This window comes from Ostrinia furnacalis, unplaced genomic scaffold, assembly GCF_004193835.3.
Source record: "Ostrinia furnacalis isolate ACB-3 unplaced genomic scaffold, ASM419383v2 OfSCF2163, whole genome shotgun sequence".
NCBI lineage: Eukaryota > Metazoa > Arthropoda > Insecta > Lepidoptera > Crambidae > Ostrinia > Ostrinia furnacalis.
The window spans coordinates 123,647-185,221 of record NW_021132402.1 but is presented as its reverse complement, the minus strand read 5'-3'; the positions used below and the strand labels follow the sequence as shown (position 1 = coordinate 185,221).

Genomic DNA, 61,575 nt, shown 5'->3' with positions numbered 1-61,575 from the left:
CACCAAAATTGGTAAATGTATGTACCTAAATGTCTATTACAGCTGCTATGGAATGTATCTAGGTGACCTGGAGATACAACCGGATTATACAGGGTGGAAAAAATAATAAGTTACAAAATCCAAAAATTCAATGTTACCAGCTTCCATAATCTGTACCCTATTATTGGTACCATTTGAAAGAGCTCGTGAAGCACTTTCAGAATCAGTAACTAGTTTTTCGATATCTTGTATAGTTTAGAAATAATCGAGTGAGATCACTTATCGTTCCATATGTATAACCACCCTGTATAATCCGGCTGTATCTCCAGGTCACCTAGATACATTCCATAGCAGCTGTAATAGACATTTAGGTACATACATTTACCAATTTTGGTGATAAATAGGCATTTTGTATTAGTTTTTGTATAACGCCTAAACAAAAACAAAGGGTAATATTTTGGTGTTATACATAGATTTCGAATATAAAAAATATATAATTTAACTAATTAAGACATGACAAAAAAACTGAGGTATGTCTCGTTTCTGTCGGGCCTGGGTCACAGATGACCGTTCTTCTTTAGGACTAAGTGCTTTGGGTAAACATGCGACGTAATCGTTTATGCGCGTCTTTTCGTTATTATCACATATCCGCAGATGTGCATCGTAGTCACTTAAAGAAATCACAGGCTTTAAAATCAACAAAATAGTACACAAAAAGCTCAATTTTAGAGTGCGACTATTCATAGTTAGTTTTCTAAAGTAGGTAGACAGTTCCAATAAAGGATTTAGATGGACTTACTTATTTTTGCCTCTAATCCTCAACAAAATTTTATATTTATAGCATGCGTAATCCATTGAATGTGATTTTCATTATTTTTTTGTGGTACAAATTGTAAATAATAAGTTACGTGTTTTATTTTAATTCGGATTTCTTCAAGTATGAAGAATGTATTGAAAATATTTCACGCCATATACTTACCTACTACCGAAACTCATTCCAGATACAGATATCTTACTGTAAAAACTAACTTTAATTTGTTAAAAAAAATCAAAAATAATATATTAATATTTTTTCTGTTAAAGTATTGTTGCATTACTTATAATGCTCCGGTTTAATATCTACATAATTAGTGTAGGTGCTTGTAATTTCCACGACGCATTCCTATACTTATTACATATTAGTTAATACAGATTTATTATTTATAAATACTGTGTTTACCTATATGGCGCGTCGGATAGGAACGATTTCGTTCCAGTGTCGGAACTAAGTATGTGATTGGAACTGACCAACGATATTTGTTCGTGCTCGGGGTACTCAACTGTTATTCCGCTGCCTGTGACATACCTACCTAAATAGGTTACATTATTGAGTTTCTCGGGAAGGTTTTACTTTCCAATGATGACAGCCAGCTATCGAATCCAATATTTGTAAGATATTTAGGTATTAGACCTATTCTCTAAGATCAGGCAAATAGAGCATCCAGCATCGCTTCACTGCCGCAGGAACCTACTTACTTAGTTAAGAGCTGTGCCCGTGCGATATTCTTAACTGGGCTCTTTTTCCTTGTAGTGATAAGAATAACAGTCCTAATTTATTTATAATTTTACATTTTATATTAAACCTAAGCTGACAAAAATTTTAGCTTAAGTTCTAACGCATTGCCTTGGTGTTACACAGTATCCTTTCCTGTTAGAAAAACGGTGTTGGTAAATCTTTCTAGACTACTTGTCATATTAATTGAAGGATTTGGATTGAGATTTGGATTAACTTTCTTAAAAGGAAGGGTGAAATAAAAATTACATAATTGCAGAACAAACTTTATTTCGCGCTTCTTCTAGTAGCTTTCAATCCACGTCTTCAGTGGAATCTGGTGAAACGGGTGGGACGGGAACACCGAAATTCTTAATAATGCTATTGAAATATTCATGTTCATCAAAATCATCGTCACAATAAGCTAGACCCAAAATCAAAAGTATGCACAAACATTTTACAACAATAATTTTTAGACTGTTCATGTCTTGAAATGTCGAGGCAGTTGTATTTTCCAATTATTCAGGTGTGATCGCTTTTGTTTAACGAACAATACTCAAGTGGTATATGTTGTATTTTTAAACATTTATAACACAATATTGGGTCACTAACCTACATTTGTTCCGTTTCGAGGTTCATAAACTAAACATAATCAATTTAAAATTGTGAATACCTATAGCTGAAATACGAAAATAATTAACCAAAAGGTTAAGTGACAATTTTTTACAATTTCGCACATGAAATTTTTAATCAAAACAAAAGGATGTATCAACAGTAAAGTATTTAAGGAAAACGTAAAGAGCGTCTACTCCTTATTCCCCTACTTGGATTGGAGGTAATAAAATATTATACGCTATTATTGAGAGAATTAATTATGTCCAGCTTCAAAGTAACATTGTTGTGTATCTTCTTGATTGCGGGGCCCGTTATTGGCGAAGAATCCGAAAAGTATCCGAGTAGAGAAAATTACAGAAGACTAACTGACAACTTTAATGGGAACAAATGTCCCACTGGTTTGGTCAAAATTGCTGGGAAATGTGTTCACCGAGATAAAAAATTTGTCTAATTAATATAGTGTCGTAGCAGCGACAATAATTATTGAAGTGTACTACAATTATTTAATTTTACAAGGTAGGTATAACAAGATGCAGTCGCAGTTTTGTTATGTCCAAGATTCTCATAACAAACTTTTTTTATTAGCTGATTAGGTATGTTAACAGCTAGACACCAAACCAAAATATACTTTTTTCTTTGTTCTTTTAGAACTTTTTTCTGAAGTAAGTCTGTATATTTCCCTACAAACCGAATAAGTACTTGATCCAAACTAGCTTCCATATTAACTAACCCCATGATCAATAATGAGATATTAGGTGGATAATATTCAAATTTGACATTGTGAGGGTAGTTAAAACAAATCATCGCGATGTGATTGGGGGTCCTTACCTCATATTCTTGTTGAATATGAACGTTTAAAGGTAAGTCATTACTGAGATACCAGCTTGTAAATGCAGTGCTCTCGCTAATTTGTACTGATTTGTTCTATTTACTTCCTGTTTTCGCGCACAGTTATCTGTTTGGTTTGACTTATACAGTGCATTATTGCGTATTATGAAATATGGTGCACATTAATGAAGGTATATACTTCATTTTCTATAACACTTAGTAACTGTTAATTGTTATAGTAATTTGGAAAAAATATTCAAAACTTAGCTTAAAATTTTAGGTATTTTATTTTATTTTAAAGCCTGTATCTTACAAGGAACATATTAGAACATGGAAATTTTGGTACTGGTAGATAGCTGGAAGTCTGTATTATGGTATTCAATAAAAAATTTTACCCCAAACTACCCCTGCCTGAACAAACTTTTCATTTTTGCAGGAAACGAAAGTACAGTTAGAAATTCAGATTTATTTAAAAACCTCAAAAAACTTCCTCCAATTAAACCTGCAACTAAGCAATCTAAAGATATATTATTAAACTATGTCTATGAGGTCGTTAGAGTATCAGATTTGATAACACAAGAGCGAAATGAGTTACGAAATTCAAAAAATAGCTTTTGTTTGTCAGCTTCCATACGTGTGGGGTATCTCTGGATAGGTCTTTAAAAATGATATTGAGGTTTCTAATATCATTTTTTTCTAAACTGAATAGTTTGCGCGAGAGATTCTTCCAAAGTGATAAAATGAGAATTTTAATGTCTACTACTTTCCTCATGAACGCGTAGAGGTATTAAATTGAAATTCATATTAAATAATCAGGTCCATAGTACCTTTAAGCTGTAACAAAATCAAAGTTATATACCTACAGGTTTGTACGGAACCCTCGGTGCGCGAGTCCGACTCGCACTTGGCCGGTTTTTTAAGATTGTAGTCTCAAATACATTATTTTAATAAAGAAATATTTATTTACTTAATGATATTTTCAATAACATTATTAGATAATTGTAATTTCAGATTAAAATATTTTTGTCATCCTAAATTCTGATTATTGATCACTGTGCCACGCTTGAATCTCTTCTTGCCTGTTGGTTGATTTGTTATATTTCAAAATACTTAAGTCTCAAACAGTTTCTCCTCTTAACATTCCAATAACATTTAAACTTAAATAAAATCAAAGTTAATGATAAAACACGTTTAATCTTTTTCCACACATTTTCCGTTCACTCTAACATATCCTGTGGGGCACTGATCACCGTCGAACGATGAGCGCTCATCCAGCTCCACTTGAGTGGTGTTGAGCGATGCTGTTGCAGCTGGAATAATGGGTCCATCGGTGGTATGTCTTGGTGGAGGACTGGTGAACTTCACCTGGTTTTCTTCATCATCTTCCTTGAAAACCATTTTATCCGCGTCATTCGTGACATTCTGACTATTGTTGCAAGGCTGTGCTGCCATTCTATCCGGTGTTGCGTGCGATACAAAAAGTGGCGGTCGCTCTGTTGTAGACAGCGATGGACGGTTTAACTTGCCTTCACGATCGTGACTGGTCATGTGGATGTTAGTTGAAAGTTTCGGCGGCAACTCAGGAGTTTTGAATGTAGTGCATTCAGGGGCGGCCTCTAGCTGTTGTGAAGGTACCGCTTTCGAGCTTAGAATGGACACGACTGTGCTCTGCCCCACTATCCTCCTCACTGGCAGCAAACACAACGCGATGATTAATCCCACCATGATAATTATTTCCTTAATTCACACACACTAATAGGCGGACAGTAGGTAAACAAAATTTGTTTATATAGCTATGATTGAATGATAAAAATGTGCTTGTTAAGATACAGCTGGACGGGTTATAAGGAATTAGCGGTCAGTTGACTTAACTTCACGGTTTTTGCACTTAAGTAAGGCCAAGCTGTGGGACGATTACGGTGGTAATGATAGTTTCGTGTAAAGATCTCGTAAAGACGCACCTAATCGAGGTAATATTCCCACGGTAAATAAGATACAATTGCAGGCTTCAGTATTCTTGATATTACGCGTGACACAGTGTGTATCATCTACTTACATCACTTAAAACAAGCACCCGGTTGTTAATCTAAGTATAGGTACGTTAGAAGCTTATGGGTTTGTTTTTTAAACAAAGTTAGTACCATGGTAATTAATTGAATAGCAGCTTAGGAAAAACTCCTGAAAATGTACGTATGTTTTCTTGTAATAGATATTCTTTCAAAACCTTCATAGTATTTGTATTTCCAAGTAAGTAAAGTGGTTGTTGTTATTTTGTTTATTCCATTGACTAAAAAATTTCACCTACCAAAGGCTGATACGATACCTACCTTGATACTTAACTATAATGACGTAAGTAGATACTGTAAGACTTGAATGTGAGTCATGCAATTCCGACCGTCTTCTTAGGCTATATTTATTTCACCATTACCCATTCTCGTCACAACTTTGGATATTCCAAAAACGTAGGCACTAGTTACGCGATTCACCTTGTGTGTATGTAGTTGGTGGAAATGGCACTGAGGTAATAGGTCTTACTTACTTTAATTTGAAGAACGCATGTCTAGGTAGCTGTCATGCCAAAGCGTTTAACCACAGGTTTAACGTAAAAATCTCCTCCAAAATGTAGACGCGTAGACGCGTGCGCCTGAAAATTGCAAAATGTCCGTCCACCTTATATTTTCCCGAACTTTGAGAACCTTAGAGAAATTCCAAAATATTCCATAGTTGTGATGGTCACGAATTTACATAAATATTCAAACATAACAAGATTTCAAGATATTTATCATCATAAAAGAAAGGAATTCAACCAGCGAATTAAGAGCGGGGATTTTTATTTCATTACCGTAGCTACGTCATCATCTTAGCCTTTATAATTTTGGTTTTGACCTTAAACGCGAAACGGCAAAGTAACATACTTACCTACCTACCTCTACGTCTCTACGAGACCTACTACGTATGCTCTTAAGTTTATACATATAAAGTCTACGAATAGAGGCGTACCTACTAACAACAAATGAGCTAAAAGCTTTATTTAAAGTTGTAAAAATCCTTAATATTGAACGGAACAGGAAGTACTTCAAGTAGGTACTTGACAGGTTTGTAATATCTAATTAAGTAGAAGACATGAGATTCGCTAGGGTCAAATTATGGAAAAGGGGTGTTGAAAGTTAAGGTCTAAATGTCGCGGAATCTTCCCTAGAAGGGAAGTTTTGTTACGCATACCTAAGTAGTTGCAGGCGTTCGCTAGCCATTTATTAAGATGAATGACTTCATTCCATGGCGGAAAGTTTCAATAGGAAGTACACTACCATGTGTTTTCGTGGAAATAACCTTATCCCGTGAAACATATTGAATAATGGAAGGTTTCTCGGACGGAACCAGCGCGAGTGCGTCAACCATTAATTAAAGAATCGCAATTAAATTACTGTCATTAAACATTAAATACATAATGTTACTTACCGGTGCAGTGGTGCGGCGATTCAACGTGTGTGCGGTTGGCGCCCTTGGTTCGATTCCAGTCGGGTAAAATCACGCTGGTAAAGTAACCTAGTAGACACAGTAACGCACGTACTCACAAACAATGAACGCACAGCGTTGAATAGAGCTCTGTGATTGGTTTGTGTGACACCCTGTGTGACGGGCGTTAGTTATGAAGTGTTACTTACTTTGATATAATTTTATTACAATGAATAGTAGAACAGACAAGATGAAAAAATTAAAAAAAACAAAGGATTTATTTGTTTAGTCGACCGGTTATCGAACCCCGGACCCTCAGGTTTGGCGTGATCGCGCTAAGTAATCGTATAACCTACCGAATGGAGCAGTTTTGGTGTGTGATTTTGTGCAAAAATCTTGTAAAAAAAAACCTGGATTTCTTTGTGATTGTAACTTTAAGTTTACTTTGTAGCGGAATCCTAAGAACTGATAAATTAACATATTGATTAAGTATGTTCTTAAGAATCTTAATAATGTTTAATAGACTCATGATGTGGGTAATGCACATCCGCTGCTATTTGTTCGTATTTTCCTGCATTTAAATTATTAATACGATCATAGAAAACTATCTGACACGACATGATTGATTTTAAATTAGTAAAGTACAGTCAGCGCCATGTAAGAGCAACATCAGATGATCCTATTATCTACACTTCTTCATTAATACTTTAAAGAGGAAATATTTCATTGTGTATTAAGGGCCCTGAAAGTCAGAAACTACTGGACCGAATTGAAAAATCATTTTACCATGATTGAAAAACCATTACAATACTACATTATTTCTGATAAACATAGGCGGTACGAACTTCGCCGGGTCAGCTAGTATGAGAATAAAACTAGCTTTGTTTTATTAAAATAACACACCCATATTTCTACTCGTAGTGAGTCGATATACTTAACGGCCATTCTCAGATGAGCTAGTTTTTGCGTGTCCGGGCTGTTAAATCGTTAAAAATGACAAATTAGAGACATACAAGTATTTTTATATGTTACTTATCAACTCCATCCAGTTGTGCATTAAATCATAGGCCTCTATTTTAAGTATTTGTGACTTAATTAATTTCATGAACCTCTGTTCTCTAATTACCGTTACGCGTCCGCACACCGACTTAATGTTAAAACTTGGCTGTAATTTTTATGTCGTATAGATTTGGTTTACTCTATTCAACATTTTAAAGAGTACAAAAGATTGTCTTACGCATAGCAAAATATCTATTTAATAGAACCATTCTGTAAATAATTAGAATTAAAAAACTGCTTGTCCGGGAATTAGGACTGCGAAAGTCCTAATTCCCGTGACGTTTTCTGTTTTTGGGCACACAAGCCTAAATAATAATATTTGACACATCATTTACGCGCGCGGCGCGAGCCCTTAGTTAGTTCTAAGACCTGTTAGCAAGTAGACGTCTATTGCGTTGGCGTACCGTCGATGAATTTTCGTAAGAGTATAATTACCATATCTTTGGTTTTCAATTTTTCTATTTACCATGTCCTTATTTTTATACTTGATTTTTGAAGGTAGATCCACGTTGTTAATTTAAATAGATTCAGTTCTTTGGCCTTCATACGTTGTAGTAAGACAGTATTTGCATACGCTGAAGATTTTGGAGATTTTGAAGAAAAACTGTCGTTTTATAATTTCCATACACTAATTACCGTATATTTATAATCACCGTTGTATGAAATTATTACCTACAAATTGCACTCACGATTGAATAAGTATGATGATAAAATATAAAATATACCTAGACCTTCGCATAACAACTGTACGAACTTTTCTTCCAATCTGACAATCAAAATTTTAAAAAACTTTCAATAGAGTAACCTCGAAATAGATTCGATTTCATGACAAATGTTCAGCTTCAGTTGCTGCATGGTTGTTGGATTTAAGAGTACATCTTAACCCCTAAGGTGACCCCACAAAATGAAGTTACCTGGAGTGAAATCGGGGCTTTCTGATGGCCAGGAGATGTCACCCCTGCATGAAACATGTCTCGTACCAGATATTTATTTTTACTATTAGTATAATTAATATTAACATCTTAACTCATTAATTAATTGTAATATAATACCATTAAAATCTATCCATAATACCTTTGCCCTAAGAAAATGAGATTTTCCTACAGTAACACTTACCTGGCGTGATCACATTAAGAACAAAAGAGAACAAATCAACAGACAATGGGACTTTTCAAGGCAATAGTGCATAGGCACTTTGTACCATCCTAAACTGCATCCTACCTGCTTTGTTATGCATAGAAAAAACTTCGTGATATGCAATGGGTACTGGACAGAAGAAGCTTGGAGAACAAACTATATACAAATGGATCCTAAAACCCATGTAGACATGGCATCGACTTAGCCTACTCGCAAATGTAGAAATCCTTAAACGTTTTCAAAATAAAGTTTTAAAAATCTTGAGCTGTGCACCTTGGTTTACAAAGTCCATTGAAGTGATACCAAACGTCAAAGAGGGTGTGGAAAATCCTGTAAAGCTTACAACCAAAGACTAGACCTTCATGCAATCTATTTGCTGCATCCCTTCTAAATTCTAAGAATTCTGCATTTAGGCTCGGGAGAAAGCGAATAGCATCAATCTGAAAACTTATTGTAAAAGAATCGAGGTGACAAATCATAGGATATGCTGAGCTGGAACTGTCATTATTACAAATTCAATTTAATCTGATAATGGGTGATGGCTGATCGCAGATAGATTAAAAAGAAAAATGAAATTTGTGAGATCTCCTGATCCGTTATCTGTACGTTTAATCGTTTGTACCACATTAAAATCAAATAAATGATGATTAAGATTCTGATGAAAAAATGTGCCACGTAGCCCCTTCTGGCCGAAACTAAATGTTCCTGTTATAGCCTCGATTATTGCAGTATACTAAAAATATCTTGATACAATAAATAATAGAAACAAGTGTTTTCCTTTTTCAAAGGGTTATTAAGTGTACCTACAGCGTTTTTATGACGCTTTATATTTGTATACATATTTATCAATGCAAGATGTTGTTTTCTTGCGTTTTTACTATCTTTTTTCTAATTACCGTTAGATTAAGTATTAGCCTTATCTAATTACCGTGACTATAAAATTTTTGGGTCTCATTTGCGCGAAAACCGCTTGGAATAATTTGACGCCTTAACGATTGTTAAATTCGTACTTTTCATGTGTTTCATATTTAAATGCGTTTAAGTCAATTAAGCCAAATTTCAAAAATGATATGGTAATTAGGCTGAGAACGCCTAATCGTGAGAATGGCCGTTAAATGGTGATTGGTGATATTATTTGTTTTAGTCAATTAATCTTTAAAATTATAAATAACTTGAAAAAATCGAATTGCCTAAGGCGGGAATTGAACCCACGACCTTCCGCTTGCCGGGCGACTGCTCTTCCAACTGAGCTACTTAGACACTGGATGAACCCGTCGAAATTTTCAAGTTTAATACGCTGTTACAGCCAGCGTTTGTTCATCCAGTGTCTAAGTAGCTCAGTTGGAAGAGCAGTCGCCCGGCAAGCGGAAGGTCGTGGGTTCAATTCCCGCCTTAGGCAGTTCGATTTTTTCAAGTTATTTATAATTTTCAAATTAGTTTGAGATGCGACTCATAGTTATTAAATTTTTAGCGTTTGGAGTCGCATCTCAAACTAATTTGAAAATTATAAATAACTTGAAAAAATCGAACTGCCTAAGGCGGGAATTGAACCCACGACCTTCCGCTTGCCGGGCGACTGCTCTTCCAACTGAGCTACTTAGACACTGGATGAACCCGTCGAAATTTTCAAGTTTAATACGCTGTTACAGCCAGCGTTTGTTCATCCAGTGTCTAAGTAGCTCAGTTGGAAGAGCAGTCGCCCGGCAAGCGGAAGGTCGTGGGTTCAATTCCCGCCTTAGGCAGTTCGATTTTTTCAAGTTATTTATAATTTTCAAATTAGTTTGAGATGCGACTCCAAACGCTAAAAATTTAATAACTAATTAATCTTTATGCAGCTAAAACATGATAAGTTTGGTTTCCAGTTTTCGTAAATTATCAAAATTGTGGTTAATTAAGTATTAACTCGTTTTATAAACTGGTTTTGGCTTGTTCAAACTTAAAAAACATTTATTTAAGTAACATAATGTCTGTTCACCATTTGATAGATTAGTGTAACGAATGGTTAATCATTTTAATAAGTATCACACAAATTTTATTTTATTATTAATACAATTTGAAAAGTTTAAATTATTAATGATGCAAGGTAAGTAATTTACTAAAGTGATAATGATAAAATAAATACTCGTAAGTACTTTATATTTAAATTTTATTATCCACCATAAAACTCTTCATTTATTAAGATTTGCATTACATGAGTCGTAGTTTATTACTTTATATTTAACTTATTAAAATTAGTTTCACACAACATTTATGTTTCAGTTAAAAATACTGATAAGTCAAATATTTTTGGGTCATTAAAAAAACTTAATTTACACCCTTTCAAAAAGTTGTTACTCAGTCATTCATTTTAGTTTAAATAACTTAAAACTAAATTATTTATCATCGCCAAATCTTATGTCTATGGGATAACTTTCGTTGTCCTCCGTTTCAGGTTTTGTCTCACGTTTTGGTTCTTTGACTTCAATTTTATCGCCGTTGTAGTGGTACTGGTTCGGATTGAGCGGCACGAATAGAGGAACGTCATCATCTTTTTTAGTCGTATGCTCATTGTTTACAACCTCCGGCTTAGTAGTAGGAATATTATTTGTGTTTTCCTTGTTTACATCATAAACGCAGCCATACGGATTCTTTTTAGGCGGTTCGGTCGTGAAAACATTGGCAATATTTTGGTCCAGCGACCCATCTTGAGTGGGTTTCTCAAACGGTGGTGGAGGGTTATTAGGTATTCCTTGATTTTGATTGTTGTTTTGGTTGTAGTTGCCACCGTTACCGTATGACGGTTTCGTTCCATAATTTTGATTGTAATTTTCATTATTAGTAGGAGGCGAACCGTAGTTGTTTTGGTTGTAGTTGCCACCGTTACCGTAAGACGGTTTGGTACCATAATTTTGATTGAAGTTTTCATTATTCTGAGGTCTGGCACCGTAATTATTCTGATTATTGTTGTTGTAGGGATTTCCATTGGGATTTCCTTGTCCTTGGTTGTAGCCGTATCCGGGTCTAGGATTTTGCTGGTTGTAATTATTGCCGTTCGACTGTCCATTGTTGGGAGGTCCATAGTTATATCCCGGCCGGTTTTGGTTATTATAATTATTTTGTTGTCCGTTCCCGTATGATGGTCTCTGTCCATGATGGTTATGGTTATGATGCGAGTTTCCGTCACTTTCTACGACTACGATGATAGTTTCAGTGGGGTTTCCAGAACCAGGCGGCGGTGGAGGCGGTGGGGGTGGTCGGTGGCCTGACTGCCCATGCCCATGGTTGATTTGTAGATGCCCCCCAAAATTCAGGGCGCCCTGAGCCAGGCCCCCTAAAGTATTGTGCACTTTCGTACCGATTTCATGTGCTCCAGATAGTATTCCACCGAGTATTGAATGTCCGGAACTGTTACATATCAACGACACCAGTAAAACACAAAATAACATTGTTTTCCTCATAGTGCACTATTCTGCTGGCCACTGTAAGTCAGACTGAGGTAGTTGGGATGAGTTGCGGTCGACTGACAACGTCGTGTCTAAGACCCAGTAGTAACAACACTTAAAAAACCAGTTTTGCCGCGGTATTTCACCTGTTTGCGTTTAGGTAAAAAAATCTGCGTTATTTTATTTATATGATAATAACTTATTCGGAATACAAAAAACGGCAGACTGTTTTCGTTATCAACGTTGTGAATTGTGATAGATTAATAAAACTGACACATTATATATTTACTAGTGGTAATACGAAGGTAGTTTGGTTATTTTACTGGACAATTAATGTTGTAAGTTAATAAACCATAATTATAAATAAAGATACAAATGTAGGCATCATTACCCACTTACATTGTGAGATGTAAGTATCATGTCCAAAAATACCTAACGTCATAGTTAATTAACGTACCTACTCGTGTGGATATTTGTGTACCTATGTGAGCTAGGTAGTACTTACTCGTATAAAATGCTTTAATATTTATTATTATTTATTACGATTCAATCATCATATTTTAAACGCGTCGTTTACGTCGTGTCTTTACGGACATCGATATCGTATTGCACATCTCCATAGTCCTCGTTTTCCTGTTGATGTGCAGGCGGGGTTACGGTGGTGATCTGAGCATTCGTTATCAGAGGAGTAGTCACGGTTGGCACGTTGAAGCCTGGCTTGTTTGTGATGGGCGGCGCAAAATCCGATTTCCCAGGTCCTGTGGTGCTATGGACCTGCGATTCACCTTGGTTATGGCCCTGATGAGGTCGGACGTGCGGTCCATACGTGTTTTGCCCCGGCTCATTCGAACCTGGCCGTATGAAGTCCTCGAACTTTCCATGCAGCGCGAACGGATCCGATTTCCCAGATCCCGTGGTACTGTGGAACTGCGCACCACCTTGGTTATAACCCTGATGAGGTCGAACGTGCGGTCCATACGTGTTTTGCCCCGGCTCATTCGAGCCTGGTCGTATGAAGTCCTCGAACTTTCCATGCAGGTTTTCTACGATAATCTTGTTATCTGAGTCAGGTATTTGTAGTGGAATAGGGAGTGGAGGCCTTTCAAGAAAATCATGTTCAGGGAGTGCTTGAGTATTCGGCAATGGAGACAGTATCTGTACCGGATTCAAATTGTGGTTTATGACATTAGGCGGTACAACTATGTGATGAATCTGTTGTTGATGTATAAATCCATTAGGTGGGATCGGCACAAAGTTCACTGGACGAATTTCTCGAAAACCGGTCTGTCCCGTTACGAAACTGCTGTAAACTTGTGGATTTTGCGGCACAATATGTCGGTTGGGCAGCGGGTATTTAAAGTAAACATACTGATATTGGTGTCCGTGGTTCAAAACAAAAGGTCTCACGTAGACACTATTCCGGTCCTCAGTGTCTCTTGAAATGACACATTGAATGATCACGATAAAATTCACCAACTTCACCCACATTGTCACAGTCCATACGATGAAATCTCGAATAAACCTTAATCTTAAATTACAGTCAATTTATTGTAGAAGTTACGGATTAATTAAAGCGTCATTAGGAGCAGTTCAATTAGGTAATCTCCTAGGTTTTTGTAATGACGTAATGGGCTTGGAAGAATGTGTTTAGAATCCGTCAAAATTTTTATCAGTTTACCCGATACTGTCAATTAAAATTTGGGTAAGTGCTCATACCATGGACAAGACGGCGCTAGAGAGTCGCTAAACGCGTCAATGGGAACTGTACATTATGATCGTTATCCTTTACTTTTTAGGGTTCCGTAGCCAAATGGCAAAAAACGGAACCCTTATAGATTCGTCATGTCTGTCTGTCCGTCCGTATGTCACAGCCATTTTTTTCCGAAACTTTAAGGGCTATACTGTTGAAACTTGGTAAGTAGATGTATTCTGTGAACCGCATTAAGATTTTGATGCAAAAATAAAAAAATAAATAATAAATATTGGGGGCTCCCCATACTTAGAACTGAAACTCAAAAATTTTTTTTTCATCAAACACATACGTGTGGGATATCTATGGATAGGTCATAAAAAATGATATCGAGGTTTCTAAAATATTTTTTTTCTAAACCGAATAGTTTGCGTGACAGACGCTTCCAAAGTGGAAAAAAGTTGGTCCCCCCCCTCTAACTTCTAAAACAAGAAAATGAAAAATCTAAAAAAAAAACATATGATGTACATTACTATAAAAACTACCAACGAAAATTGTTTTGAACGAGATCTACTAAGTAGTTTTTTTTAATACCTCGTAAATCGTAAACCGCTTATTACCGCGTAATCTTTCATACAAATAACTTAAATTTAAAAAAACATAAATCAATGATACGGAACCCTTTGTGCGTGAGTCCGACACGCACTTGGCCGGTTTTTTTTAATATTTAAAAGAAACTTGTCAATATTTTCAGTTCGTTTCGCCGTCGCTATTAAATCAGACGATACGATAGAGATTAAACATTTTAAAACGTGCCCGTGCAGTCCTCTTTGATGAGATGGGCTTAGTTAGTTTAAGCTATTATAAATTATTTGATAAATTTTTAAATTAAGTACGGTAGGTAAGCAAATACTATACTGACATAATATTTAAATAGCCATATTTTGCAGCAGGCAAACAAATGTAAAATATAAACTACGAACTGAGCCATTTATAAAATAAGTAGGATAATGAACATCAATAAGTTGCCATCTTAAAAAAATCTTAAAATACATTTTTGGCTTAATCAGAAAAAATAAATGGGACAAAAATAATGAAATAAGAGATCGTAAACATGGTTAAAACTGTATTAAGGCGATTAGAGTCCTCAATGACCTTGAGCGTTTGACCTTCACGCTTCGCACAACACCCGCGCACCCCGCACGAAAACTCCGATTTGACACCGATCAAAAATACACGGGCATAGGTAGGTACAGAATAGAAGCTCTTTCTTCATACATTACTGCCTATTATTTTAAACTTGAATTGATGAACCTTGATGTCNTTTTTTAAACTCTTTTCTTCATAATGTGATTATTATTTTTAAATTCATTTTTCAAAAAGTACACAAAAATAGTTATGAAAAGGAGTACTGTATAGCAGATAATATGAGATGTTTGAAGAAACTTTGTATGGATATTTTCGTATTATTACTCCATTTTCTTCCATAAACTTTGAATTTTTGACAAATTTCATTATCTAATTACAACGTGTGATATATCATTGGAAAGAAGAGAAGCTAGAGATATTTTTAAGATCATTGGCAATCCATTATCAGCTTTAGTTTTTTTTTTAATCGAATTCAAACTTGAATTTTTTATCGTGGTTTGTACTTTTGTTGAACTTTGACGGCTCGTAACTAGTTATTGAATCATAATCTAGATCTGAATTTATTTTATTTGACTCAAGGTTTATTTGATATTAGTATCAAATAAAAAAATCGGTTAAAATCATGCGAAAAAAAAATTAAGCAGTTTTTAGGTCAAATTTCGGAAAAATCTGAAAAAAGTATAAAAATTTACATATCTCATAAACTATAAAACTTTAGTCATGGAAAGTATGGTTCAATAATTAGCAAATGACCTCCTCTATACGCGTATTAGCTATGGCGGGTTCAGTTCCAGTCACCCTGGATAATAGAAAAAGACACGTTCCAAATTAGTGAAGGAATGTTAGATAGATACTTATATCACTGCATTCATTTTCAAAGCTCTCATGGCCGCATATTTCATCGAACCATTTTTTCTATGCATTTTCATAAACTCAATCAGATGTCGTTATTTATGTCGGTATATGCGTGAAATAAAGACTTTGAATTACGTATTATTGCATACTTATCATCTTTTATCTGAGCTTTTATCTCAAGAATAAAATTGTCATTTTGACAAAATATTTCCCATACGGAGACTTTCAATAGGCCAATTTTATTCTCCATTTAAAAGTTTCGATGCATTCAAAAATCATAAAATAACTATAAAAATAAGGTTCATAGTAACCAACGAAAAAACAGATCAGGTTCCTAAGTCAACGCGCATATATTTTTTGGGTTCCGAACCTCAAAAGGAAACAACTAATTATTTAACCCTTATAGGATTACTCTGTTATTCGTCCGTCTGTCTGTCAAGACCCTTTTTTTCATATGTATAGATAACAGCACTTAACATAAAAAATATGGTCTCAATGTCGACTTTCAGTAGCAACAACAGGGTCAACAACAACAAAAGCATGAAATAAATTAATTTTCACTAAAAATTAAAACCAACTCCAAAACAAATTACCAAACCGTAGGCTGCCAGTGCTACCACCGACTCCGAAAATATCAATCATGGTATAAATTTGACCTAGTAAATAAATAACGGAATATATTTTCTACTTTTACTTATCTAGTGCAGTTTGTTTTGGAGTCGATTTTTTTACACTAATAGATTCTATTTAGGTAGATAATAGCGTCCAAGCATGCCTTAATTCAATCGTATCGTCTGACTGAACGTACTCTATGAACAACTCTGACATAAAATATATTGTCAAACAAAGGCTGGGTTGCACCATCTTATTTTAAATTTGACAAAAGTCAAATATCTGTCAAACTCCATACAAAAAAACACCGGTTATCGCCAAAGCTACGGTCAAAGTTAGGTCACGTCAGGTGGTGCAACTCAGCCAAAGAAAAAATTCATTTTGATCGCTAATGTCAGTTTGCAGCGAGTAACACAACCTCCCCGTCTGAAGGCCAGCGGCCGACTGCCGCCCGCACCCCGCGAAGGCCCCCTCAACAGCAAAACGTTCAGAATTTATCAAAAGTAAAATTTATGAATGAAAGTAATGTTCGATTGAAAAACGCAACGTGTCATTTAAAGATTAAAGAATTCTTAATCTATTCGTGCAAAAATCTTTAAAATTAACATAGCCGTTTGGGAGGAGTAGGGAATTGAAGTAAAAAATTGATGTCCCGTATTTATTTTTTTAATCCACAACAAAGAGACGTAGGAAAAATTCAAACGTGTCAAATGTAGTCCTTGAACTGTTGTATAACATATATTTTTTTCAACTATTTCTGTCCAGCAGTAAAAGAGGAGTAGGCTTTACAAAATGACCATTTTACGCGGATTGAGGACACTAATCGCCTTAAATAGTATAGGTAGTTTAAATATAAAATACCGCATTAACAGTAAAAAATAATAAACTTTAGTAAGTAGGTACTAAGAGAGAAAAGCATGTTAGATTCGGCTCCTTTCACAAAATATCGACAGCTCAAAGAATACATACGTACGTAATTTATCATTTTTTGTATACAATAATAATTATGCTTATTTTTTTTTGTTTATTATGAATATTCAAGTACTAAAACAAAAATCCTTGTAAATAAAAATAGGGTAAGTAGGGTATGCATGGTTTTTTATTGTTGTTAGGTAAAATGAAATTATTTTCTTCATAACTCAGTTAAAAGTAAACTATGCATGTAGCCTATATAAATGAATTAAACTGAATATTTGGTTTAGATTATTATAACACTTAAGTGATGTTAATTAAGATGACAAGTGCAAAATAATTCATTTATCTAATTAAAAGTAAATATAAATGGGTTCCGTATTAAATGACTTCATAGTAGTTGTTCGTTTCATAATTTTTTTAATCATGATTTTAAAACGGGAAATAACACTATGTACATCTTTTGTATAAATCTGTCCTCTCCCTTTGTATGCTTTTTTTTTACTCAACTGCGTCAGATTATTTTCTTACAATTATTTTAGGTAAGTGTGAAAAGGGTCAGTCAACATTTTGAAGTGCAGAAAATAGTTTGTCACTGAAGAAAGGTTAAAACCCCATTTTAAGTGCTATGTCGTGTAACAAAAAACAACACTAAATTTTACAGCAAGTAGCAACACATACGAGTAGGTACAATAAAAGTCAACGACACAACGAACTTGTAGTTCCCACCCAAATAAAACATAAAGAATCATGGAATGAGCGGAACGAATCCACTTCTAAGGTCGATTCAAGGCCGGTTTTTATTGTTATTTTATAGAAATGGAATAAAAACACAATAATAGTTATTTTTCCTTGAATGTTAAGACTTATTAATCAAAACATTTTAAACATGATATTTTGAAATTAAGAAAGTGAAATGAAATAAGGGTTCCTTGTCAGGACTACGGAACCCTAAAAAGGTAAGTTTGGTCTCTCAAAGTTCGCTTTTTATTTAAATAAACAACAATCTGGTAATATAAAACCAATTTTCTGTAAAAGCATAAAAACCCACATCATTCCATTAATGAATATGAATATTTAATTTTATACCCATAATTTGATTTTATGGACGTAGGAGCATAATTAAATAAGAAACAGGCGTTATTTTTTTTTACGTAGAAGTAATTTAAAATACGGAACCCTACAAAATTAAACGATAGAATTTATAAGCTAAGACTTGCAGCGTTTCATTAACCTACGATCTTAATAATTATAAGGCACAATATAGCTTAGGTATAGTTTTGTTAAACACACATTAATTATTTCTACGACTTGAGGCTTAATGGCATAAAATGCAATGTTCTTAATTAAATTAAATATCACCGGAAATTAAAGGTCATTAAGAAATATTTAGTGCGCTGCTTACATAGTGAGAGTGACGTACGAGACTAGACATTTTCGGGCATTCCCCGCTGGTGGTATACAATGTCCGGGAGAGTAGTATTCAAACTATAAGAGCTAAACTATAAATCAAAGGACAATTTTATCGATAAAATACCTCAAATATAAAGACCTGATCCGCCTCTCGCCAAATTACAAGTTTATGTAAATGTTTATTTTAGTATTCACCTCTTCCTTTAAACAAGTGACAGCATGGGCACCTTGACACTCATAAGTAATATTTGATATAATTCTATAGCTACTGGATGAGTAAATTATCAGAGTAAACTTTTTGTGCAATGAATAATGAACATTGTATTTTATGCCATAAGTTCAAGATAACAACATTTGGTTACATTTACATAATTTAGAACTGATACGCCACCTGTTTTTGCCTTCGGCAACTTTATGACCTAAAAAGTGTGTCCATGAATGTTGATACTTGATACCGTTACCGATGGATATTCGAATTTTAAAAAAATTTTTTTATATTATTTGTAGTTACTGGCTTGTAATTTTTTTAATACATTTCATGATGAATTATAGTCAAATGTCAGCCAGGATTTATAAGTTAATCCTTCAAGATCCGCGAATCTAGACACAATAGATAATCAATTGTTATGACATTAATTAATTCCGTCTGGGACTCAAGCGGTTAATATTAATGATATTTAAGCTGTGAAATTACATACACTGGAAGTAAACATACATATTTTCTATTGAAATGGATGTTCGGACACATTTTGTTAATTCTTAAACTACCCTTAATAGATGTCTCTACGGTGTTAAGTACACAATGGCCTACGGTACAGTTAACAAAATATAGCACCATCTTAAAATATTTCTAACAACTCTTCTAACGTAGTTATTATTTTCAAACGTATGACTTAGATACATTTTGATATAAATTCGGTCATGTACTACTTAGCTACGAACTAGACATGAACATTTTATTTTCTATACATAGTGTAACCATGAACACATGAAATTATATTATGATCTATTTAGTTAGAGATATTGAGATTTCTTTATAAATAAATATGCTGTGTCTGTGAGAATAGGAAGACTGTGGATAAAGTGAAAAGTAATGTGATTTATAACTTGTGATTTAAACATTAATATAACGAACGCCATAACAACGAAGGTGCAGACACATAAATATAGGTATTTATTATTTTTAATGTAATTTAAGAGTCCACTTGTGTAGCCCCGCGGTGAGCTGGTGGTATTTGGCGCCATTTGCATTACTATTGCAATTACTTCTCACTTAATTATTTATTTACAGTTGAGTTTTTAATTCAAGTTTGAGATTTGTTATTCGAACCATAAACAACTACCCGGTAGGACTCATACATAATTAATTATAGTTCAAAATAACGTCAAATTCTATCTAACTCAAGAGCAAGAACTCACAATAATTCTCGCGCATCCAATTCTTTCATAGCTAAAAGTAATCGCGCGGAAAATCCAACTCTGAATTTCCAAACTAGCTATTATATGCTGACGTTATCACTAATAGTTGAAATAGGCGCGATGTGCTCCTTTTCTTTATGATGTAGAGGGCAGGGCGGTCGCTTGGCCCGCTTGCTAGGTGGGCGGGGCTTATTCCTATGAACGGGCGCCTGGTATTTGGTCAAGTCGCCGGCCGACGCGGACTTGTCGAACACTTTGCGGTTCCCGGCCGACGGCTTGGGCCGAGGTCAGTCGATCACGTGCTTGATTTTCACGTAGAGCACGCAGGAGAATAGGAACCCGAATATAGGTATGACTGACATACCCACGCCTACTGCGGCCAGGATTATCAGGTGGTCTCGTATGTGGTTCGTGAAGTGGCGTATGCAGCCCTGAAACGAATAAATTAGCTTAATTGATTTCTATTCGACCTTTATACATCTTAGGACAAGATGAGATAAAAAGAGATAAATATATTATTTAATAAATATAGTTGTAGTAGTAAGTTCGAGGAACAATTATGGTAAGCGATGATTAATTAATCACAAGTTGGTCAATTTGTACCGTAGTTTTCATTTAATTCTGGTAGGTTGTTTTGTAAAGTGGCGCTAGCGTCGTTCCCCCACAACTAACGAACGATGAGCGAGCTCAGTCAGTCTTTAGCTGACAGCCGCAGTGAGTTGTTTCAAATTGGATCTTGCGCTTAAAATATCTCGCGCGATTGTAGCGCGGTGGATTATTCGTCGTGGACCCAGCTAATGACCTGGGGGCGTAGTGTGAGTTTACATCAAAACGTCGTCACTAGTGAGCAAATTTATGACGGATTGTACAGCGCCCCTAGCGGAAACTTTCAAGAATTAAAATGTTCATATATTTTTTTAACGCGCTCACTAGTGAGGACGTTTTATGTAAACTCACAAAGCCCTCTTATGATGACATATAAACCTATTTGCAACAAGGAACGCAACTCACCATATAGTAGATATTAGAAGGGTGGTCCCTAGTACCGCAGCGCGTGGCCACAGTCTTGCAGCACGAGTCGGGCACGAGTAGCCTCGGGTCGTGCTCGTGCCACGCGCTCCGCCGCCAGTCGTTGTATCGCACCGCGCCGCAGCATTTGAACTGGAAAAGATATGGTATTTTTAATAAAAGGTCCATATAAACTGTCACTACATTTAGAGCTAGATTAGAAGACTACCAGGTAGGTAGTGATTGAATAAATAAACCAGGACCAACCAGGAGAACGTGCTGCTCTTTGGCGCTTCTTTGCTACGTTTTGTAACATTTTGTAGGTACACATTTTGAAACATTAAGGATGCAATAAATTATTGAGTATTGAGATTGAGACCAACCAGCTCTTTTGCGAGTTTAGTAACCACGTGAATCATGACACCAAACAGAAGTGTATTTAATATTATCGAGGTGGTGGTGACTGATTACTCTTATATTCGCTACGCGGCCTACCTCAGTCTGCATGAGATCCACAGCATCAGTGATGATAGCATCCAGTGCGTAGTTGGATAGGAAGATATTGTTGAGCTCGGCCCTAAGCTCGTGTTCCACGGCCACCTCTTGGTAATAGTTGTGCTATTATCGCCTTTATAAACTCTACACATAAGTGCTATATTCGCTAAGCGACCTACCTCAGTCTGCATCAGGTCTACGGCATCAGTGATGATAGCATCCAGCGCGTAGTTGGATAGGAAGGTGTTATTGACTTCGGCTCTAAGCTCGCCTTCCACGGCCACCTCGTAGTAATAGTTGTGCTATTGTCACCTGTATAAACTTACTCATAAGTGCTATATTCCCTAAGCGACCTACCTCAGTCTGCATCAGGTCTACGGCATCAGTGATGATAGCATCCAGCGCGTAGTTGGATAGGAAAGTGTTATTGAGCTCGGCCCTGAGCTCGTCTTCCACGGCCACCTCGTAGTAGTAGGCCAGTCCACCCGCACCAGCTTCCAGTACGAAGGTTATCAGCAGGAAGTATGTGTACTGGAATGGAAATACCGGTTGGTTAGATTAAAATGTTAAAGGAAAAAATGAAAACTGTAGGTCGCGTATAACTCGGTCAGTCTTTGAGGTATGGGAGCGGTAAGGTTTTGTTATGTCAAACGGTCAAATATCAGCGACACTTCAGGCCCCCTAGACAAAACGCACTTTTTGATCGAATCGAAAATCGAATCCGTCAAAACTCCACACAAAAAAGGGACTTTTCGATCACTTTTCGACTGGTTTGCGATTATAATTTGCACTTTGTCTAGACCCACAGATTTTAATGTACTGTCAGTACTGTCACATAATACATGTCAAAATCACCCCTCCCGTGCCGCTCCCATACCTCAGGCACTGACTGAGTTAAGCGACCTATAACTTTTTGTAGACACTAGCTGACAATAGTTTGTATCCCACTATTGCCATGGCAATACAAAATGTAAGCTGCGCCCTTTACCTCAACTGGCATCCGCAGAATACCAGTGGTCGTGACGCGCTCTCTGCCGTCACGGCGAATACTGAGCTGATGCCATTTTGGTGCTGGTACCAGTTCTGTTGTTTAGTTTTAGTTATTATTTTGCTGTGTACTTGCATCAAATAAATACTTTTCTTTCTTTCTTTCTAATTTGTGGGACACAAAATTTCATTTCAGTTCACAATGCATAATGGTTCGCTAGTGGGTTAGGTGTGCCGTGTGAGTCATAAAGAGGATATAATCACTTTAATAAAGTGATTTTATCTAAAGAGGAACTAATATCATAGTTCCTGTGTAACCGCAATGGTGGGGGAAGCGATCCCATTAATTTCCATTGATGAAAATACAAAATGTAAATTTATATGTAGTAAGATACTTGGGAGTATAAGCATAAAAAATATTTTCAGTAATTGTTAATATCTATTTCATCAATATAGAAGTGACAGTTTTATACTAAACAGGTTTACGCCCGTATTCACAAACGATACTTGCTTAAGTAAAGCAGCAAATCGAACGCACAACGTTGAATAGAGCTCTGTGATTGGTTCGTGTGTTCCCTGCGTCCCTGTGCGTCCACGCGCACTGTGAGACCTCATAGTAATGTTTGTGAATACGGGCGTTAGTCAATAAACTAATCAGTAAAACAATGTGTGTAATGATATCTCGAAACAACAAACCCGGCTTGAATTAGGTTTTGGAAAGCCCAAGATAAATAATTGTAATCTACGTAGTTGCTTGGTTGGAGAAAACACGACGGTCTGTCAACACGTAAATATGATGCGTGATGTTTACAGTTTTAAGATATTTTGAGTACTTTATTGTTACACTGTATTGTAGTTCGGGGGACCTTTGGGTAAGATAAAAGGGAAGTTTATCTTGATAAGATAAAAGCTATCCAGTTTGAAGAAATGAATTTACTATCATTTTTAGGTAATTTATTATGACTAAGTGAGTACATCATACTAAATACTATTATCTAAACAGATGCGACTACTTGATAAGCATGTTATTCAGATTGATTACAGAATTGTATTCTTGAATGATTCTTTAATTGTCCTTAACCTTAGCAATTCATGCCATGGCCGGGAGTTACAATATGTATAGGTAATTCACCGTAATTGGTTTTATTGCGATATTTTTAGAACGTAGGTAGTGCGATAGGAAAATTCAGCATGAAAAGCAGTTATCGCTTGCTTTATACGGGCTAATGAACGAATAACACACATTGGAGTTTCCAATCAGTTTTAGCTATCAAACTTATTAAATTTACCACAATACATTTATTATTGGTTTTTACTAACTGTAGGCAAATTAAAATTCGATTTTGATAGGGATAAATTAGTAGGAATTCAGTACTCGGAGTCATAACTATTCATGAATAAATAAATAAATAACCAAGCGAAAGTTGATTCGATTTTTAAAAAGAAAGCTTCTATCAAATAAGTTCAACAAAAGTACCAACTACATCTCAATATAGTTTCATTTAACATACAGATCTTTCTTTACACTACCGCCGATAATGAAAAGGTACAGTCAGCGTGAAATAGGTATTCGGTACCTACTTTGGGTGTCACGAACTATTTGACGTTTCAGAAATCAGAAATATTTTTCAGAATTCGCAAAACGTCTTTGTTACAATGAGGGTTTTCGCGATTTAAAAATCCGCCAGATGGCAATACGTAGACGCGAGGTCCAAATGCTGCATGATTAGTTATTTTTGACATGACATTGACAGATATGTCAAAATCCACCAATCACGCAGCATTTGGACCTCGCGTCTACGTATTGCCATCTGGCGGATTTTTCAACACTCATTGGAATGAACGTGTTATCAACATTTTGGCCACTTTGGGTGTCACGAACTTTTTGACGCTGACTGTACGCGATGGCTGAATAGAGCAACGTCAGAACTAAACTTAAATAACATTATAGTGTCAGAAACTTACACATAACAAACTGGTTCTGTTTTCAGTCTTGAGGCCGCAGCAGCCTAGAGCGCATAGAGGTATGCCTAAGCCTCCACCAATGATGAGAAGGTACGCGATGGCTGGATAAGTCGGCGTCGGGAGGAGCGCCACGAATCTGTGTCGAGACGCCACGGTCCATGCCCCTACCGCTAGCACGCCTATACCTGCGAACTAATAAAAGAAATACAGTGTGAGTCACGTTAAAGTGTACATACGAAAATAGAATAGATGAAACTAGACCTATTTTTATCGACAAAAAAGAGGTAAAAAAATTTTTGAGATTTTTTTTAAATTTTTTATAGAATTTTTTTTTCTTCCAATTACTTATTGTAAAGAAAACGTAATAACTTTTAAACTAAGCGGTATATCCTGATAAAATAAAAACAGTAATAATGCTCAATAACAGGCGATACTAAAAAAATACATAAAATACACAAAAAAGGCCAGCAAATAATAAAAAATGATACTTTTGAAAAAAAAAAATGCTTTTAAATTCGTGTTTTTTTGGTTATTTGATAAATTTCTCCAAAAAATGCCCCTATAACAGGTGGTTTTTATTACTTTGTATTATTCTCTATCGTATTACATTCGTAAAACCAAAAATCGCATGTCTCTATCCCTATCACAACGTTTGCAATGATCGTTTGAACTAAGCCTCTCCAGGCGCTGGTACAGAGTAAAACATTTCATTGGTTTTTTATGTTATATCAATAAAGTTCAAAATATTTGATGGCAATAATTCAGTCACTACCTGGTAAAAGTTTAAGGGTATGTTTAAAGCCAACCTTCACTTATTATATCAGCCTTTAGCCTAGGCGCAGACCACCAACTTTTAGTTGGCCGATAAGTTGGATCGGGCTGTTAATCAGTATGGAGATGTATGAAAGTGCGCACATTACACCGATTTGGTATATGCCGATTCTTCACACAAATTAAAATCGGGCCCAACTATCGGCCAACTATAAGTCGGTGGTCTGCGCCTAGGTTTAGACCTTTTTAAACAACATTCAAGTTCTAGAGGAAGGTTTAGATGTATAATTCGTCGAAAATAAAGGTAATATTTATCAATTAACTGTGGTGTGGACCAAGAGGGTTGTACGAGTATTATTGAAGGAAAATAATTCTTACCAAAAATACTACGTTGAAGATATGAAGTACGCATTTCAAGAAGTTCACGCTGCAGCAATCAGCGTCTCTTGATTTTCTTGGCTTTATTTTCTTCTTTTTCCCTAAAAGTGCGTTGCCATCTTTTTTCTTCTCCTCTGCCATATTTGGCGCGATGGAGTCTTGGTCCAATTATTCCTGTTTTCACCTCTTCTTGTTCATGTTTGTCCTGAAAAAAGAAATACAAGGTTTGGTAAATACAGCCAGTATTAAGGGCTTAATAGCATTATGGATTATTTCATACTTACTAAGGAATTTAATATGGGATTTGTGTCATTACGTTTTTAAGGTTTCATTGTCGAATGTCCCTATTCGCTTACAATATAAATTGAAAAACAGCATAACGAATTACATTATTTATTATTAATTAGCAAGGCCTATAAAATATCTTATAAAAGGAATATAGTACAACACTTATTCTAAAATTAGACAACAAAATAATTGATCCGCAATTAGTACAATTTAAAAAATGTATATACGATAGAAAAAATAATAAATCCATGAAGGTAGTCTCCGATGCAAAAAATATATACAGCATATTTGTTGTAGAAAATTAACAGAATGTGTATCATCATAATCACTTTACATTCAGTCCATGATTTCATCACAAGTAAATTCATTGATTAATTGTTACACTACATTATTACACCAATGTTTTATGATTAATCCTTTGGATTCTAGTTATGTAAACATACAAAATGAATACATAGTAATTTTACACAATAATTTAGAATACAGATGTAACTAAGAAAATTCAAGGCCGTTTACATTGTTTTCGAAATATTTTCAATTTACTGCTTGCTTTAGTTATTAGTAGCAATTTAACTACTCATCATATTGTCGAAGAGTTGTTTCCAATTTATCAACAATTTTCTTGTAGAAATTGATTTGCTGCCTTAGGAATTTTTGCATAGTCGCCTTTATATCAGTAGTTCTTTCAGCCTTAAAGTGGTTTATTTCGGCAAGAAGAGCATAAGAAATAACATCGGTTCTTCGCAACACCTCATTCAGCTGAGCTACTTCCATCTTGTGTTCAGCTGTTAACCGTTCACATTCTCGTTTCTTTTGAACGGCTCCTTTATGATTTGCTAGAACATCAGGGAAGCTACCAACAATGCCTTTGTATAAATGGAATTTGTCACCCAAAGGCTCCCAGTCGTATTTCGGTTGTTCGTCATACATTCGTCCAATCTCAATATAAGCTCCTCCAGTCAGCTTTATGGCCGAAGTTAATTTAGATGTCGAGACTATAGAGCCTTCATCTAAACTGAGAGCATTTCCTAGGTTGTAGAAGGCTTCACCAACTTTCTGGCAGTCAGTTTTGTATGGGCCTTGGAACCTCTTAGTTTGTGCGAGACACATACTGGACACTGATTTCACTGAAGTGTCCATACTACTGACGAATGTGTGGCACTGTTCTGTGATGTGGTCCACTTGTGATTGTAATAAAGCTTTTTCAGGTACAACTAGTGATATACAATAATTGAGGCCTAACAGGGCATCCCTTTCAGCTTGCCTCTTACCTGCCTTCCATCTCTTTTCATCAGTGCATGTAAGAAAGTGTTGCCAGACTTCACTTTTAGAAAGAACTGGGTGTCTGCACATCCAATCAACAAATTCTTGCAGTTGAACTCTTCGACGTTCTATGAGCTGCTCATCGTAACGGCCAGAAATTTGTTTATCTGGCAAAGGTGGGATTGGAATAAGAGTGAACTTTTCTTGCAATCTTTCATGTAACCAGTCAAAGTGCTTGTATCTTCTAGACACTTGTATATTGTTAAAAGATGGTGTCAACTGGTATGCTATGAAGCTCTTGATTCCTTTGAATTTAGATTCTTTCTTTGGGGATGCCACTGTTACAGAAAATGGTTGTGGTATAGGTGACCATATGTATCCGTCTTCATCTTGAATTATGTAAACTTTTTCAGAATCAGGTACTTCAACATTCAATGTGCCCAGCAGGTAACTCTCTCCACTCACTTTTGAAGAAGGAGCGAATTTGTTTTTTCTCACTGTCCCTACTGTTGATCCAAAGTTGGATGTGGTGTCATCACTGATTTGGTGATTGTATTCACTTATTGGCATCCCAGGCAGAGGAGTCATGGGTGCTTGTTGGGCTTGTTGAGCTTTCTGTTGTGCGGGGCCAATTTCAGAATATGTGTCGTCATCCCAATCATCATCCCAGCCGTCGTCGTGAGACGCTGCTCGCTGGTAGTTGTTGTCACCGGCACTGTACTGTTGATCGCCCCAGTCGTCAGCTGCTTGGTCATATCTAGGAGCTGCTGGTGCTGCTTTACCATGTACTGCATCTTCCGGGGTAAGCTTTCTTACGTATGCCGCAGGGAATAATCCAGTTTCTCCTCTTGCATTCCTTCCCTCCCACCAACCTTCACCGATCTCAGTATTCAACAGTGTCAGTACTTCACCAGTGGTGATTGACATCTCCGTGGTGCCGGGCTCACCCGTGAAGTCATACAAGGCTTGCACTTGGGCCGTCATCGCAGACCCTGTTACCTACAACAATGCGAAACAGATTATTACACAGAGTACAATATGTTTAAGAAGGATTGAGATAAGTACATTCATTATCTTATCATTGTTATCTAGAAAAGTTGCACAGAAAATTGATAATACACGTTCTCACTAATAATGCGTGGTGTTATTATCAGATCGTTCTATTTGGGGCGTCAGTCAATCGTGCAAGGAGTTGACACATATCTCTAATAGCCCTCAATTAAGCTGGCTTTATAATTGACAATGTGCTCATATTCACATTGTTTTTGGGATAGTTATACTTTAGAAATCAGAGCAACGGTATTCTAAGTAGCTTACTATTGTAAGAGAACAATAACATGAGCTAGATACATATTGCAAATTTAAAATTAAGCCATAAATTTTCGGTTCATACTTTCGAAAACAATAACAAATTTTAAACTGCCAATTGTTCAAACGCGACTTTTTATTGATTGTACATTTACTAAATGAGGCGTATAACGATAAACATTGTTTTAATACTATGTGATACTCGCAGAATCTAGGAATTTCAACGTTTTTTAATGGAATTCAATGACGTCAATTTGTGTAGCCAAGATCACGAATTATAAATGATATCTAACAAAAATGAGATAACTTATATAACAAAAAACAATAAACCTAACAAATGAACGATAAATTGATAATAATACTTACTTTTTTCACAGTTTATTAATTAAAACAAAGGCGGATACTGATTGATTGTACAGTCATCAATGACAGATGATGATGACAGATGCTCGGAAGTCGGAAACTTGTTTTCATTGTACAATTAACTCGTTGTCACTGGTGCTAAAATATTTTTATTGGGTAAACGTGTTACTTCTGCCTACCATTAACCAATGCTATTCGACGATCAATATTATCTCGAGTCTGCAGCCAATCGCGGCTCAGTAGTGAAGTTAGCCGTGAGTGGTTGCGTGGTTGTCTCAGCGTTGTAACAGCTGAATCATAGATGGCGTGATATAGTAAAAGCACTAGAAATACGTTCCGATAGACGCAGTCAAGTAAATATAAAAGTCGAATGGAACTTATTTTGTTTCGGGGTATTTATTTAAATGTTTTTTGTCCTATATTCCCTATATATTTCAATTAAAACTTGCATTTAAATGTACGAAATTTATTGTAAAAGCTATGCAAGTTTAGGCAGCAGCACCATATTATGTACCTACTTCAATGTGTTTTTGCGACGCGGCACGCGGCGCCGCGGCGGCGCTTGGAGTAATAGATTATTGCTTGAGTTAATTATTAATATCATAAACCAAAATTGTCATGAATTCTGGAAAACCAATTTTATTATGTTTATTTTTCAAGCGCGCTTTCTTACTCCTACTCCCTACTCCTAATATCACTACGTTGTGGTTGGTGTTTTCTTAACATAGGTACCTACTAGGTATTTCCATCAACGTGCCGTCTACTATCGTACACTTACTTTGAAGTGTAAGCCGCAAGGGTCTGAGTGCACTCAAGAGCGCGCAAATCCTGCGCTGCACCAGTCTCTACTGGCTGTACCTACTTGCATGCTGTTAGTCTGTCTGTATGTTATGTAGCTCGTCCTGGAACCTTACATAGGTCTACCTAGCCCAAATGTAGGGGAGGATACGATGTTTAATGCGTTTAGTGTAAGCCTGCTTAATGCTTAGGTAGGTAAGTACTTGGATAAATTACATAATAAGATAAACTTAGATAAAATAAACCCGACAAGTCTCACCCTCATATTTTTGATCCCAGAAGCAGCGGCACTGAATTCTAATATGTAATTAATTCATATAAAATATTAGTAGCAAGGGTTTCTTTTTAAATATATTTAAGTAGGCTATTGTAAGTATGGCAGGTTAAAAGTTCTATTTTTGCCAACGAAAACATGGTAAAACACTTTTTAAAGAGTTCATGGAGTGTTTATAATTAATGGAGTGTAAGCAACTGCCTCTCCAGTTTACATACTGATTAAGCCTTCACACTGGCTTCCCAGGAATTTTCCTCCTTAAACAGCCTTTAACGTCCTATTTTACTTACAGAATAAATGGGAGTTTGTATTTTATACAAAGGATTTTTAAATCTTATACTCTGGTCTGCACAGGTCAGAGCCTAGGTGTAAAGCAAGACTCGACCTTTTTTCCATAGAAGTAGGTACGTGCTACAACGTCGTTTTAGTTATGGTAACTACGGCAGGTGGCTGCAGGTTAAGTTGCCTGGGCTGTTAAGCTAGACTGCTAACAACAGACTGCAACTTTGCCTGACCGACCTAAGTTGATGCTTTGCATGTAAATTACTGCTGGCCATCCGCAGACCACGAAGCAGCTGTAATTTTCTCTAAATTGCTGAGTTATTACTGTAGTCATCTTAAGAGTGCTTAACAATGAAAACAAAACAATTTAACTTTAATTTGTATGCTCGTTTTTTTATTGTTTTTGGTGGCGATATAAAATATAATTTTACAAGATTTTCAAATATTTACTATCACAACTAAATATACATGGGTAGGTACTAGGTACTATCATTTGAGATCTATCTGAAAATGTAGAGAATACCTACACGTCAGGAAATGGTAAGTTATGTTATGGTTTTACAAGTTATTTAGTTATAAATAAATGTTTAGTTATTAATAAATAGTTTACTTAATAATAATCCATGTTTATAAAGTACTTTTTTTCTGTTAGATGTTAAGTTCAGAAAGGGGGTCTCTACCAGTTAGGTAAATCGGCATAAAAATAACACAACCTTATGAAGAATTACAATAATTGAGATTCATGGAAATATTAATCTCCAGTCACAATTTCTAACTGCTCATAAATGTAGGAAGAGGCAGTTAATTAAATCTTTTATAAATAAAGTTTACTTTGGGTAAACGAATCGGTGTTGCCTGCGCGGAATGCAATTACTCGGCGAGATGGTAGACACCTTAGACACCAAGTCAATTAAAGGCGAAAGAAGGTTTGCTAGACGTTTGCGAGAGTCCAATAACGCCGGAAGTTTTAAAAGGAACTTGCTAAAGTGATTTCGGCGTTCCTTTGCGTTGGGAACAGCGGTAACTAACGGTCATTAGCTGTTTATTGTTCCTTCCTTTGGGGGACCATGATTCAATTTTCAGCAGTCATTGGCAGTCAGTTTAGACATTGACCTATATGTGTACCTACTACATCGGATAGTTGGTAGAAAATATATTAAATTAATGTTAAATAGGCGATTAACGGGGCACCGCCGGGTATGGCTCATCCTTTTGATTAGGCAAGCCCCACTTAACCATCTCCGCAGTAAAATAGGTAATAATACATTTTTCTTTTTTAAAGAAAGGTGCAAAGAAGATAGTTTGTGCTCAGATTCTATCAACTGTTTTATATATAAGCTGTTAATGGGAAAGAATCAAATAAATACAAGAGAATGGAATTTAGCACCAATCGTAACGCTCAAACTTTTGATTACGTTTAGGCGAAACTTCCCTGTAGTCGCCGAAGACAATAAATACAAACTTGGTCAAGAATCTAATTTCGTCGCCATTTATTTTATAAGGAAACTAATTAAAATCTGGGGCTTTGTGTGGATTTTAAATAAGCACGAGGTTTTCTGTTAACTTGTTGGTAAATCTGGGTTTTAACCGTTGAGGCACTCGAGGAGTAAATCCGAGCCGTCCCTCTGTGCTCCGTGCACTTCGCCGTTTTCCGCTTTGAGATTTTTTACGGCCGCCAAACATTGGAGATTCGTTATTCGGTATCTGCATGGGAATTTTCAAATTGAGAATGGCGGCATAAAATTGAAAAATTGTACAAATGGAAGCACCAGCTTTTCTTTTACCTACGATTTTGACTTGCAATATCATTTCCAAAATATTTTTCATTAAAAATAAGAAATTGTGTTTTTGAAACCTTAATCACGGATATACTGAGAAAGAAATAAACAATTGGGTATTTTTATGATTTACATTACCTAAACAATTGCATAAATAGGGATTGAAAAGACAAACATCCTGATTTTCAGAAACGACAAAGAAAATAAATAACAGATACTTCTTTGTAAAATTACGGAATGATTTCTCACACTAGTTTCACAAAGATCCATTTCCTGATAGTTTATTTCGTTCCGGCCGCTTTGTTCTTCATTGCTGCTTCGCGAGTGTGGGTAGGACAAAGGAAATATATCTAAGCAGAGGGTGCAAGTGACATAAGAGGACAGATTGCACTCAAGAAGGAACGCCGACTGCTAGGGCTGACTACCAAAAATGCGTCAGAATAATTAAAATGCATGAGCATTTTGTGTGGCTTTTTTCTACAGAATCAATGGCATTATCTCAAGAGTCGTTAGAACTCTACAACTATATATTGGAGTGAAATTGCCTGTAAATTAGAGAGGGCGTGCTACTGCAGTGGGAACAAAACTTTTTGATGATGATGATGACTCTGTGGACGAATTGATAATGATCACGACATCAAATTCTTCTTCTTCTTCTTTTATTGATGGCGATGAACTTGTGTTCTCATCAATGATACATTGAATTTATCAGGTCAAAAATACACGTACAGCCTACAAGTTGCATTCGTTCGTTTGTTCGTTCGTTTCAGCCAAATGACGTCCACTGCTGGACAAAGGCCTCCCCCAAGGTTTTCCACAATGAATGGTCCTGTGCTGCCTGCATCTAGGCTACTCCCGCGGCCTTTACCAGATCGTTGATTCACCTAGTAGGAGGCCTGCCCACGCTTCGTATTCCATGGCTAGTCAAGTCAGTCAGTCAGTCTGGTTGACAAGACAAGTCGTGGGTCACAAGAATGCAACAGATAAGAGTACACAAGTGACAACCCTGTAGTGGCGCCTGAAGATGTGTTCTAGGATATTATGTGTAGAGTGAGATTGTTTCTTTTAGATTCGCGCCAACATTGTTCATTAAAGTTACGAATAATAGTACGAATTTCAGCACATTTTCAGTTGGTAAAGAATTTGCGCTATTGTCGGTTCATGATACTTACTTAATAAATTCAGTATATTAATAGACACGAGCGAGGAAACCTTATAGTTCTCTGAAGACTTGTTCAATAGTGAATTAGTCAATATCTTTCTTGGAAATCATATTATACCTATGTAGAGTAAGTACCATTTATTTCATTAGATTCGTGCCAAATGTTTTTTCTTAACGGGACTTTTTCTTAACGGAACTTACGGAATATGTAAGTAAGTAGGTATATTTACATATAATTCTATCTGATTAAATTCATATCTAGCCAATCGGCAATGCTTCCCGCAAGTGAATGATGTGAAAGAGGCGAAGTGACCGATTTTGGCAATGAATTTATACAGCCAAGCAATCAAACTTGATTAAGCTGTCAGCGATTTTTTCCTTTCCCTAATGGCAAATTGGCGTTCATCAATTTATTCTACAAAACCCGGCCCAGGAATTTCTGGAAGCGTTTGAAAACTCAATTTAGTCAAATAGAGCTCCGTGATATTTTTTGATATTACGGAAAATCTGATGTAAGAACGAGGAGCGGAGACTTTAATCAGTTCATTTTTGCGAGTAACGAAATTGTAATCCATTCCGGGTTTGTTTATGAAAAATGGAAAGGATTGTTCCTAAAAACACTGAGTTACCTACTTAAGTAATCTTTATAAGAGTAATCTTAGAATCTCTTGGTTTATATTGTGATCAAGGAAAAGGAAAATTCTTGGGGTAGATAAAACTCCCTCGTCTTGTTTTAATTTAAGTAAATATACATCCAAAGTCTTTAATTAGGTAGTATTCTTTTTATTATGATTTTGGCTGGAACTTTAACGTCTATAGTGTGGTGAGAATTTGGTTTGTGGTCTTTACAAAATACATTTTGATTGTAAATTATTGGGACACAATTTTAAGTTCACAAAATCCACGTTGTCATTTGATCGGAGATTAAACATGCGTCACTTTCATTTCCATTTTGTTTTTGACAGCTTGAGTTAGAATGCTAATCGGAAGGATTTTATGAATAATTCAATAACAAAGCCTGTTTCCCCAATTTACTTTTCAAGGGTTTTCACAAAACGAATCCGCTCAATTCATGACAAGGTATTTGAATTTTTATTCATTTTGTTACGTCCGTGTGTTATTGTAAATTTTAGGCTTTTTTTAAAACATGAAAGATCCGCTTTCCGTCGACTTTATTATGTGACACAACACATCTTGTGACGTTACCTACTTAACCTACTTTATTAACAAGTCCATAACCAGAGCCCCGATTACGGTAATTTTTAACGTCAACAATCCAGACACGCTTCTCGATTCTGCGATACGATTGGTCGTTCAACAGCGTACGTCAGCTGTTTTGACCAATCATATCGCAGAACCGAGAAGCGTGTCTGGATTGTTGACGTTAAAAGTTACCGTAATCGGGGCTCAGGTTGCATAAGATAAGAAGTCTGACAAAGTAATTATTCGAAGTTATTCTCCTTCCACTATTAGGTAAGTTTTAGATTTTCCTAAGGCCCTAAAAGGCACTTCAGCAAAAAATTCGCAAAGGAGGAGTATTTCTTCATACAACATGTAAATTAAAACAATTAAATAACATTCATTAACACCGCAAGTGCTTACTTGAACGACTCTAGCAGTTTCATAACAAAGTTACACTCGGCTTGCTTGTATTGGTGCCTTTACTGGGGCAGAAACTTGGAGTAACGAGTAACATTTGCCTCGAAGTGCACTTTAAACTCGAGATGAGCCGCAGACATCGGAGGGCAGTCATGGTCGCCAGTTCAAGCCATCCAATAAGGGACGACTGCTGTCAAAACTTTGCTGGCTCATCTGAACATTGACTTAGATACCAGTTAGGTCACGTTAGAATGATGTCAAAATGGGTTTCAATTAAGTTTCTCGAACTACGAAATAATGTCTCCAAATAAGAACAATAACTCGCGGCACTGTTTGATTGAACTCCAGAGGATACCATCAGGTTCTAGTAGGTAGGTCCAGTTCCTTTAGCGGGGTCTGTCCCCACATAACCGACTTAACAAGACGTCCCCATTGGCTAGTAGGTATCTGCAAAGCATTCCCAGAAGTAAAAAAGGCAATTTTCAAATTAGAAGCTCTGGTGCCTACTTTATCCATTCCTGCTGGCGATCTGATGATTCAGAGTTATACGTTACAAAAATTATATTACAGTGTCTACACTTACCATTTATGTGCGTCTTAAGTTAGTCTACTGTCTCTATCTTTACTGGACCCAAATCGAGGCAATCGCGACAAAAGGCTTGGGGCCTATTTCGGAACAAACAACACTACGAGTTTCGCAGTCCCTTAACGAGTGTTTAAGAACTAAACAAATAGGCGAAGGAAGTTTTACGATATCCATACTAGATCTCTCTTTGATAGGTACTTTCAGTATCCTGGATAGTCCTTGGGGACTTAAGTTTGAGGCAAAATCATTGTTGAAAATAATATATTAACATCCTTCCACACATCCGTGACCCATGAACAATGTGTTGATTCAAAATGGCCCGTGGGAGGCAAATTATGCAGTCATGAATTTTCATTACGTATAACGACAGAAAGTTGCAAAGAGTTTAAAAGCTTGCGAGGACATACGTAAATGGATCGTCACTCCACTTTACTTTATAAAGCTCAATTTGGGAGTTCCGAAGTTCCGTAAACGGTCAAAGGGTGTCGCTTTTGTCGCCTGTAGAGGCCCGTGATTAGACACTCAGGACCCTAGTAGAGGATACTTGATGCCTGATTACATTAACTTAGTTCTTTCACAATATTCTCGACATCATTTTATCTTGTCGATTTAGGTTTGTGACCTATTCAACCACTCATGTCGTAGTAGATGAAATTTTGTGAAAATGTACAGCGCAAAAACAAAATGTGAAGCTAATGTTCTCAAGTTCCGAGTTAATTATAAAGACTGTCACGTTAAAACCTTCCTTGATCTATTCAGGGCGAGAAGTTAGACACTACACATCCCGCCTTACAAGGAAACTCGCTCAAAAGGTCGCGCTTTTAATGAGATGAATACGCTTTAGGATAAGCCCTTTAGCCGAATGCCTTTCACGCGGACCCCTCGTGTAAGGGCTTTCTCGCGTTGAAATGTAAAGTCGCCTATAAGCTGAGGAAAATCTCTCTCACGTGTTTTGTCATCTTCGACTTTATTGACTACTATGTATATGAAACAAAGTCTTAGGTTCCTTTGGAAAAAAACAATAACGAAACATCAATCTAACAGGGAAATGTCCATCAAGATATCGCTTAATTTAGTTGACAGTGTTTTTAGCTTGTTTATAGAAGAAGTTCTATTTTTTTTTCTAATTCAAAGATTGGGTCATTTTAAATGAAGACATTTTGAAATTAATAAACAGTTGTGACGCAGGAAGTTTTTAGTTTTAAAGCATCAGATGCCAAAAGTCCTTGATATTAAGAATCATAAGTTTACAATAAACACCAATTTTCATGTCTGCTCTGTCAAATCGTCTTTCAATTATGATAATTTATTACAATCATTGCTTTCGTAACGTTTCTCAAATGCGAAAGAAAACACTTGAGTTTTCGCATCAATCAAATTCGAAGTATCAACTAGTTGCCGGCAGAAGCTATACGCTTTGAGAGGAAAGTTTTAATCAAAGCCAAAGATTTTGCGACGGAAAAAAATGTGAACAAGAGACAGAGACTGTTATAACGGAATTCATTAGGGATTGTCGGCCGAAGATTGATGACAGAGATAATGATTTAGCGATTGCGCCTCTGCGGGGACATTTCGCTACAGACATGGTAATTGGTTTGCTAATTGGCTTAGTGGGATCCTTTGGCTTTTATTCCCATGGGTTTCTATTTAAAATGGCAATTACAATCTGCCTTAAAAAAGGATTTTCATTTGTGGCCTTCGATCGCTTTTAAAATTTTTTCTTGTTTTTGAAGTTTCAATTAACGCAGCTCGAGTTAGAAGGTTCGACAGAATGCCAATATTTTATGAACTTTTATAATTTGTGAAATATTATTATTTTCATTTTTCACAGCGTTAAAAAAGGTAGGGGTAAAGATAGTTCAAAGGTATCTTTTTAAGTAAATCTTTTCATCTCTTTAATTCACTGAGTATCTGTAAAAGTCGAGCCAATAGTGCTAAATTTTTTGTCCCGGGTGTATCAAAGGACGGCATTTTATTGCGGGAAGCATTAGTAGTAGCAATAGTACTGACCAGAGGCTGCGGCAGTATCTGAAAAAGAAGAAAAAATCTTTTTAGTTCAATGGAATACCGCTGTGATCTTAGTTCATCAATATTTATATCTTTTCAACAAAAACATTATGAGGCCTCTTTATAGGGAATACAAAAAAACCAATTGAAATTATCGTATTTCAATCTGTACCTACTTAGGTAAACTTTCAGACTCTAATGCCCGTTTTCACCATCAATCTCTAATTCTAAAACCCCTATGAAAACTAAATTTCTGTTATATGTTACCATAGGGGTCACTTAAAAATTAGGGCATCAATCACATAAATAAAAACAATCGTACCTAAACCTATGGAAGACCTTAGGGAAGATAAGTTATATTTGGGACGTAGATATAAAAGTGCCCTAAAAAGTCTTAAGTACCCACCTACATACAAATAAAGAATTTGAAAATGACAGATTTCGATTTAAGTATTTATTTCAGCCGAGTCCACAACCAACGTCTGCAACCAACATCTGTAAACTGGATGAACTGGATCTCGAGTTGACCGCAGCGTGCGGTTATCGGATATCTCTCGATGCCAGTGTGTAACCACCACTTACTTGCGTTAGGATTTAGGATTTCCCTAGCTTTAAAATTCCTAAATCTCTTTTGGTTCCGAAAATAAACGCTTTACGTAAGCCTAAAAGACTTATATCAATTTATTCGTCTGCTTCTTCATTTCAGCTTATGGCAGGAACGCCACAAAGCAAGCTAACAAGATTTTTTCATCCAGTCGTTAACAACTTGAGGTCGTCGGTCAGTAAAGCCGTTGAGTAACGCAGTTCTTTAGTACAGATTTTACTGTTAATATTAATTATGACGTATGTAGATGAGCAGCACATACGTAGCACACTTATTTTTAAAGCATCTAAGTATCTATCTATACATATTATGTCAGCCTTTGGGTTCGCCTTCGAACATAGGCCTCCTCTTCAACCCTCCACCGATTTCTGTCCCTGGCCACACGCATCCAGTTCACTCCAATTTTTAAAGCATAATACGATGAAAATTTTATAAGCTTTATATGCCCTCGTGCTTACTAAACTTTTCTCACCACTAGGCAGCAAAGCTGCATAGGTTCATGTTCTTTTTAAACTTTTGAGTCTCCAAATCGTCTTCACATTCTCTGTGGTGCTAAACTAGTCATTAATTAGCATGCATTAGGCGTGCTATAACGCCGCGGCCTCCAAAGGCAGTGCTAAGCCTGCTAAGACGTGCGCGCGTTGTTTTCGGGACAAACACTCGCCGTGTTAGTGGAATGGTTACGTGAGCTACAAATAGTGAAGATCCCACGATTGTATTATGTACCGACATAGCATGTCAAGGTTCACACAGTTGCATCTTATGTAGTTGTAATAGAGGCGATTTTGCAATGAAAGTGTATAGTCTGATAAGCTGTCGCCTGTACCTGTGGGTGTGTTCTTAAGTTCTCTATTTCAGATTAAAGGATTTCGTAGAACGTATGATACAAATAACGTTTGGTTTTTTATCTTTATGGTGGGTTACTTTGCACAAAGTGACAAATCGTCTTTTATTAGGGTTCCGTAGCCAAATGGCAAAAAACGGAACCCTTATAGATTCGTCATGTTTTACCTTTTGTAAAATCTAATATAATACTTAATGATACAATTCTAATTTGCTTTTGGTTTAAAAAAGTTTACTTACATTCTACTTGTACTTAAAACCAACATAAGAAGCATTAAACAGGTAGAAAATTCAAGGATAAATCTGCTAGACGTCACGTAAACAATAGTTACGTTTATTTATAACTTTTAAATAATGTGCCAATGATAAATTATTATATGACTGTATGTTCAAAAGGAGCAAGTCCGGAAGAGAATGATAGACATAATCAACCTGGTAAGGCTGACGAAAGTAAAAATTAGCATTTCATGAAAGTTACTTTGTTGTATAATGTTATTCGGAAGAACATTCCGGATTACGTCAAGGAGGCAGAAAAGTTACAAAAGCAAAATTTGGGAATCAACAACCGTCAGTCGCAGGAAGGCTCGGGGCTGCGTCTAACGAACTGCTTATACTGCTTATGTAAAGCCGCTGTGTACGTAGCACGGATAGTCGGCAGCGAATTTGTACGTTTTAAACCCTACATTCTTAGTAGATCCTTCAGCAAGATTCATGAGAATAGGTTTAATGCAAGGCAATGTGTTCCCCGTTTACTTTATGGTGCCAAAAATACGGAAATAATGTTCGCGCCGGTTTATTTCTTAGATCACACAGCATAAATAAATAAATAAATAAATAAATAAATCTTTTGGACAATTTCACACAGCGCCAGCTAGCCCCAAAGTAAGCAACTCAATGCTTGTGTTATGGGTGCTAGCTTAACGGATATATACTACTTATATACTTTTTTTTTTATTAAATACATACATATTATACTTATTTACACCCAGACCCGTCACAGAAATTAAAATTCATCATTTCAATTTCTGCCCGGCCGGGAATCGAACCCGGGACCTCTCGGCATAGTAGTCCGTTCTGAACCACTACACCAAACGGCCGACTTGCATGATAATTATGCTTGTAATTTTTATCGTGTTTCAATCGGTTGATGTTAAAGACACTGCTTCGTCCGTTGTTTCGTCACTGGTTTTTGACTGTCAGCGTCAGTTGTTCATGAATCGATAGACGCAAGGTGGAGTTTTTTATTTTACAATCTAAATTTACAGTACATTATAATCCTCTTATTTACCTGCCTTATACTTATTAGTACTCCTTAATAACAATCTTTTTACAACTGGAAGTTGTGTTGTATATCTCAATACATTTGCTTCACCTCTAGCAATTTCGTAGCATTCTATTCGTAGCTCTCGTAGCCTTGGTGGCACGAGCGGTTAGACAGCTGTTTGGGGGAGGGATTTAACAAGCTGTTTGCCTAAGCTGAGCTAGCGGTTTGGTTAAACCATTGTATTATTAAGAGACGACTACTAATCTATGCCGCTGACTAAGGTGGAAAATCAGCTACATCATATTATATTTTACGTAAAGATCTGACATTTTGGCAGTGTTTATAGCACCTACACGCTGTATAGCTGTATAATTATAATAATTATTATTTATTTAAAATGGCCATAATGTCTATTCGTGACCGTGGTGTCTTAATAGACTTATTTAAGGTTGTTTTTTTACGGACACAAACCAACAAGTTATAGTAAATCACAGTATTCTTATAGAAGTAAATTAAAATCGATGCAAATGTTATTCGTCTGTTTCTTTATCACATTACAAAATCACGTCTTGAAAATAGCCTGTCAAGGATTTCTTTTACTTTACATAAGGTAGAAATCCAATATTATATTAAAATATTCGTGTAAAATGTAATCGTAGCTTCGTAAATAATTACATTCGTTCCAGGAACGTACACACTTCAAATGTTTGCGCAACCAAATTGGTAATGGCCGCCTCGGCTCTCATGCCCTTAACCGCACATTCAGCAATTTCTTATTTTGCCGGATTTCATCAAATCTCGCCTACCGATAAGAAATATTTACATCGTTTCACAGAGAAATAAGAAAAATATTATTTTTCCCTTTTGTTCAAATCGCGCTGGAATAAGACCGACCCAAAAAGTGTTTATTTTTGTTTGATTACTCGGCGCTAAGTTGTTTGTTTTTGGCTCATTTTCGCAGGATTTTTATATCCATTATGGAATGACAATCGTATGTTCTAATTGGTATTAGTGTTCCTAACTTATAACAGGCATCGGGTTAAAATAGGAAATAATTTACGCGTAAAAGAAACATTCAGAAACTAACAAAAAATCCACTTCAGACCTCAATGATGTTTTAAGGGTTTACAGACGTATTAATTAAACCTATTACACCTGCATTTATTCACGTCGCTAATTGAAACTTACAAAAGAGAAAGAGAGCAAAATTCTCATTTAGAAGTAAATTAATTATCTAACGCAAGCAATGAAGCAACTATGTAGATGGCGAACAAAATTACAGACAAATATTAATTAAAGTACCTCCTGTTTTCTTTGCTGAAAGGTGAAAGAAAATATTTTACGCGATGTTTTCTTTTATTAACAAGGTAATTATTGTTGCTCAGATGAACACAATAGCTGTCTCAAAGTAAAACAAGTTGATAATTTTTCTTAGTCTTGCAGTTTTTTATATTTTTGACAAGTCGACTTTCAACCTCAAGGTTTTTGCATAGTAACTTCAAGCTTTAACCACACCAACCAACGCGTGCAGATCGCCATTGCCGGCGCGTTCAAAGGCCGATGACAGCTCGCGCGACCTATGACAGTTCACGCGACCTGTCAATGGCCTTTGATCGCGCCGTGATCGCGCCGTGATCGCGCCTTTAATTGCTCGATCGCGCCGTGAAGCATTAGGCTTATCGTGCACTGAAGCGGAGAGCTCCGCTTCGCTGATTTGCTCTCCGTTTCAGTGAAAACACAGCCTTTTATGCCTTAAAGTCGATGTGCATATAAGATCAGCCGTTTTGCATGCAGATCGCAGGCAAAGTTGCGCAAGCCTGCTTTATTTTAACAAACTGTACTGTACCAGATTCGTTATGATACATCCGTATGCAGGCGACACAGGGAGTTCCTAATTAGATAATATGTTAACATAACTCATTTGAATTGTTCTCAAAATTACGGCCATTGTGGACGCGTTTCTGCAAAACCGCCTCAGGGTAACAGCGTAATTTGTGAATTCTAAATAAACGGTTCGTAGAGACCAAAGGATAAAATAGATGGTTATAATGTTCATTCGTGTGTGTGTATATTTCTTTTGTTGAAAACATAAAATATTATTACTCTGTTTCTAGAAATTCTCTAATTTCTCAATTAAAATAACAAGAGAAAAAGGGTTTTAACGAACATTTTGAACTTTTAAAATATCAGCATTGCTGATAAAAATATCATAGCTATGAACACTGCGTTTTATTATTTCTTGCTTTAACAGAAAAGTTTTTAAAATACTACATAGATGATCTTGGTTTAACTCGTATGGCACGACCCTGTGAAGGTTGAATTTCGATTTCAAACTTGACTGTTATTTCATAAAGATTATTGCTATTAGAAATCAATTTGTGCGGGTCTCTATTTTAATGTGTAAACAATAAATAGGACTCAGCAAAGGCTTAACATACGGTTCACATTTTCCTTTCCCGTCTGCAGGGTTCCGATAACAGGTCGTTATCCGGACAAACCGAACGTTTAGCCGGAGTACCCGGACTTTGTTTACATACAAGTACAATTTCCGTAATATGTACGGTATGGGTTCTACCCTGCACCAACTCGATACGTTAGGCTTTATGCGATTCTCTCGCAGCATGTGAATGCTTGATAGAGACGGATGGAGGCGATACATCTAAGTCACCATCCATGGTGTGAATGGCTTCACAGATCAAAAAGATCTCATTTGTGATTGTACGAATACATACAAAGATTGAACGAATTAGGTATTCTCATACGTGATTATGAAAACGAAACTTTTTTTTATCGAATGGAAATGGATTGTTTACCTGGGACTACGAGCCTGACGGTTTCTCGTGTCTCTTAAAACATGATTTATCCTCTTAAATGTTTCTTTCGGTTAGTCAATGATCAACCTTCTGGAAATTGGAATGTCTTGGAAATTGGAACCACCTGGGAACTGAACCAGAACCTCTATGTCAAGCGAGTTCACCTCTTAAATTACTTGACCACGGAAGCGAAATAAAACCGTAATATCGTTTATTTTGTCAAAGGTCAAAACAAATTATAAAAAAGGTAAATTGCTTCCATAATTTTCACCTAGCGGTTAACCGCTATATGAATAAAGGGTGTATGCAGGGTGTTTCTAAAATGTTTCACAGCTAATACAGCTGAGTAACGCCGATTGCCGACCTAAGAGATTATCTCCTTTAGTCGTGTATCGAAAAAATGTTTTCAGCTCCGCGGTCTGCCGCTCTCCAATGGTGTTAGGGTTAAAAGCTTCGGAACTCGTGAACTTCGGTTACTTAAAAGGATCGATTTTGTTTAGCGGGCGATTTGTTCGACGCTATACCGTGATTGATTAGTTTTTGTGTTTAGAAAAGCTTTAGACTTTCGAAATAGGTATTAGATTCATTTTGTTAGTTTTAGGTAATCATACAAAGATCATGATCATGTCTGCTTCTCTATCAGCCAAACAATTCATAATTCAATCATTCTAACTGGTTTTCTCGCACTTTTATAATCATAAGAAGAAGAGATAAAGACAGCAAAATGTTGACCAGAAAGTCATAATCGCTTGCCATCAGGTGACCCATAGTTAATCTAGTTTGTCTCTTACATAAAAATGTCTCTTTTTAAATTCAATACGGGCTCGCCATGAGACAAAGTTTCATATTACACGCTAGACAGTGGCATCATTTATCACGCGCACACCGCGCCGGCACAGTCACGTTTTAAAAATATTACAAATTATTCAAAAAGAGATTTAATTCAGTTCCCATGACATTAAATAATGGTTTAAGCTTCCTCAGGGAATGTCAACTTACCAACTGCATAACTAAATTCTAAAAGTAGAAGTTACGGCATAATTTCAGCGTGGGCTAGTTTCTCGAGAGAGGATCTGTCACGTTCATGATACGCCGATGATATTGTGTTTTGGGACGTATTTTTGAACGCCTAGAGAGTTTAGTTAAATCCCAAACCAACAGAGCGAATTTTCACTGCCATTAAACAAATGTTTCGCTTTAGAGAACACGATTTTTGCTTAGAATAATGTCAATTATTAATTTAGAAATTCCCTCAGAACCAAAACCTCGCGTGAAAGTACTCATAATATTGTGGAGATTTCAATTTAAAATTTCGAAGTTAGAAACACCCGTTACGCCGCGAAAATGCGGGGAAGTTTTAAAACTAAAGTCCGGTGCAAGTTCCCTGCGGTTGGGCACACGCCAGAATTCACAAATTAAACACACAAACTCATTTAATTTTGCGGTTGTAATGAATTCCTTTGATTACTCAGATAGTAAATAGTAGATTACGCAACAAAAACTTCGTTGTTATCCAAATAAAACTTTTACTCTTTAATAGTTTGTTTAATTTAATTAACTCGATTTTACTTAATTCTCGTTTTTACTTAGAGTTTTTCAGAATGTGGATTTCAGTTGCATGAAAAAGATAAAATTTAAAACTTATGCATATTCAAACAAGTTGCTCTACTACGAGAATAATAGTAAGACGAAAAATGCTGTTCTTTTTGTCTTTCATGTATGTTATTTACCTATTTCGCTACATGTTTTACAAATCTACGTTAATATTTAATATTCAGGTGGGCTGAAACAAACCTTGGACGATATTTATTTTTCTATTTTCTAGATACACATTTACGCTACATGCTTTTCAATTTAAAATTGTAACTTATAAAAACTGGCTATTAAAGTTTTCAAACTTTTTCTTTCAGCTGAGTCATTGTTCCCCGCAGCTGGATACGCGCCATAATGTGTTAACCCACAAAATGAACAAAATCTCTATTTCTCATAAAAATACATAGTTGATTTGTAACATCACATTACTCTCTTGCAACTTTGTGGTTATCACATCAAACGGTATTCAGTTAATAAATTCGTCCATTGTGAAATTAATTTCCTCAAAATGTAGGCATGTCATTGGGAAATGGCCACAGAATTTGCATAAACGAAAGTTATCTTACTCTGAAATTGAGAATACTGTAAGGCTCTATAATTTAACGAAATTAAAGTACAATTTACGAACCGCCAACTCATCATACTCAACTAAGCTTTTAAGTATTATCCTTGCCAAGCTAAGCACGGCTAAGTACTTTTGGCACTATTTTGCATGGCATAAATTTAACTCATATGCTGCACTTACCGTAGATCAAGTTTCAAAAGGAGATATAATGCGTATGGTAGATACGAGTATGTCCTTATCTCAGATCATAGAAAGTCCTTATGCTATTATTTTTCAATTTTAGTAACACTCTCAATTCAGAGAAAGGCAGTTAATGTCTCTGAGGTACAAATGATTGATCATCACTGTTTGCATTTGTGGTCATCAACACTCCCTCGTGTTATAAAATATGATAGCATAGTAGACATAGCGGAAAACTAACCCCTTTACTAATAAAAGCTACGCGTCGAAACCTAGTTTAAAGTGACGTTTAGTATGGAAATGTAATTTTAAACTATGTACTATTGTACAACTAACGTGTAACTTTTTATTATCTATTTCATAACTGACTCTATTACCACACGATTAGACTAGAGCTCGAAACCAATCCCTATTTTCTACAGTTCAAGTATTATCAAGTTTCGTCTTTCTTTCGTAAAAAGTAGCACAAGCATCAATCCGCAAGTCATATCGGTGGGCTATTCCGAAAAATATCTCCAGGTATTATCGGCTCCTCAATCATGCAAGCATCTGAAGCAGCGCGAGGAATTTTTCGATTAAGCCCGCCAGGCGCCGTCACTGCGCCGTGACTCGGCCCCTAGCGCAGAAATTCACTTTTTTACAGCCTGTTAATAGGCAAAGGAATCCAGTCATTGTTACTACGCAAGAAAAGGTATGTGATACTGTTTTCGCTGATCGATTTTGATTTAGGTTTTTGGAGATCGTAGGGCGAGGAATTCATTCCTCTAGGGTAAATAAGTAAACGAGAAAAATAGAACCTATTTCTGTATCAAGATGACAAATGCATACACATTGTATACCCTATGCATATTGATATTGGCCATTTCAGCAATCGGCCGACGAAATAATACCCAAATGTTAGTTTCCTACCTAACTTTAGTAAAGAATAATCGATCGCAAAGCCGAATAGATGAAGAATGTTAGTCCGTCTAGCTAGACGCTGAATAGACACATCATTTAAGGACATAGATGGACATAGTTTAGAATCTAAGTTTGACAACAAACTTAAGTTCTATTCAAACCGCTTTGCACTAATTGCTAAGAAACTTAGCTAGTACCATTAATCCTGTGAGCATTTTCCGACGCGCTATTCTGTGGTAGCGTAATATAGAATTCTAGATCTACACTTACTGAGACTGGACTTTGATAGTTCGATACCCATTTGGAGGCAATCAGCGGCAAATGATGCAATCGTAGTCAGAGACGCCCGGCCCCGAGCGAATGACAGCAGAATAATGGAATTTTGGCAGCTCATAATTCAAGTCTGCATATTCGATTCGCTTTGTTTGATATTGACGTTAGTTTTAATAAGGGAATAAGCATGGTAAGTGGCTAAAAATTAAGCTACGTTGCGCCCCGCTTTAGAAATAAAAATGTGGATGAAATAACAGGTCAAGTTTGAAGCCAACTCACTTACCCACTACATTTCTTTTCCTACCATAAGTTTTTCCTATCTTTTGAGACCACAGAAAAAATCTACAATAAATAAAAGTTGGTTACAAACGAACTGACCTGTGCAGGTAAAAGAGACAGAAATTAGTCTAATATTTACAATTAAAAAATTTCCTGAAATCAAAGGGCCTCCGAAGCAGCGCGAGGAAGTTTTCTTTGAAGTATTCCTTCAAGGCTATTCCATAAAAAGCTTCATATAGCAATACTGTTTTTCTTGGCTGAAAAACAGTGTGGTTTAGCGTAATCTCTGCGCATAATATCGCCGGGCAAGAAGCGTGTAAGATAGCATTATTTACGGCGCGCTGTATCCCGATAAATTCTCCCAGCCACTATTAAATTTCCCGCCTACACTTTCCAACGAACAGAAATCCTTTAAAGTATTAGTGTTAGAGCAAATATTCAACTGCGAACCAATGTTTTTCTGCTAGCTAATACTTTTATGTTTTAGATACGGATATGGGCATTACAGATCAATTACATTTAGCTGATTAAAAATGTCTATAAAACAGATGACATAGCAAAATAATGGTTATTTAAAAAAATAAACAATTTTTATATTGGGTATGTCTCATTCATAACCTATGAATAATAGGTATGTTACATGTTATAATAGACGTAATAGAAGCACGGAAACATACTGTGAAACTATTTTATCAATGATACAAGAAACTAACGAAAATCGTTACTAAAGTGAACTGAAGTTACGTTTCATAAAAACCCAAAAGCTAACCGCTATTAGACATATAGAGATTGATAAGATTAGGTCATAAGTCAATGGCATAAAGTCTGTAATTGAATATCGATGAGTTAGCCCTAAGGTCGCCTCTGGCTACCGAGGCCACTTGATGAGTTTACAGTATAAATATGAAACACATGGCCACTACAGTTTATTGCTTTACTTGCCTCTTTTACGGAATATAGTGTATTTAGGAACGGTTAAGTACTTTCATGAGTGAGTTCATGAGTGGAAACGGTAAGTGATCTCACTCGATTATTTCTATACTACTTATTCTAGATATCGAAATACTGGTTACTGATCCTGAAAGTGCTTTATGCTCTGACAAACGGTATCAAATAATAGGTTACAGAATAAATTGGATCTAATCCGAATATTCCCACAAGGTGGACCGACGACATCATAAAGGTAGCAGGAAAGCGCTGGACGCAGGCCGCTACCAATCGATCAACATGGAAATCATTGAATAGAATAGAATAGAATAGAATTTATTTATTGCTTTTTCTGTGTACAGTTTGCAGTTGTTTGGGCATAAAATTCGTTACAACAGATTGCTCATATTGAGCATGCAATATTAAATTGTACAGACGATGCCACATCGAGACAAAATTATCCGAAACTTTCGGATTGGGGGAGGTTTATGTTCAGCAGTGGACGTCCTATGGCTGAAATGATGATAATGAATAATGATCCGACTATTCAATGTTTCCAGCTTCCATAATAGCTATTTTAAGATGTTTCCTGTTATTAGGTAAAACTACTAAATTGTAAAACAGCGGATAAGCTTATCTTTAAGGCAATGCAAAGGAGCCTCCCACTAACGCTACATTTACGAACTAGAGCGAATGCAACTGAATACAAGCTGTACGTAAACGCTAACCCTATAAGGCAGGGATGTTATGGATATGAAGTTTCGGTTACGAATACGGTTACGGATATTAGAATAATATTATACCGGTTACGGTGACGGATATGAAATCATTTCGGATTATCCGAAAGATTCGGATAATTTCGTTAACGGATATTAGAATTTAAAAAACGTAAAATTCAAATAGCAAGATGCTGCGCGAGTCGCGACCCACATAGCTACTTTATGTAAGTACTATGACGGCATCTATGATAAAGGTAAAACAGGCGGGGATATCAGATGGTGCCAGGGAATGTCAGACAAGTAACAAATATTAAAAAATATTAAGATTTAACTCCGCCTATATCCGAAACTTTTGAATCGGTTTCGGTTACGGCTACGGATATTTTTTTATTTCGGATATCCGATAGTTACGGTTACGGATATTCAAAACATCCTTGCTATAAGGCCCGACCCGCCAACGTAGCTGTCAGTAAATGTAGTTAGGCAGATATTATTGCTCTACTTTACTCGTGCTTGGTGTACTTAAAGAGCTCGCTTCAGATCTTAGATACAGAAACAGGATACCGAGACACCCACCCTTATAATAGCGTTTGTATATAACATAAGTTTATTGTGTAGTTAAGTAGTATTAAGAAGTTATTAAGATATTTGAGAAAGGAAAACTATGAAATTAAATGTGAATTCTGTGACCTAGTTCGTTCAATATAAAAAATTGACAATGGACTTTTTACTAGTTTCTACGTCTCAGCAACTCTTTTAATTTGTGATTATTTTATCGCGAATTTTTGCACAAGCTACGTTAGAATATAATTATTTATTTGCTAAAACATTAACGTTAACCAACCATATCCAGTTTTTCAGTTTTTCAAGTAAATTATATTAAAGTACAACATACTTGTATGATTTACTGTAATAGACTCCATTCCATTTAATTAAGGCAGAACAATGACATTTCCAGGAACGTGTGCTCTAATTTATGAGAGTTGTTGTCTACATGCGCCTGACGTAAAGTGTAGTACGTACTTCAATTCAACACAACTACGTAAAGGGCAGATGTAGCATTGTGCCCTTTAAAGTAAGAAGCACACTTATCAAGCTAGAAACGGCTCGTAACCGTATCAACTCGAGGCGGTCAGTATTCTTTGTATGAAACTCAGTACTGCAACGCACACTACATTTATCCGCACTGTAACGTAAACACCTCACCTCGCAGCGAAAGGCGATAAGGTGTTGATCTCTTTCGGTGTTGGATCCCTTTCGGTGTTGTTAAGTGTGCTATGACCTTTACCATCCCCGCTGGGATGCTGGCTGAAATGGCTAACTCTTTTACAAAAATTTCAAAAATCATTTTGTGTTTACCAACAGACTACTAGTGTCCTTGTATATCGTGAAAATGCAAACACGTGTTCGCCCGGGTCGATAGTCTACGCTGTTATCTTCGTAACGATATTAGTGTGGAGTTGGATGCCTTAGTCGAAACATAGTTGTGTTCCCCAGTCGATGAAGCACATGATGTCGTGCCCTGCATGCCCAAACAACTGTACGCAGGACGATTTAATGAATGCTACTGACAATGCCACTCCTGTAGCGGAATTTTGGGATGACACTGTATAGGTTTGTTGTCGACACTACAAGAAGAGAAGAATCGAGTCTAATATTAAAGTTGCAAAGTGACTATAGTCACTTATACGTATTAGAAAGCTTGAGTTATGACTCGTTAATTTATCAACATCACCATCATTATTAGCCTAGACTTCTTTGTCACATCATTAATAATCTGCTTCTTTTTTCGAATCCTTTTGGGGGAAAAGTTAGAGTGCACGAGCATTACTTTTTTATTTTATTATTGTGTGCATTATACCCGTTTTCACCATCAGTCCCTAATTTTTAAGTGACCCCTATGAAAACAAAATTCCTGTTATGGTAACATATAACAGGAATTTTGGTGAAAACAGTGTTATCATAGGGGTCACTTAAAAATTGTTGATTGATGGTGAAAACGGGCATAAGGCCAATGTTTATAACTGAAGCCATAACATAAAAATTAACTTACAAACTTTTAATACGAAATTATCCTAGTGGTTGTTCCCTTGAAATCTATTGTTCCCGATATTAGCCGGGCTACGGCTAAAGTTACAACATTTGTTTAAAGTTAGGATTAGTTTAGTTCGTACTTTGGTAGATGTTTTTAACTAGTTGCTGGTTAACATGAACATCCAGAGGCTGTCTGCCTTCATTATACTTGTAACTATCTAAAATAATTTTGAGTGAGGATAACCCTATTTTGTACCTTCTGTTGTCAAGGATGTTCTGGAGCTTGATATTAAGATTTCCGAATATTTTTATTTAGGAGGCGATATGGTAACTTTCATTTAAATTGTACAGCAAAATTAATTAAGGTTTGTAATTTAATTTAAAATGTTTATAGTCGGCATTGAAGTTTGAAGTTAATTATTACAAAACGAGGGAGTATCGATCATTCCGTTTCGATCGCTCTATATTTTTCAGGAAGAAAATTCACAGCAACCATCTAGCTTTTACACAATCTAACTCAATCCGTGACAGCTAGTATGTCACGGATTGGATTATATTGTGTAAAAGCTGGAAACAGTAATTTTCTTAGCTTTAGAGCTGCAGGTACTAAAATACAAACGCAAACAGTCGTTAGAGTGACGTTAGTTTCTATTGTACAGTTTGATGTTTATTCTTCGCTTTACCTGTAACTCAAACTTTCCATTCTACCGGGCAAAGTCGTTATTTATGAAGTGCAGTGTTCGCATGCGAATGTGTCCAAACAAGCGAGCAGCAAGCCACTGTGTTGCAATGTTTGTTCGTGGTCGTAATCTGTACAGCTTAATTTCGAGCGGCCATTACTGAGCGCAGGGATGCTAGGACCGGGTTTAACCGCTTTTGGCCGGACAAATCCGGTTCTAGCTGGCTCTTGAGCAAGTGATTACAGCTGATTCGGGTTCCATAAATCTCTATATATATTTACTGAAAAGTCTAATGTACCTTCAACATACTCAAATTATTTTTAATATTACAATATTGGACAGGTCTTCAAGTTTGATATCAGATTATTGTTATTTAAGATCCCAAACGACCATTTGTCGCAATACAAATTTTGCAAAATAATATCGTACACAAGCATTATTACGAGCTTACCATGAGGGCTTCAAAATTACTAATGTTCTTGTCTAAAAATTATTAAACAAAAAAAATTAAACATGATTAATGTTTAAAATGTGAATAATTTGTAGCCTTTTAAATTTTTAATTAACTACACGATCATTCCTACAGATCTTTTATTAATTTGCCTAAAACAATACCAAACATCTTAGGTCAATTCCGATAAGTCACCCCGAGCTGTGAGTCTATAAAGGAAGATGAAATGGAAGAATAACACGGTCTTATAAATACAAAAGGCATTAGTAACTTGATACGAAGTTCATTAGGATTATTAATGAACGCTTACATAAATCAACTGAAGAATTCACGAAGCTTTTCGAGGAAGATTGCCACTAAGGAAATTGGTACTTTTATTTATTTCGATTGTAGTTTTTTGAAGACAGAAGACAGTTTCTTTCGACTTTTCAGATATTTTATGGTTCATTGATTTATTGCTGTCGTTAACTTTGAGTTAGTAGTTAATTTCAGGCAAACTTAACATAAAATTGACTTTATTTTGGAATGTGAAATACGTTTTATGTAGGTACGTACTACATAAGCTTCAGAATGCTGAATTTTTATGGACTAGATATAAACCTGATTTTAGTGCTCATTTATCGTCAATTGCAATAAAAGACACAAGTTCAATGTCATGGAGTTTTGCAATTTCAGCTGCAATTTTATTACGGGACAGTCTCAGTTAAGAATGGAAGAGATTGACCCCGCTAAATTATTTCCAAATTAGTCAGATAAATAGCAGGTTAGTAACATGACGACTTCTATTTAACATTATTCGATTTTGGCTGAAAAATGTTGACGCCATAATAAGATGAGATAAGTCAATCTTCAAACAAACTTCTACGTTCGTTCGTTCGTTTCAGCCAAATAACTCGATTGAAAGTAGGTCTATCTTCAAACTCAATTAAAAGTATTTTTCTCCATGCTGGATAAAGAGCCAGACTGCACCAGACGTAAGAGGATATAAGTTTAGAAACTATTTAATTTCCAAATGAGTATTAATTTACAGTCTAACGCATATTAAACCAAAAAGGCAAGAGTGAAAAGTATAAAATATTTCAACGTATTTACTCATAATGTCTAAACGGGTCCACGAAACAGGTCACTCGTGAAAATGTTTTCCCGGGGCTTGTAGGGATGCCTGAACGTCGATATATCGCAATGCTATAAAAAACATAATTTGTTGAAGGCAGTGACAGACGTTATTTATGGTTCCAGGGCTGTGTCAGCACAAGCATAGCTGAAGAGAATCAGTGAAAAAATATCCAGCGGTAAGATACCTACTCGTACAGTCAGCGTCAAATAGTTCGTGGCACATAAAGTAGCCAATAAGTTCGCAACACGTCTTTATTAAAATTGGAATAAGGTTGTGTTATCAACATTTTGGGCACTTAGAGTGACATAAACTATTTGACGCTGACTGTACCGTAGTAAGATAACGAAGTGCATCGTTCGTTTCAGCCAAATGACGTCCACTGCTGGACAAAGGCCTCCTCCAAGGTTTTCCACAATGCACGGTCCTGCGCTGCCCGCATCCAGGCTCTTCCCGCGACCTTTACCAGATCGTCGGTCCACCTAGTAGGAGGCCTGCCCACGCTACGTCTTCCAGCCCGTGGTCGCCACTTGAGAACTTTTCTGCCCCAACGAAGTGCATAATGATAAATAATGTTATTTAGATCGTTTCCAGAGATATTAAAAATAGTTCTTTCCAAGATGTTTGAACCATTTGATTTTGCAATGTATAAATAGTAATTCGATATACATCTTGCCACTATCATAGCCTGAAATATTAATTTACTAACGCCATTTTCAGAGAGTTTTCTCGTGCCAAAGATGTAAGTAGTAGATTGTATAAAAAATAATTTATTTTTTATCGATACTGGTTAAAATTTGGATCATCTCTTACGTTTGGGAATTTTGCGCTGCCATGATATAATAGTTTTCGTTATTTCCAAACAATAGGCCGGGGGAATCCAGTAAACAGCCAAGGACTTGTGTCGCCACTTGTTTATTAATGTCTAACCGTTTTAGGTGGGATATTTATTGCATAAAACTTAGTATATATGTACACTTTCTTATATTGTTTTTGTTTTGATTTACTGTTCCACTCGTAGGTAGGTATGTAATATACGAGTACCTTTAACAGTTATAGGTTTATTCTTTCGTTTTGGTCAAATGACGTCCACTGTTGGACAATGACGTCACGTGATTTAAGAAGGAAGGAAGAACGCATCCAGATACTTCCCGCGACCTTCACCAGATCAGGGTCTTATTCAGTTAATAGTTAAGTAATATCTTACAAAAATGTAAATATTTAATATGTCGTGATTACTTTATAATCGAATTCTATTGTTCAGACAGAGCCATCTCTCGGTGGTTTACAAACATCCTCAAAACGTCAAATTAATCGCGCACTTAGTAGGATTTGATGGGCCTTTTGTTTCCCAAACACTCTCGTCGATGCCAACTCAAATGATTATTTGTTCTAGCATGTTGTTTACATTGACTTTTGTGAATTCGGCTTTAGCGTGTTTGGGGAGAGTCAAGTTAAATTTTCCCAAACTTCGTGATATAGCGTCGTCTACAAGTTTTACACGAAATAAGGAAGATAAAAGTTTTTACATTATTAGTCGTTTTCGTTCTTTTGTTATGTTAAAAGAAGTTACATAGACCCAGAACAACTGTAGTGTCATAAGTTATAAGTGCAGAAACTTTACGAGATTTTTATGTTGTTCAATTGTGAAGGAGCCTCTAACCATTAATAAAATCCAAATTTTCTTAAAACATAATAATATCATTTTGACCCTGAAAAACCAAATATTAGGAGTAGTATTTTCACCTTAAGTATCTACTGTACTGGACGTGAGCTACCCTTAAAGAAAGCCACAAAATTAGATTCAGCTTTTTCGCCCTGTTACTGCCAGCTTTAATATTTTCTTTTCAGGTTATCAAACTATCATTTTATTTCAGTGCCTAAATTGCTCTTCAAATGTGGCCCTTTATACAGTGATACAGCAAATTAATGTAGCATGTTGTTACATCTAAGCTGTTATATCGTGTCACCACTTAGAGAACGGATACTTCTGATACACGTCAATATTGTTACAAACACTTCAGCCGTCGGCGTGAAAGGCATTTTTCTTCATATCAGCCGTCAACACGCCGCATGTTCACGTGATTTATCACGGAATAAATCCGTGCTACAAGCTTTCAACATTGACAGCTATTTCGTTACAATTTATAAGCGTTACACGATATTAATAGCACTACCAATTTACTGGTATTTTACCCCATACCTTAGCAACGGGAAAATCAGTTTATTAACCGACTTCAAAAAAGGAGGAGGTTATTGAAACAAGACTTCTCTGTGGGGTTAGACACCATATTTCTTGATTAAATATAAAAGTTAATTAATCTATAGCTTAGTTATAAAAGCGACAGGACACTGATTGACTGACTGACTCACTCACTCATCACGAAATCTCAGAAACTACAAGTGCTAGGAGTCTCAAATTTTGCATGGGGGTTCCTTTTAGAACGTAGGTGCTCACTAAGAACGATTTTACGAAACTCCACCCCTAAGGGGGTAAAACGGGATCCACGCGTACGAAGTCGCGGGCGGCCGCTACTTCATAATAAGACTATTCGTTTTAATAATTTCAATTTGACAAAGTAAGGTTCTTCAATTGCAAATAAAAGCATTGTACAAACGCACTGTAAAAGATATTAGGTATTAGGCAACTACAATCTGTATAATAACTCCCACATTATTAAACCGTTTATTAAGATTACCAACACTTTCGTTATGAATATGAATGAATGTTTAAACCGTAGCACAAGAAGAACAATAATAACACTTCTTTTTCAATACTCTCATTACCTACTAGGTGGACCGACGATCTGGTGAAGGTCTCAGAAAGTAAGTATCTGGATGCGAGCAGCGTAGGACCGGTAGTTATGGAAATTCTTGGTGGACGGTCCAGCAGTGGACGTCAAACGAAAAGTAATACATTCACTAAGAAATAAACTCCAGAAAATCTATCTTTGTATACGCTAATACATTCACTAAGAAATAATCTCCAGAAAATCTATCTTTGTATACGCTACACAATGATGGTAATAATTTGTTTATACTGTCTTTCCCACTAGGTGGACCGACGATCTGGTGAAGGTCGCGGGAGGTGCCTGGATGCGGGCGGCGCAGGATCGGTCTTCGTGGGGGTCCTTGGGGGAGGCCTTTGTCCAGCAGTGGACGTCTTTCGGCTGAAACGAACGAACGAACTGTCTTTCCAGCGAAGAGACTGATCTGTTTAAGCTATATCGGCCTAGCCCAAGAGTGGTTTAATTACGGCTTATTGCGGGTAAAGTTGGCAGAAAAACTATCTAGAACAATAGCAGCTAATTTAAGAAGTTGGGCTGAGCTAGAACTCGTCCCAGCCATCGTTGAGCAGACAAACGGCGAAATAGCCTAATAGGCTTTAGGCAAATTGCTGTAGGTAGGTATTGTGGTTAGTTTTTTTAACAGCCTCTAGTCACAAAGTAAGCAAAGCTTTGTACTATGGGTACTAGACAACTGATATAAACAACTCAAATATTTTATAGAACACACCCAGACCAATACAAACAAATATGTTCATGCACACAACTCAAAGAAAAATAATACTTGCTAGAAATGAGAGTATTCCTAGGAGTGCAGACGACTCTTTAAAAAGCCATTTTTAAAGCGCATAGTATCACTTCTGATGTACATTTAAGCATCTTACTTTAACTTTGACAAACGTCAAAAATCTGTCAAACTCCATACAAAAAGCTAATGTTATTGTTACGGTTAAAATAAGGTGGTGCAACTCAGCCTTAGCAAAACATGATATTTTCCTACACTAAGGCTGGGTTGCACCATCTTACTTTAACTTTGACAAACGTCAAAAATCTGTCAAACTTCATACAAAAAGCACCGGTTATCGTTATAGTTACGGTCAAAGTTAGGTGGTGCAACTCACCCTAATTGAACATACGTTAATGCAATATGTCGCAGACATTTGTGTAACATTTGATTACAATACGAGATAGTAAACACGACTCAGTCCGCTTGTTATTGGATATTTTCCGTAATCCCATGTAACTCGCATTTTTTGCTTTCATATTATGGTGATTTTATATGTACATATTCCAACTGACTTAACTGCAATGAATATGACTTAGGCTGAGTTGCACCACCTAAACCGGTGTGTTTTGTATGGAGTTTGAAAGATTTCTGACGTTTGTTAAAGTTAAAGTAAGATGGTGCAACTCAGCTCTAATGCATTATGGTATGTCGCTAAATCACGAGCTTTATTAGTGAAACTAATTAATTTCAGTAATGCATGCATAAATCCAGTACATTTCATTTTGCATAATTCACAAGTTTAAGAAAACATCTATGGGTTTATACTGAACACAAATCTTCCCGTTTGTAATCGCCATAAATGTCATAATAAGTTTTAATTAAAATGTATTACGGTATCAAATTGAATGCCGAAGAATAAGAGAAGTTCGTAACAAGTGGAGACGCAGTTGATGAAATTTTAAAGTTGTTGGCGTCGCGACCGCACGGTGCTTGAAATCTCGGTAGAGATGGGACAGTCGGATTCAGTGCTAACATTGTTACTGTGACTCTGTCTCGACCCAATTTGGACTGTTCACTACCTCGATTCACAGTCAGCCTATTTCTTTCTAAGGTTCATGGGTAGAAAGGGACACGAACATTTGTGGGGTTTTCGATAGAGCTACGAAACAACTGATAGCTTGTAGTTCCCAGCATGCATGTTAGCAGACTAGCATGTCTAAACTGTCATGACATTGTGACTCTACCAACAACTGTCATATATTATTATGCTTTGTTAAAAACATTCTTATGTTTTTTTTTATTAAAAGGATTGAAATGCAAGTTAATTATGTAGCTTTGTTTTTAAATTTTTGTTATTTAATTACTACATGATATTAGGTATGAAATTAAAAAGTTTGTGCAGTGATAATTTTTTGCCCCATCCCTATTGTTATCAAAAGTCGACGAGGGCGGAACAATCGGCGCGGTTCGGTCGGCTGTTCCCGGATTGTGGTTCAGACGAGAACTAACTTCCAAATTTATTCCCAGTTTTGAGGGATTTAATAAAATCTTTGTCACTCATACAAATTTTGAAACTCCGGGGGCTTGTTACGCGATAAAAATAAATTAAGTTGCCCCAAAGCGACGGAATACGGAAGGAAAATGATTCTAAATAAGTATTTGGTATACTTTTGAAGATAATAGAGGCGTTGTTCCTTTTATCTGGATTCAATATTAGACGTGTTTTGAATTGTGAGTGTAAAATAAAATCAAATGATTTTATTCACCAGATAATTACACAATTTGATAAAATATGAGGGTCGTAGAATTAAACTATGTGGGCCTAACGTGGCCTAGTCCTGAGAAGAAGATGCGCTAGAAACCAAATCATAGTACCTATTTATCGGCTTCTTATCTACGGCATAGTTAAACATGTTCGTTCGTTCGTTCGTTTCAGCCGAAAGACGTCCACTGCTGGACAAAGGCCTCCCCCAAGGATTTCCACAAAGACCGGTCCTGCGCCGCTCGCATCCAGGCGCCTCCCGCGACCTTCACCAGATCGTCGGTCCACCTAGTGGGAGGCCTGCTTACGCTACGTCTTCCGGCTAGTTAAACATGTATTTAGAGACAATCCCCAAGTTATAAACATCTATCTATTTAAATATAAAACTCCAGAAGTTTATTCAGCAATTATGAAACAATTCTCTACCTTAATTAACTTTAGAAATCAACCAAGAAATACACCATGTATTTGGATTTAGCACAATACTTTCTTGTTTGTTTATGCGGCACTATTTCCCCAAAGATTTATCCGAAAAGAATGAACAGCTAACTAAGAAGTTGGATCTATAAAAACATTATTCTTCATCACAACGACAAAAGTGCGGACGCGTAAAAAGCGTAACAAAAGTGTTTGGTCCAGTTTCTTTGTTGTGCGTTTCCATTATTTTCGTAATGTACTTTGTTTCGCCGATACAAGGCTCTTTAGGAACCTAATATTGTTGAGGCCAATTGCGCATGACAACGTTTGAAGCGTTATTTTTTTAGGATACACGAGTATCGGGATTCGTGCTTTCCGATACTTTTATTATTCAAACGTGAGCTACCGGTGTGTGATATTTGTCCTGTTTATATTGTATTATTAACGGATGATAGAAAACTGAAAGAGGCTCTTCCTTTTTCGTGGAAAGTGTCTCTATTTATTGTGTGGCAGTGATATTTTTCTTTACTTATTTTCATGACGTTTCAAGCTATGTCTAAGGTACTAGACATTTTTAATCGAATAAAATACGCCACATAGGTAATGTATGTAAAGAAAATAAAAATCTGACTAGTCAGCAAAAGTACATTATATTGCTATTTTTAATTTACTACAATGTATTTCTCAAAAGTCACATTTTTAAAACTAATTACTAATTCCGACAGTGGAGTTAACGATATAGCTTTGAGCTTGGTTATTTCCTTCTTTCTTAATCAACTTTTACCATTCCGAATGTACGAATTGAACCTCGAATTCGTCTTCGGAAATACCGTACCATACGGTGACTTAGCCCGGCTCAAGGTGGCCCACGACGTTGACAAATTGCGGCGCGTACTGTTATGACGGGATATTAAAATGTCTTTTTAAAAAACAATTATTTTTTATTAACTGAAATACGTTTACTTTTAACACAGAATTTTACTTTGAATATCCGAACTGACTCTATTTTGAATGCCCGAAAGTTAGAGGTCCTTACTGGATGGATGCCCGGTCTGAACTGCGCCTCCGAACTGGAGGTTCAGGCTCGCTGCATCGTGAAAATGCTGACTCTGCAGGTTAGGATGGCAATACAGCAGTTTAGCCAACATTTTCAAGGTGTAACAGCCCCCCGTTTAAGATGAAACTTACGCTATTTGCGAAGTTTCAGGATAGTATTCTAATTCTTGGAGCAGGTATTTCTGCTAATTCTTGAGCATTTTCCGAATCATTATCATTACTATTAGAGTTATTTCCAACCTTGTAACTAAATTTCGGGCATTTACTAATAAGCTTTTTATAAAATATAAAAATTAAAATTATAAAGATTACAATTAGATTCTATTTAGGTAGATAATAGCGTCCAAGCATGCCTTAATTCAATCGTATCGTCTGACTGAACGTACTCTATGAACAACTCTGACATAAAATATATTGTCAAACAAAGGCTGGGTTGCACCATCTTATTTTAAATTTGACAAAAGTCAAATATCTGTCAAACTCCATACAAAAAAACACCGGTTATCGCCAAAGCTACGGTCAAAGTTAGGTCACGTCAGGTGGTGCAACTCAGCCAAAGAAAAAATTCATTTTGATCGCTAATGTCAGTTTGCAGCGAGTAACACAACCTCCCCGTCTGAAGGCCAGCGGCCGACTGCCGCCCGCACCCCGCGAAGGCCCCCTCAACAGCAAAACGTTCGGAATTTATCAAAAGTAAAATTTATGAATGAAAGTAATGTTCGATTGAAAAACGCAACGTGTCATTTAAAGATTAAAGAATTCTTAATCTATTCGTGCAAAAATCTTTAAAATTAACATAGCCGATTGGGAGGAGTAGGGAATTGAAGTAAAAAATCGATGTCCCGTATTTATTTTTTTAATCCACAACAAAGAGACGTAGGAAAAATTCAAACGTGTCAAATGTAGTCCTTGAACTGTTGTATAACATATATTTTTTTCAACTATTTCTGTCCAGCAGTAAAAGAGGAGTAGGCTTTACAAAATGACCATTTTACGCGGATTGAGGACACTAATCGCCTTAAACATAATCGGCGCATTGTTGCGCGACGTCTGAATCGCTTAGTGTCACAACACACTCACGCGCATGTCACGCGGGCAGCGATCAGACCCGTTACAGTAAGCCGCGGTCACAGCAAATATAGATTACCTACAGCACTACTTAGTCTAGAATCATTATGAAGTTCGGCTTGAAGTACTCACTTAAATACTTTAGTTTTCAAGCAACACTCAGTCACATTCATATCACGCGTTTCAATTGTAAACGTTTACCTTTAAACTAAAGAATATAACGCAGTATATTTATCCAAACTATCGCTCAATATAGTGATGTGGCCATAGCCTTAGTCAGATAGCAAGCGTTTACAGGCCCGGGCCCACACATGCAACACTCCAATAACAGCCATTATGCGATTGTTCTCCATCTGATACCGGTTATGCACATGTCACGCGCGGCGTTACACTAATGTATCGATACTATCGACTAAACTGAGCCCCGAGATATCAGCCAGAACAAGAGCTTTAGGAAAAAGCTTGATTATAATTTTCAGTTCTAGATTACTCAGATTCACCCCAGCAATTTTGGTAGCTGCTGCTCTAATCTATTTATTACTAATTTGCTTACACATGATGTTGTTTCACGCAAATGCACGTCTTAAGATCAGTGGTGATCTGCTTTTAATACTTCGACGATTACGACGACGATTTCATTTTGTTTCAAAATAAGGTAAGACAAAGTAATTAACCTACTTAACAAAATAACTTACTACTAACTACAATGTTTATTCTTCACTTTCATGAGTGTTTCAAATTCAAATTGATTTTGCTTTTAAAAAGCTCTTTTACACGTCCCAGTATTACTTTCTACCACTGCTTCAGTACGATAATTGAATCGATTACGATAACATTTATCAACAACAAAATGATTAAGCTTATCTCATCCGACTGTGTCGCATGTGTGTTAGATACTTCCAAAAATCGATTTGGAGTAATGAGAAGTATGAAGCTATAGCAATAAGATGCGAAGATAGTAAACAACAATGCTGGTCGTGCGATAAGGCCGGCTACAAATGGGCGACGTGTAGCGTGCCAGTCGCGCTAGTGATGCGACAAAAACATGGACTTGTCGGTAGACTATAACACCCTTATAATTACTTGTCAAAGTCAATTATATTTGAGATTGATGGTTTTCAAAGTCTTTAA

General features: G+C 36.3%; 5 protein-coding genes across 8 annotated transcripts; all 5 read right to left on the bottom strand.

Moving 5' to 3' along the window:
• Positions 1–1,784: 1,784 nt before the first annotated feature.
• On the bottom strand, positions 1,785–4,857 carry LOC114354820 (uncharacterized). 2 transcript variants are annotated; one of them, XM_028307389.1, is made up of 2 exons: positions 4,011–4,857; positions 1,785–2,856 (listed from the first exon to the last, which is right to left on the bottom strand). In XM_028307389.1, exon 1 carries the CDS (start codon positions 4,676–4,678, stop codon positions 4,145–4,147), a length of 534 nt encoding a protein of 177 aa, XP_028163190.1. In that variant the 5' UTR covers positions 4,679–4,857; the 3' UTR covers positions 1,785–2,856; positions 4,011–4,144. The 2 variants fall into 2 exon arrangements, with proteins under 2 accessions (XP_028163190.1, XP_028163191.1); XM_028307390.1 differs by having other exon boundaries at positions 1,785–2,859; positions 4,014–4,857.
• Positions 4,858–10,815: 5,958 nt separating this feature from the next.
• LOC114354818 (homeobox protein 2) lies at positions 10,816–12,254 on the bottom strand. The gene has a single exon (XM_028307387.1). The coding sequence runs from the start codon at positions 12,040–12,042 to the stop codon at positions 10,978–10,980; it is 1,065 nt and encodes a 354-aa protein (XP_028163188.1). The 5' UTR covers positions 12,043–12,254; the 3' UTR covers positions 10,816–10,977.
• A 296-nt stretch (positions 12,255–12,550) lies between these two features.
• LOC114354819 (uncharacterized) lies at positions 12,551–13,697 on the bottom strand. The gene is made up of 2 exons (XM_028307388.1): positions 13,032–13,697; positions 12,551–12,878 (listed from the first exon to the last, which is right to left on the bottom strand). Exons 1-2 carry the CDS (start codon positions 13,513–13,515, stop codon positions 12,601–12,603), a joined length of 762 nt encoding a protein of 253 aa, XP_028163189.1. The 5' UTR covers positions 13,516–13,697; the 3' UTR covers positions 12,551–12,600.
• Positions 13,698–17,441: 3,744 nt separating this feature from the next.
• On the bottom strand, positions 17,442–37,413 carry LOC114354816 (CD151 antigen). Of its 2 annotated transcripts, none has more exons than XM_028307383.1 (6): positions 37,393–37,413; positions 25,682–25,886; positions 24,533–24,724; positions 21,938–22,111; positions 21,089–21,238; positions 17,442–20,508 (listed from the first exon to the last, which is right to left on the bottom strand). In XM_028307383.1, the coding sequence occupies exons 2-6, from the start codon at positions 25,820–25,822 to the stop codon at positions 20,365–20,367; spliced, it is 801 nt and encodes a 266-aa protein (XP_028163184.1). In that variant the 5' UTR covers positions 25,823–25,886; positions 37,393–37,413; the 3' UTR covers positions 17,442–20,364. The 2 variants fall into 2 exon arrangements, with proteins under 2 accessions (XP_028163184.1, XP_028163185.1); XM_028307384.1 differs by lacking the exon at positions 37,393–37,413 and adding an exon at positions 25,966–26,060.
• SH3PX1 (sorting nexin 33-like protein SH3PX1) lies at positions 26,388–29,060 on the bottom strand. Of its 2 annotated transcripts, none has more exons than XM_028307381.1 (2): positions 28,907–29,060; positions 26,388–28,231 (listed from the first exon to the last, which is right to left on the bottom strand). In XM_028307381.1, exon 2 carries the CDS (start codon positions 28,214–28,216, stop codon positions 26,543–26,545), a length of 1,674 nt encoding a protein of 557 aa, XP_028163182.1. In that variant the 5' UTR covers positions 28,217–28,231; positions 28,907–29,060; the 3' UTR covers positions 26,388–26,542. The 2 variants fall into 2 exon arrangements, with proteins under 2 accessions (XP_028163182.1, XP_028163183.1); XM_028307382.1 differs by having other exon boundaries at positions 26,388–28,234; positions 28,907–29,056.
• Positions 37,414–61,575: the final 24,162 nt, after the last annotated feature.

Bases quoted from the DNA above. Each gene is read 5' to 3' on its own strand.
- LOC114354819 (XM_028307388.1), bottom strand. From the start codon at position 13,515: ATGTGGGTGAAGTTGGTGAATTTTATCGTGATCATTCAATGTGTCATT. The intron at 12,879-13,031 runs GCTCGAATGAGC...TCATACGGCCAG, and splicing joins CGAGGACTTCATACGACCAG to GTTCGAATGAGCCGGGGCAA.
- LOC114354816 (XM_028307383.1), bottom strand. From the start codon at position 25,822: ATGGCAGAGGAGAAGAAAAAAGATGGCAACGCACTTTTAGGGAAAAAG. The intron at 24,725-25,681 runs GTAAGAATTATT...TTCTTTTATTAG, and splicing joins TCTTCAACGTAGTATTTTTG to TTCGCAGGTATAGGCGTGCT. The intron at 22,112-24,532 runs GTAAGTTTCTGA...TTTCCATTCCAG, and splicing joins ACAGAACCAGTTTGTTATGT to TACACATACTTCCTGCTGAT.
- SH3PX1 (XM_028307381.1), bottom strand. From the start codon at position 28,216: ATGACGGCCCAAGTGCAAGCCTTGTATGACTTCACGGGTGAGCCCGGC.
- LOC114354818 (XM_028307387.1), bottom strand. From the start codon at position 12,042: ATGAGGAAAACAATGTTATTTTGTGTTTTACTGGTGTCGTTGATATGT.
- LOC114354820 (XM_028307389.1), bottom strand. From the start codon at position 4,678: ATGGTGGGATTAATCATCGCGTTGTGTTTGCTGCCAGTGAGGAGGATA.